Genomic DNA, 66,708 nt, shown 5'->3' with positions numbered 1-66,708 from the left:
TTGACTTTTTGCAGGAAGAGGACTTTCACAGTGAGTTTTTAATTCACGAAGAGTCAAAACCATTTTCGAAACCTAATGTGAATCTAAACATCGACTGGAGACTGACGACAACAACTTGATTTGGCCTGAACACGTCATCGGGAAAACCCTCAACATCAGAAGATTTTGTCATGTTCATGTTTTCATTTTTTTTCCTTTCTGTTTTTATCTACCACACTATTTTTTACTGATTACAATATACAAATACATATATTGCTTTAAAATTATTTGGATCCGACTTCACTGCAATGCTTTAAAAAAATATTATTAGACTAGTTTTTTAAAAACGATAAATGTATAAACAGGTGAGCATTAGGTGGCTTTGACACCAACTCTGGTTTTTTTTTTCCTTCTTCCCTTATTATCAGTATTTCCGTCGATATGTTTGTCTGTCCTTCTGTTTGCTCCAGTGCTCCGTTAATACAATGGCGATTTCGATGAAACTTGGTTGGTAGGTTTATACCATGAGCTAGTTGTGTGCAAATGAGAACAGTTACTAAGGACACCACCGTTGCCTAGCAACGGGACTTTGAAATTTTGGAAAAATCATAAAAAATTAATTTTTTCGAAAATCAGAAATCGGACCACGAGCGACTGTGGGCAATATATTCAGCCATATTGTCAAAAATTTCCAGACGGATCCTATGAAAACTGTCAGAGAAGATAGACTTTGAATGAACCCTGGTCGAAAACAATAAAAAAACGAAGTTCGTTATATCTCAGAGACTATGAGTCAGATATACATGAAACTGGTATGGTAGGTTCATGGTATGTCCTAGTTATGTGTGAGAAAGAACCGTTGCTATGGACCCCTCCGTTGCCAGCAAACGGCCGAAAAACCTCTAAATGTGGGGGTAATTTAACGAAAAAACAATCTGCAGCATTAACCCTTGAAGGTAGAATCATGAATTTTCTTGTGCTTAATCCTCAGGTCATTCCCCATCGATCGGGCCCATCACGTCAGGTTCTATTGGGTAGTCGACTACCCATGTCTGCCTACGGGCTTGTCTGTTTGTCACCTACAGGTCACAATTATTTTTTTTTGTATACCTTGTCGAGGCTCGTATGAGAGCTAACACACAACTCACAGCAAGGGGGCATGAGACAAGAGGGGCGGGAGTGGGAAGGACAAAACAGTGGGGAACAGACACATTCGGGGAACTGTGGAAGGGAGAGGGATGGGGATGGGACGGGGAACATGGCGAAGAGAAGATGGACATTGCAGGGACTTTCAGGAAGGAAAGCAGGGGTATTGAAGGAAGATTATCGGGGGTAGAAAAGATCGAGGATTTGGATGGGGGATGATAAAAGGTGTTGGTGAGCAGCTGTTTTGAGAGCCTTGGGAGAAGAATGGCAATGAATAGAGTGAGGAAGTTTATTCCAAAGGCAGGAAAAAAAGAGGAATGAAAGAGTGAAGATGAGCAGTGATTCGTGATTTTTGTAGTTTTACCAGAACGGGGTTGTTGGCGGACCTTGAGCGCCCTGTGGAAATGTGGTGGAGACAAATCGCAGAGAGAGCAGGGGGGGGCAAGGCTGGAGAGGAGTCGGTAGAAGAGAGAAAGACCACCGACCAACCTGCGGTGATTGAGTGAGACGCCAGAAGGCTCAGCTTCATTGCAGGAGATGCCGATGATCCTAAATGCCCTGGTTTCGACAGCGTGAAGCCGAGAAAGGTGGGAGGCAGGAGCACCAGCCCAGAGGGGAGAGCAGTACTCCATCAGGCTACGGACAAAAGCTTTGTAAGTGGTCAGTAGCCGATTTTCAACCGATCTTCACGAAACTTCACCATATGGTAGAGTTTGGCATAAAGAAGAAGCGGATTATTTTTGAGGTCCAAAGGACAAAAGAGGCCAAAAGTCAACAACTAAGGTGATGTTTCTAAAATGCTCAATTTTCATCCGATGGACTAGAAATTTGAAGAGGATTTATATTTCAGGTCACTGAATTAAACCAGCCAATTATTTTTGAGGTCAACATTGACCAAAATGTCAACATAGGCCAAAATTCTAATATTGTCAATTTTCATCCGATTCACTTGAAATTTGAAGAGGAGTTGCATGTTTGGTCATTTAATTCAACCAGCAATTATTTTTGAGGTCAAATTTGTTTTCTGGATTCTGCAAGTATCGTGCTCTGCACGACGTCTTCTTGTTTGTTACTTACGAAATCTAAAGATTTCGAAAGTATATTGATGACTTCCGTTTCTGTTCGTTTGTTTGTTTGTTTGTATGTTTGTTTGTTACTTACAAAATCAAAAGATTTCGTAAGTATAACTGATGCCTTCCGTTTCTGTTTGTTTGTTTGTTTGTTTGTTTGTAGGCACGATAACTCGAGAACGGAAGAAGCTACCAATGTCAAATTATACCACGTGATTCAGGAGGGTGATGGCTAGTGCTGATTCGATTTTGGTCAAAATCGGTCAAAGGTCAAGGTCACGGTGAGGTCAAATATTCAATTTTTGATGGTTTGGTACAGATAACTCGAGAACGGAAGAAGCTACCAATGTCAAATTACACCCCGTGATTCAGGAGGCTGATGGCTCCTGCTGATTAGATTTTGGTCAAAATCGGTCAAAGGTGAAGGTCACAGTGAGGTCAAACATCCAAAACATGATAACTCGAGAACGGAAGAAGCTTCCAATGTCAAATTACCCCACATGATTCAGGAGGGTGGTGGCTAGCGCTGATTAGATTTTGGTCAAAATCGGTCAAAGGTCAAGGTCACAGTGAGGTCAAACATCCAAAACATTCGATTTTTGATGGTTTGGTACAGAATCATCTTAGAAACTTCCGGTTTGTGTCGCTACCTTCTCAAGAGACAGCTTTTATTCGACAAGGTCAGAGGTCAAGTTGACGATTTCGTAAGTACCAGTCTATGACTGCTTGTTTGTTTGTTTGTTTGTAGGCACGATAACTCGAGAACGGAAGAAGCTACCAATGTCAAATTACACCACGTGATTCAGGAGGGTGATGGCTAGTGCTTCTTAGATTTTGGTAAAAATCGGTCAAAGGTCAAGGTCACAGTGATGTCAAACATCCAAAAAATGATAACTCGAGAACGGAAGAAGCTACCAATGTCAAATTACACCACGTGATTCAGGAGGGTGGTGGCTCGCGCTGATTAGATTTTGGTCAAAATTGGTCAAAGGTCCAGGTCATAGTGAGGTCAAACATCCAAAACATTCAATTTTTGATGGTTTGGTACAGAATCATCGTAGAAACTTCTGGTTTGCGTCGTTACCTTCTCGAGAGACAGCTTTTATTAGACAAGGTCAGAGGTCAAGTTGACGATTTCGTAAGTGCCAGTCTATGACTGCTTGTTTGTTTGTTTGTTTGTTTGCAGGCACGATAACTCGAGAACGGAAGAAGCTACCAATGTCAAATTACACCACGTGATTCAGGAGGGTGATGGCTAGTGCTGATTAGATTTTGGTCAAAGGTCAAGGTCACAGTGAGGTCAAACATAATTCCGTAAATTCACGTGGAGAAATGGAGTATTTTTGCTTCGCTCGACATTACGAGTTCATTTTAACTTCGATTTTAATTTTGTCTTCGGTTTTTGCGATCGCTTAGGACGCTTAAAACTCGGTTGTAGAAATTCTGGTAAAAATTGGATGTTTTGGAGACGTTTTAAGATTGTATAAAAAATATTTCACTCGACGCGTCACAGGTCGTCCCATGATGCAGTGCGCTCGATCAGACGCGTCGTTGAGTTACGTTAAGGTATAATATAATTGCGTGGAGAAATGGAGATTTTTGCTTTGGTCGACGTTACGATTTTTAATGGTTTGATACAGAATCATCGTAGAAACTTCTGGTTTGCGTCGCTACCTTCTCGAGAGACAGCTTTTATTAGACAAGGTCAGAGGTCAAGTTGACGATTTCGTAAGTACAAGTCTATGACTGCTTGTTTGTTTGTTTGTCTGTTTGCTTGTCCGCACAAAATTTTCGTGTTTTACTCCCCAAATGCCTGTCGGTTTGAGACGAAATTTTCACCATCGGTGTGACAACTCATGTAGAATGTTTTAATGATAATTATGACATCATATGTCACGTGGTATGGCAGCTATTTTGGAAAAATGGAAAATATTTGTATCTCTGCATCTCTGAAACCGCACCAAGGAAAAAATGGAAACTTGTCACATGGCAAGTACTCCTAATGGGGAATGAGTGTGAGTGTGATAGGTCACGTAATTCAAAGTCAGGGTCAATGTCACGAGGTTACGTAAGTTATAAAAATCGCCATTTTCAAAACCTATCTAGTCTGCCATTATTCAAGATATTCGGCAACTGTTTATTGATTATGATAGTAAAAAATATTATCTTGTATCTAACCAGACACATTTTTTGAATTTCCGTCCCGTTTGGCCACCACGTAACCTGGAAGATGGTCAAAAACACCTCCCGGTACAAAGAAAACTTTTTACTTCCGATCTTGATGAAATTTGGTATGTGGGTAGAGGTCGATGAGTGATACCCAACGACATATTTTTTCCCGGATTCGAGGTCAGGATCAAGGTCACGAGGTCACGAAAGTTGTGAAAGTCGCCATTTTCAAAACCTCTCGTCTGTCATTTTAGGAGATATCTGGCAACGGTTCATCGATTATGATAGTAAAAAAACATTATAGAGATGACCGTCACCCCCACACGGGGGTAATTTTTTATTTATATTTGTCATTTTTTGTCAACATGTTTTATTGTGTTTTATTGCTTTTAACAATTAAGAATTATATGCAGGAGCTGCAGACAGGTTGCTGGTTAACGAGTTGTCTATCATCTCCATTGGTCTATTGCCCTCCTCCTCACCCAACCCCCTGCCTTTTCTCCTTTTCATTTCTGCCCAGCTACACCAGGTCACCCTCATTCATCCTTTTTCATAAACGAGCATGTCTGAAAAAAAAAATCTGGTGGGGAAGAGAACAATAGTCCTTGGTCTTGTCTTTAATAAAAGGCAGACAATTGAAAATAACTCGGCAAGCCAAAAGAGAGGATGTGAAGGACATGGCTGAGAATATCAAATATAATAACAAGGCTTTCTTTAAGTACATCAGGGGAAAAGAACAGGTTCGAACCAATGTGGGCCCATTGAGGAATAGCACCGGGAGAGTGGTTCGTGATGAAAGTAAGATGGCAGGCTTATTAAACAGGTATTTTTCTTCAACTTTTACACAAGAACAGTCAGGAGAATTGCCAATAGCTGAGAGTATTTATCGAGGAGGTGAGGAAGGGCTTTTACAGAAGATCCAGGTTGGAGTGAAGGAAGTAAAGGAACAGCTCGGTAATCTAAGAGTAGATAAGGCTCCGGGTCCAGATAATATACAACCGAGAGTATTGAGGGAGGTGGCTGAGCAGGAAAGCGAGATGTTAACAGATAGTTTCAATTGCTCACTGGAGTCAGGACAGGTACCGGAGGATTGGAGAGTAACAAATCTAACACCATTATTTAAGAATGGACCCAGAGAAGAATTGGGAAACTATAGACCTGTTAGTTTGATTTCAGTTGTGGGGAAGGTTGTTGGAGACATTAATTAAGGACCAGATGAGGAACCATTTAAACAAATCCAAACTAATTAAAGTCAGCCTGGGTTTACCAAAGGTAGTTCCTATTTACCAAATCTTTTGGAGTTCTATGAAGCAGTATTTGATTCGGTGGATGGTGGAAAGGCAGTGGATATAGTATATGTAGACTTTAAGAAGGAATTTGATAAGGTACCACATCAGAGGTTGTTAGCCAAGTTGAGGGATTGTGGAGTGGCTGGTGAGGTAGCTAATTGGATTTCAAACTGGCTTCGTGGAAAGAAGCAAAGAGTGGCTGTGAGTGGGAGGATGTCTTACTGGGATAATGTAAGTAGTGGGGAAGCTCAGGGATCAGTACCCGGACCATTACGATTCATTATTTACATCAACGATTTGGATAATGGGTTAAAGAGTAAGCTTTCCAAATTTGCAGATGACACAAACCTTGGAAGTGAGGTAGATATCAGAGTGGGTGGTGAACAGATACAGGAAAGTATTGATACTTGCAAAAGTTGGCAGATGTAATTTAAACTGAACAAGTGTAAGGTGTTGGGGAAGGGAAAGAACAATAAATAATAGAGATTACAGGATGGAAGGGGTAATGTTGGAGCGTGTCACACAGGAGAAGGATCTGGGGCTGGTAATAGATATGGGATGTAAACAGGCAGCACAATGCCAGGAAGCTATAGGTAAAGAAAATCGGGTTTTAGGTTGTATTCAGAGGGGGATCAATTATAAATCAAAAGAGGTGGTGTTATCATTGTATAGGAATTTAGTGAGGCCCACATCTAGAATATTGTGTGCAGTTTTGGTCACCACAACTCAGGAAGGACATATATGCCATAGAGAGGGTTCAGCGGAGGGATACTAGATTGATTCCAGGCCTAGCTAGACTCAGCTATGAGGAGCGGTTGAAGGAGACAGGGATTTATACACTAGAATGGAGGCAGTTACGAGGCAATATGATAGAGATGTTTAAGATAACGAAAGGTGTAGATAAAATAAGTGAGGATGAATTATACAACAGAGTAAACAGTGATAGGACATGGAGCCATAGCCTGAGAGTAAAGAAGAGGAGAGTTAAGACGGTAGTAAGGCAGGGGACTTTCACTCAGAGAGTAGTTAATGCATGGAATGGTCTCCCTGGAAAGGTTGTGGCAGCAGAATAAGTAGATAAGTATAAATTAGAATTATATAGGCACCTGGAAGCTATGGAGATGGAGGGGTATGGGGATGTTGATAAGACTTTTAGGTAGTTTGAGCATTGATGGGTGATTGTGTGCATGTGAACGGAGTGCTGTTGGTGGGGTTCTTGTCAAGGTGTGTTGTGTGGTTGATGTATGTTTTTAACCAAGCCCAGGCCCCCTCCCCTGAGGGGAAGAAGAAAAAGAAAAAAAATACAAAAACTTTAAAAAAAAAATTAATCAATAAAAATTTTATGCATTTTCTTCCTTGTATTAGTGGTTGGAATAAGGGAAAACATCGTTACACGCTGGACAAAAGTGCCAAAAATTTTTTGTGGTTACCTATGGACTTACTTAATAAAAAAATCCCATGCTCCAAAAAATCTGACCATATTTTCATGTGATTATGGGTCAACATCCAAGATGGCATGCGAAATTTTTTAAAAATCGATAAATAATTATAACTTCGCTGATATTGGTCGTTAAAATATGTGTAAACTATCTATTTGTAGGTAATGATGCCCAGGGAGTCGATTGGAACCATCAGATTTGGGATTGGATCAACAGGAACTAAGATAACGGTCACATGTAGAAAAATATGGGTCGCTCGATACGAACATTGAGGTTTCGTGAGACACCTTTGTTATATGAGACATACTTTGCTGGATACATATTTTAATAAAAACTGAACCATTATATCATGTACATGTGTATATGATGTACACGAATAAACACAAGGAAGTTAGTTCTTTTCGCAATTGCAGCTACACAGGTCAGTACAGTTCAGCCCAGATTTGATACATTTGAAGATGCGACAACCACGCTCGGATTTACAGCCATATTTGATAAGTTCAGTGCAAGCTTTTGCAGCTTCTGATATTGTCATCCAAATTGGTTCCCATTGGTCAGCTTGTAGACTCCATCCAAACGCTTCAGGCGACGGTATGATAACGTGGGCCTGCCGACTTGCTGACCAAATTCCAGCCTGAAGGATAACTCTCTTGACATGTTGTACCAGTGCATCCTGCAACAAAGTAGTATGTACATTGCTATAAGACAAAATGATTGGATATACACTAAATTTCAATCTTGCTATTTAATTCAAGCATTCTGCTTAATACCCTTAGTACTAAGTACCTTAGTTGGTGGAATATTTTCAAGAGGTCTGCTTTTCTTGGAGAACAACTCCCGCCTCGCATCGTTTATGTCGGCGTCATTGCTTGTTTTGTCATACATGACGATTGTGAAGCGTTCAAGGTGTTTAAATTGAGGCGATCCAGTATCCAACGTTTCAAAGGGGTGATTCCAGATGAAGAGGAAGGCTTCAGTAGCCAAAGGGTAGCTTTTCCATGATTGCCAGGCATTTTTTTTGCCCTTCCGGAAGAAATACGAGGTGGTATCACTCCCTGAAAATGCGTGGAATACAGGAAGTGCCCGAGCGATCCTTTCTCCAAGGCTTACAGATATGGCATTGATGCTGTGAACACAAAAGTTTTTGCCAACGCCAAATGCTACACAGAGCTCCAGGTCAGGTTGCAGTTCCAGCAGATCGAAGAAATGGCCGACAAGGATCACAAGCACATCTGTGTCAACCGTACGCACTTGTACTTTCTTGGCCCCATGCTGCAGAGCATGTACAATATGGAACACAATCCTGCTGTCTGCTTCTTCATGTGTGCATTCTGACATCACGTGACTTGTGCCTCTGGAAACAACTGTAGTGCCATTCGTTATGTAGATGCCTTTTTCAGCAGGTCAGTCGCCATCAGCCACTTTCTTTGTCAAAAATGAGAAGAGTTCATCTTTATTGGATGAATCCAATAGGAAATCGTTCCACTTGGAAGGTATATATTTGTTCTTGGATTGACCTTGAGGCGCACACTACTGCCTCTTCGTTCTCTTGTGGATGCCTTGTTGCTGCTTGGTAAGTATTGGTCCCAGACGACATCTATCCTGTCTCTGACATACTGTAGCTCACACAAAAGAAACAGCAAGAACATAGACTGTGCGTAGTCATCAAAGGTAGTAGCAGTAGCAGCTGACAAAGTATGGGCTAGGACGGCGCCAGCAAATATCTTACAGTCCACTGTTCTTGGAAGTTCGTCTTGTTCACCTTGTTCGAATACTTCAATGCACCTAATCAAATCTGAATTGGTGCCCGTCCGAAGTTTTCCATGATCCGACATACTCGGAGGGTACAATTGATTTTCATGCGAGAAAAATTTGTCTAGATCTCCATCCCGCTGTTGATTTGCGATGTACAGTCGACCAAAAAGGCTTGCATCACTTCGAATGGCTGTGAGCTCTTTCGTTTTGGAGGTTTTCTTTAGTTTTGGTGTTTGGAACAAATGCAGTTTGTTCTTTTTGATTGACTCGTGAATAGACTTGCTTTGTTCTGTGAAGACCTCCTTCTTAAATATGTTGTACTGAGCATTTCCAAGAGCTTCTAATCCTTTCATAGCGTTAGCTACTTCCAGGTCGGCGCATTGACGTGTATGAAGAACCAAGAGTTCTTGGCAGTCATCAGAGAATGGATTTCCATACCCATTGATCATCTGAATGAGGTTGTTTGTTTGTTGCTGGAATAACTTCTGTGCTGACAATCCTTCGTCGTGATGGTGGTACTGAAGATCAGCATCGTCGGAAGCCAAGTATTCGTTTTCAAAAGATGTGACCACTCGAGCTTGTTCAGGACCAGCGATCATCCATCTCTTCAAGGACTCAGGTTTTTCAGTCAGTCCGATAGCCCCACCCTTTCCTTTTACTTTAGCATTCTCCTGCTCGTGGGCCTGATCTATTGGAATAGCGGAAAATCTGCTGCTGCCTTTGACATCCACCCAGTGCTTTTCGAGGTCCTGTTTAACACCGACTGGTAGTGAATTCATATCCCGGATGTGCACGCTAACCCATCTGCTGTAATTGTAGTGATCCAGGACAAAGAACAGGAACATCAGTGAATCCAGCACCTCTCAATAGAGTTGAAAGTTCTTTTCGCGATGGGCTCTAACGAAGATTAGTACAGTCTTTTCTAATCTCAGCACCAGGTCCCAATATTGAAAGGTTGGGCTCTTCTCTGTCATGGACATCTTCCAACTGTCAAAGGCTTTCTCATCATCAGTATCAGTATCATTCGCTGCAATGAATGATTCTTGTTGAAGATTTCCAAGAGCGAGAGCAGACTCTTGATGTGCATGGCGAGTTCAGGTTATGTGCAATACTTTTAAGAATGACTGCGCTGTACCTGCCATTGCTATACCAGACTCTGTCAATGCATCTATCCAGCCAGATGCATCTAACATATCGCCAAGAACAGTCCAAAGTGCCTTTTCCAGATGTAGGCCTCCAAACATGATGACCATCAAATTTTCTCCATGCGTTGTTGGAAATTTCCACTGTGTGTACTTGCACATGGCAAAGATCGGACAGTCGCATGCCAGAATTGGTATCTGACCAGGATTCAGAAATTGAGTTATACTCTGTATGATGCTCATGCCGCGTTTGACCATTGCAGCTGAGTCAGCCTTCTCTACAAAGAGTGGCAATAAGGCTGTGATTGCAGGCAATTCATTTGGTTGCGGCTGACGTGATGCATGATATGCAGCCCATGACAATGATTGTTCTCGCACGAAGTCCTGTTGCAATAGTTCAGATCCATGTTGAATTCACTGTTCCTCTTGGGCATTGGCTTTCTCTATGTAATCAGCAAAACCTGACGTTGTTGTGTGTTCTATTGTGGGTACTTCTGTTGTTGTGGGTTTCATGTAAACAGCAGGTACAGTAGAATACGAATTCGGAAGAACCAGACTTTTTGATGAATTTGAAGTTGTGTTGGACAAGCTAACAGGTTGACTGCGTATAATCCCAGGATGGTCTTTTGTTGGCTGCTGAATGATGCTAATCCCTGTTCCATGAAACGATCCCTGTGCTGTCGTTGAAGACGGATTATGGTCAAGAATGTCGAATGCACTTACTGTGAACAAACCTTTTCTCAACTGGCTTGAACACACTACTCCATTGCTTCTATATTGTTCACACTGTGCGGCAGCAAGTTCGTTTTCAAGTTGCATGACACGTTTGTATGACACACTTATCCCTAAGCTGGCCATTTCATCAACTAGTGTCTTGCTCCTAGTTTGAGTATGTAAGTTTAAATCAACATATAAAGGTACTGGTGGTTCACGGTCTGGAGAGTAACGCTGATGTTTTGTCTCAACATTTCCTTTCTTCTTGCAGTTGTGAACCAAGAGCTGTGTGAGTGTCAGGCATGCTTGGGAGTCATTTACTGAACCTGCTAAATTTGGGCCATTGATGAGCATGGACATTAACAATCTTGTACTGGGCGTAATCTTCTGCTGACATCCAGGGTTAAATTCGCCACTGAATGCTATCATTTCTTTCAGGATTTCCTCCCTACATATCTTGGCAACTCTGGCAAACAACCTAGCTTCTTCGTCATAATCATGGACCAAGAAAGCGTCTTTGAGTAGTTGCTGAATGCCTGCTGGGAATGCCAGGATTATGTTTTTTCCATCAGATTGCTCACCTAGTCCGAGCTGGGAGAAGTGATTGAGGAGTTTTTCTTTTAACCGGGTTTTATTGATTGTGGTATCAATGCCAGAGTCCCTAAGTCTTTTCTCAAACACGTTGTGTATGTTTGACAGTTTGAATAGGTACGTCCCCTCCTCGGCAGATTCCTCCATGTACGTTACAAGTTCAACAAATACTCTTGAATTGATCATTTTGGCTCGTTGATTCAGCTCACGTTGGTCGGCCCTTGTTGGACTATTCTGTCGCCTGTAACCACGATAGTCATTTCGGTACTTTGTCAGACATTCTATATGGTACTTGAGTTCATTTGAGACCAGATCCCCACATTGTATTTTTGCAAGTACTTTGCCATCTTGCATTTTGGTGGCCATTAACTTTAAATTGTACTCTGCACATTTAGTTGCATATTCATGCAGTTTTCTGGGGCCACTCTCATCACAGAATAAACAAGTGTCCTTGCTTGATCCCGTTGACTGTCGCTTTGATCGCTGGGATGCGCTGGCACCTGGAGCTTTTTAATCGTCTTGTTGTTTACGTTTTTTATTCAGCTCTCGTTCAAGTTTACTTTTATTAAACTTTTGGTGGCATGCCCGATGCCAAGAAGCGTTGTTTTCTGCAAAACATTCTGGGGTGCCATGTTCGCCAAAATCAACATCGACCGGCAATGCACCTATCTCTTCGAACTCTCTGACATTGTCAAGAAAGTCCTTATAGACGTCGTCAGCATTGCGGTTCTGTCTGTTCTTTGGACATGAAAGAGGTGAAGTTTATCTACTGTTCTGGCAAATGACACAAATTGTCCAGTCCATGGTGTGATGTTTCACTGAACAGTAGATTCAGGGCTGTTTACAACCTGTAACAAAGAAATTAAACATTATCTAACTGCCACATAATATACAATTACTTCCATATGAATCTTCTATGAGGGCATTAGACAAAGTGAAATATGCATCATCAAATTATCAATTTGCCTACAAATAAACATATGATATAGGAAAGATGATAGTCAACATGTACACAACTTATTTGAGCGCAACAAAAAGTCATTAAAACATGTAACGCGAGCAGTCAATTTTCATATCGAGCGACCCATATTTTTTCTACATGTGACCATTCATTATCTTAGTTCCTGATGATCTAATCCCAAATCTGATGGTTCCAATCGACTCCCTGGGCATCATTACCTACAAATAGATAGCTTACACATATTTTTACGACCAATATTAGCGAAATTATAATTATTTATCGATTTTAAAAAAAAATTTCCGCTGCCATCATGGATTTTGACCCATAATCACATGAAAATATGGTCCGATATTTTGGAGTATGGGATTTCTTTATTAAGTATGTCCATAGGTAGCCACAAAAAAAATTTGGCACTTTTGTCCAGCATGTAACGATATTGCCCCACTATGGAGCTAATTCCCCTCACTATTGGATCTTGTGTCGATAAATTTGTTTGGTGTTCGCGCAGGCACGATGGGCTGAATGGCCTCCACCTGTGTTAGATTTCCTTATATTTCCCTTCAAGGACAATCAAGTGTTGGATAGAAATTAAATTTTATTTTTACAAAACAGCCAAATTATATAATATGTGGCTCAGACACTTCAAATAAATTTAATGACGAGTAAACTAAACATCGGAACACCTCGGTATTTAATTTCGGCCTTTTGACCGGGAGACAAATTCACCGCGTTCAGGAACCTGAATCAAAGACAAGGGCGCTTGGTCTGTTATGTCATTGTCAGCTTAAACCCAGCACTCCAATGCAACCAGTCAAATTACAAGGAAGAGAAAAGGACTCTAACGAATGTCTCATACACGGACGTTTATTCGTACAAATGAGAGCACATTAAGCGGTTTGATGGAAACGCATCAAGCCAACAAATTGCAAAGACAAACTGATTGTCACACTGAAGTCTTTCTATTTGTAACAATGAGAAGACAACGACATTGTCAAAAAGGAAAAAAAAATGTTAATTATAAAATAATGACACCAAGATTTAACAGCACATAAAAAATAAGCTCTTGTTTGGCAAAAAATTACAGAAAGACTGAATATTTTGCTTTGAGTAGGTGGGCCTGTGTTTTAAAATCTGAAACCATTTCGGTCCTTTTGTATTTTAACATCGTCCTATTTTACATTGTTTTAAAAGTTTATACAAAATGTTTTCAGGCAAAGCATATCCACACAATGCATTAAGTACAAAATGGTTTGTAATCACAACCACTGGCTTTTGTTCCTGGCTGAGGGAAGCACCGGACGTGTTGGAAGCTCAGGACAGGTTGGATTGATAGAGCTGTATGGGTTCTCCACAACTTCGGACTTTTCTGCTGTCACATAGGTCGGTTCAGTGGGTTTTGGTGACAGTGGGTCTGTCTGGTCTGTCTACGAGAAAGAATATGAGAATACATGAGCTGAAAACAAAGGATTAATGTTTTGAACTGTCAGTGTTGATCCCCAATGAAAAAAGGATGACAGACAACAAATTTTTCCTTTATCTGATGGAAGGGATACCATCTGAGATCTAATTAATCTTGTATATCGTTTGAAAATGAAGTTATAACCAAGGTCATGTTGTGATAGGATAACTTACATCGTCCTGGGGTTTGCTCCGCTCTGTTGAATCTGAGGAGGAAAATAGAAAAGAGTTCAGTTCACCATCAGCAAATGTTTATCAACATACTATATCAGTGACATGATATAACTCCTCTCTCACACTTGAAACACAATGTCTTCTGTGCTTGTAAAATATCCAGGATTTCCTGTTTGGTATTTCCACCTGAGCAGGTAGGTCATGATGTTATGATCCTAGGTTCAAATCCAACATGATTTGATTTCCTATAATTTATCTGCACAACTGTCTTCAATGTGTCTGTGTTTGATGTAACATGTAAAGGCTCATCAGTGCTGACAAATCAAAATCTCTCTGTGCTCCTCTCAATTTGTCCATCCCTCCATCCATTGGGACCATACTCTCTGCAGAGCATTGGTGTTGCCTCAGCAGACTCCTTGGCTGTTGAGTACAATCTGGACAGGTCACTACTCCGACACAGGATACCAGCAAGCTGGCACTCATTTTGCCAACATCAGAAGGATGACAGGCAGAGTCAACCCCACCTGGTATTAATTCAACAGCCAAGTGGGATTTAAACTCAGGATCCTAGGATCCTGACTAGAACCCCAAGCCCACCACCTGAACCATTAAGCCAACACAAGACATGTTCCTCTCAATCACTGCACACACCCTCTTCTGCACCGCTCAAACTGCATATTCTTCACCTGCTCACCTGATGAGGCTTTGATCTGTACAGCCATCAGACACTTTCCAATTGTGATACTCATTTAATCATATAAAGGGCAGTTAATTAATGGATCCCAGGATAGTGAAGTGTTAAAAAGTGTAACAATTGCTAACTTGCCTCGTTGCAATTGGATGATCTTCACCAAAAGGTAGATGCAGAAGAAGAAGAAAAATGCCATGATCCCAGAGACGCACAGGAAAGGAATAAAGTAGAATTGATAGTCATTCATTTTGGTCAGGTTTGTACTGGGCGAGACAGTTGAACAGGTGGAGGATGTTGTTTGGTTTGAATTTGAATACTTGGAATCATCTTGGCCTGAAAATAACAACGGGATGTAAATAAAATTCCAAATGGGGTGAAAAATTAATGTCCTAGTGGAAAAAGGACGATGCGCTTGATCTGTGACCCACCTGTTTGTATATTCACCCAGAACTTGCTTGTTATGTTCTCTTTTCCTGATTCCATTCTAATCTTGCATTCGTACATTCCAGTATCTTCTGCGGCCACGTGATGCATCACCAAGGAGAAGTTTCTGGTTTGTTTCCTGCACCATCTCACCACCTGTCCTACTCTCACCTCAATTACCCGAACATGATCCCTAAATCCCCCCACAATGTCCCACTCCGTCCATCCTCACTCCAGCGAAGCAAGTTCATTCTCAAACACCACCACGCTGACTCCAGCTTGTCAGTGCCATCGGCGGCGACACAAGGCAGCACGACAGAAGAGTTCTCCATCACCGACAGACTTATCCTCTGGTTATCTCCTGCACTCTCCATCACTGAACAATCTGTGAGAGAAGAAAAGAGATTTATTATCAAACCTTCTTAGAAATGTATTGTGAATGCTTCCTGAGATGCACAGCATATAAACCTCACATAAAATCAGGAGAATGTCCATAACTGTACAGTCCTTATGGGATCCCTGTGATGCTGTTCTCTTTCCAAAATGTTCAGACGAATTTAATAATAAAATGTAAAGAATTCTGTAGGATTCATGTGGGAAATTTTAGTTTGAGTTGATACACATGCTGGTTGTGCTGTGTTGGCAGATAATTATTGTCCATGTCGAAAATTTGTCCACCGGTCATGAAATACATTTTAGTGTGAACCTTCATGTGGCGCGTACACAACCCACACTTGGTTTGTGTAAAATTCCAACTTGACGGATAATAATGTTTGAAACGAGCCTCGTATGGCATCAAAAACAGATCACTGAAGTTTTCGGTGTCATATACTTTTATTCTTTGGTATCGGCTCAATGAGTGGCACCACTGATGGGGTTGGATTACAGCAACCGAGGAAGAAGAAGAAGAAGAAGAAGAGGAGGAGGAGGCATTATAAAAATTAATTACGAGTTGTTAGGGTTAGCAAGCTGTGATCATGTGGAGGTTTCAATTTGATTGGTGGAATGAAATGGTTATTAAAGTGGACTTTATCACTGAAAAAAATCTTTTATCGAATGGTGGTACTTCTGTTTTTAAGAGAAAAATGGAAAAGTACGAGAATATATTTCTGCTTGGTCTAATCGAATGTACACTCTTGTTACCCTGGCCAGAGGAGAGGGTATTGCGTTTGGGTCCGTTTGTTACAAGCAAAAATCGAAGATTTTTCAAGTATATTAGTTGGTTGTGTGCATTATTCTGTTTGTTTGTTTATTGGTTTGTCTGTATGTCAATCGCCTGCAGGTCACATTTTTAAACTGATCTTCACGAAATGGAGGAGTTGGTTGTAAGCAATAATCCTATTGATTTTGCGGTCAAAAGGTCAACATAGAGTTTTGACAAAAGGTCAACAACTTTGTCAACTTTCTAAAATCATTAATTTTCATCCCATTGAGTTGAAATTTGAACAGGATTTACAGATCAGATCACTGAATTCAACCACCAATTACTTTTGAGATAAACTTAGGCCAAAAGATCAACAAGGGCCAGATTCCTAAAATCATCAATTTTCATCTGAATTACTTGAAATTTGAAGAAGATTCATATATCTGGTCATTGAATTCAACCACCAACTATTTTTATGGTCAGATTTGTTTTGGGAATTTCGTAAGTATTGTGCTCTGCATGACGTCTTTCTTGTATATTTGTTTGTCTGCACAGAATGTGAGTATGCTATGAATTTCATTTGACCCTGAAGAACCCCAAGACCCTAAAATGCCCATAAAACCACCGTAGTTGGTTTTATTGAAATTCGGTAATCCGTTCTCAAGTTATAATATGACAAACAAACAAATAAAAAACACACAGACAGACACGGCTCCTTTTATAATACAGATGCGTTTTGTGTTCAATTTAACATCATGTTAACACTTGTTTCTATTATGTGTTTAGTGTTTAATTTAACAGAATGTTAACACTTGTTTCTATTATGTGTTTAGTGTTTAATTTAACAGAATGTTAACACTTGTTTCTATGATGTGTTTAGTGTTTAATTTAACAGCATGTTAACACTTGTTGTTTGTGTTTCGTGTTTAATTTAACAGCATGTTAACACTTGTTTATATAATGTGTTTAGTGTTAAATTTATCAGCATGTTAACACTTGTTTATAGTATCTTTCGTGTTAACATTAACAGCATGTTAACACTTGTTTATAGTATGTGTTTAGTGTTTAATTTAACATCATGTTACGAATTTGGAATTCGATTGCACACAACATACAGGTTCCTTTAGTCAGCTATGTCAATAAGAGCTTGTTCCCTAGATAGCTCACCTTTCATTTTTTAAATGTTCAGAAATCGATTGGATGCACTGCGGATCGATTTAATAGTTAGGGAACGAACAATGGAGTCATCCCTCCCCCTCTTCTGCGAAGAGGAAGAACCACCCTGCCGTCCCGTGACTCATGATGTCGACAATTCCCTCCCACCCGTGGCTGAGCGGGGGATGGAGCACGAGGGCATGAGTCATGAGTCACGCCGGGAGCGGGGGAAGGGCGGGAGAAGGATAAGTGGAGATCTTTTCTTTTGTTCATGGCGAGAGTTGGAGAAGGGAGTTGAGGGGATTCGGTCAGCAGACCATCAGGTCCTGCTTGGCTTGCGTTAGGGTTGAGGCCTTCGGAAGCTTTTTGCTTCGGCTGGCTCAGTGAGCTTCGGCTGAGGCCTGGCAGGGGAGGAGGCTTTTTGGAGGCTTTTTGCTTTGGTGGTTCAGTGAGCTTCGGCTTCTGTTTGGCTCGGGAGAGCTTTTTGCTTCGACTGCTCTGCTCGGAAGAGAGTTGAGCTGGTCGCTCGGCTCGAGCTGCGAGTGGTGGCTTCTTCTTCTTGGTTCGTGGAGCTCTTTGTTCTCCATTATGGTTCCCGGCTTGGTGCGACTCGTCGACCTTTTCTTGGAGGTGGTTCCTTGGGGGAAGCGGCGCATCGACGGGAAGGATCGGCGCCTCGTCTCACCAGCACGTGTTGAGAAGCGCGGGAGGATTCACGGGAGCTCGGGAAGGATCGCAGCTCACGGCGATTGGATCCAGCTCACTCTCGCTGGAGCCCGGGTCCGAACAACTTGAAGACCACACGAGGTGGAGAGGTTCGAGATAGGTTCTGAGTTTCAGCTCACCTGTCCTTCGAGCTGGAGCTCGTTATTAAAGGCCTCTGCCATGTGTGTACGTGTGTCCATGGGCCCGTCTCATAAATAGGAACTGCTGTAAAGTGCAAGTGACTGCACATAATAAGTGGACGGTTGTACTTCTTTTGTAGTGCTTTTGTTTCTTGTATAATTGCATACGTGTTTTGCCTTGTTTAATTGCATACGTGTTTCATTATAATAAATGTCCTTGTGTAAATGTAAACCTGCTCGTTTCGTCCATTCCCTCATTGACTGAACATTTCGTGTGTTGGGAGTTAGAAAGCCGTTGGTTTGCCGTAATAGGGGGACATTTGGACCGACGGTTCTCGGCGATTACGCCTCTCGGAATCGCGCATGGACAGGCTCGCCTCGGCGGTTTGTTCCGTACGAGTTCCGTCGAGGGTGGAATACCCCGGTAGATGGATCACGTGGGTATTTAGGTACATTGAAGATTGGAAATCGACCCTACCCCACGTGATCTGCCAATTGGTGTATTTCGGTTCTTGTACAAGGACCCGTCGCTCAGAGTTATCTGGGCGGCGATCTATATTCCGGGAGATCGGTCGGGCCGACTCAACTTGCGGCTCCGTCCAGAGCGATCGGTTGGCCGCCGACCCCCGGCCTGTAACAACTGGTAGTCAGGAGTGGGGTGTGAACCCATCCACCTCCGTAAATTTGTAGGTTCGAATCTGTAACAATTGGTTGCCAGGAGTGCGATTCGGCCCCCTCCAGCTCCGTAGCAAAATTCACGGAGTCGGATCAGGGGTATACGGAGCAAACCCCCCCCCGCCCACCGTGTCCCCAAATTACGAGCGTTATAAATTTTATTCCCAGCACGTAAAATGTTCAGCCAACAGGCCCGTCGCTAGGGGGGGCATTTGGGTGCAATGCCCCCCATGGCGCATCTGGTGCCCCCCCCCCACTTGTACGCCACCCATTTATGCCCTGTTGTACTCTGTGAACAACTTAGTGTTTAAGGACGAGCGCCCACTGTGAACTCCTTGCTGTTTAAGAGTTCACTTGTGTGAACTAAAACCCTTATTCCAGATGTTCAACGTGGTGAATAATAAAGCCTTCTTGGATAAACTGTTCTTTAATAAAATCCTTCTTTGAATAAGAATCAAGAGATAAGTCAAGTGTGCGCTTCCCAGCGCATCTCCAAATGCAATTGGCAAGACAATACAGTCCAAGACCACAAGATAAAAGATAATAACGCAAGCACCAACGCCAGCAGCCAAGACCTCGTGTCGAATGTCGATGTTGTGGGTGGTTATATATATATATATATATATATATATATATATATATATATATATATATATATATATATATATATATATATATATATATATATATATATATATATATATATATATATATATATATATATATATATCGTGGATCATTTAGTGTTAAGGAATAGCCAATCAGCGTCTTCGATATGGAGACTCGATTGAGCAGGTTACCTGATTGGTTGTAAGTAAGGTATAAATGTAATATCGTCATAATATGATTAAGGAAAAGACATAAATTTACATTATTAAAGATGAAGTGCACGTGCACCACGTGACCTTCACAACCCGTCAACCCTCCATCTTACAAAAGTAATTTTATAATAAAAATAAAAAAATATGTGTGTTTACAATCGTGCTTACATTTGAAATTATGCAGATAAAACCTGTTTGTGATGGATGCATCATTTAATAAATAAAACCGTCAACCGTCAAATCTCGCGAGTCGCGAGATTAGTGACGCGAGTCACGAGATTAGTGACGCGAGTCACGAGGGACCAATCACAGAGCACGAGCTCGCAGCAGGAGAAAAAGACGTGGATGATGGATAAACGAAAATGGCTCAGAAAAGGAAAAAATGCAAGCGACGAAAATGAAGAAGATGATGAAAGACATGTTGTGGGAGGAGTTGGAGGAGGAGGAAAAGACGATCATGTCGATGAAATACCGACAGAAGCTGGCCAACCCAGCAACGTCAGCCCTGCGGCTGTAGCCCCAGCACAGACAGCCGAGTTTCCACGCTCGGCGGCGGCCTCGGGATCGGGTGTGACTGTCAAGCCGCTTCCCGATGATCTTGGAGGTGAGTCCCCGGGTAGGACGGCATCAGGCGAAGACCCCCTCGGCGCCGGCCCAGCCAGTCCCGGCGATACAACGTCAGGTGCCGGCGAGACTACCGGTGGGGGTCCCGCAACGTTCGGCTCGGGGAGGTGTGGGGGGGGTGACGCTGAACAGCGATCATGCATCTGGTCCACGTGCCGCTTCCACACACCCCCACCATCAGTCCGCACCATGCAATTCGCCGGCCCCAGCACCACAGAGACCACCGCCGGCACCCATTTGGAACCGTGGAAATAATCGCGCACCATTACCCGCTGCCCCACCTCGAAGCTGCGCAGCCGCGTCGGACGCGACATTGCCCCACTCCCCTACCCTCCAGGTCGCAGCAAATCCAGCCTGGACCGCAAAGCCCGTCCATAGAGACGAATGGCAGGCGAATCACCCGTGACAGGATGAACTGCGTTCCTGTAATGGAGCAAAAAGACTTCGACTACCGTCTGCACAGGTGCAACACCCCCCCCCCCCTGCGCAAAGCCCGCTTCAACATCTTGACAAACGACTCAGCTTGGCCATTCGTCTCAGGATGATACGGTGCGGACCTTAGATGTCGAATACCATTCTGGCGCATAAACTCATCAAATACACCCGCGATGAACTGCGGACCATTATCAGAGACCAGGATCTCCGGCAACCCTTTATTAGCAAAGATCGTCCGCAGCTTCTCTACTGTAATGTTTGCTGAAGTATGCTGCATTACTACCACCTCCGGCCATTTAGAGAATGCATCAATCACAATCAAAAACATCTTGCCATTAACCGGTCCTGCAAAATCTACATGGACCCTCTGCCAAGCTCGGTCTGGCACAGGCCAGAGACCCGAAGCTCGACGCGGGTTATCAGCATCTGTCTGGCACGTGGCGCAACGCTTAACCAACTGCTCAATGTCTTTTTCCAACCCCGGCCACCACAACAGGCTACGAGCAAGACTCTTGGTCTTCACGATGCCCAGGTGACTGACATGCAGTTCTTCCAAACACCGCTGCCTGAACCTCGGTGGAATCACGGTCCTCATTCCCCACATTATGCACCGTTGGACCAACGACAGCTCCGCTGCGCGTGACGTGAAAGGTTGAAATGCCGGTGTCGAAGGCAGATCGCTCCAATTCCCCGTAGAAATCGCCTGGACGACACGGGCAAGTACCGGATCACGAGCCGACTCCACCGCAACCTGCCTGGCCGTGACCAGCCCGCTTTGGACCTGGTCCAGCGCGAACACATCGACCCGGTCGCCCAACTCAGACGCAGCTGGACCCTCCACACACGGCAAGCGTGAGAGCCCGTCGCAGTTAGCATGCTTCTCGGTGCTTCGGAACTGAATATCATAATCGTAAGCACCCAGAAACAGACACCACCGCTGTATTCGCGCGGCTGCTACCACCGGCACCCCGCGTTCGGGTCTCAGGATGAATTGAAGCGGTTTGTGATCCGTCTGTAAAGTGAAATGCCGCCCCAGCAGATATTGATGAAACCTCCGCACACCCCAGACGAGGCTGAGAGCCTCCTGCTCAATCTGGGCATATCCGCGCTCTGCTGTGGACAGGGTTCGGGATGCAAAACAAACAGGCCGCTCGGAACCATCGTCCATCCTGTGGGAGAGCACTGCCCCGATGCCATATGCAGAGCTGTCGCATGCCAATCGGAGCGGACGCGCAGGCTCGTAGTGCACGAGGACCGTATCCTCTGTGAGCAGCCGCTTGACGCGGTCGAACGACGCCTGGTGTGCAGGCCCCCAAGCCCAGCGCTCGTCCTTCTTGAGCAACCGCGTCAACGGCGCAAGTTGTGAGCTGAGCCCGCGCACGAACCTTTGGTAATACTGGGCCATGCCAATGAACGAGCGCAGCTGCGTCTTGTCGCGAGGCGGTGGCATGCGCTGAATCGCCTCCACCTTCCGAGGACCTTTCAACAGCCCCTCCGGCGTGATGATGTGCCCGAGGTATTCCAAGCGCTGCTTGAAGAACGCGCACTTGCCCCTGTTTAAGCGCAGGCCGCACGCTTCTAGCTTCGTCAGCACTCGGGCAATGTTCGCAAGATGCTCGTCCGCCGTTTTCCCCACAATGAGCACATCGTCCAGGTAGGTCTGAGTGGGCAGGCCAATGCAAACCTGATCCATAGCTTTCTGCCACAAAGCTGGGGCCGAAGCAATCCCAAAACAGAGTCGGGTATATCGATAGAGTCCTTGACACGTGTTGATTGTTAAAAGCTCGCTACTCCCGGGATCCATCGGCAGGTGAAAATATGCATCACGCAGGTCTAGCTTCGTGAAGTATCGACTCCCCGCCAATCGCGCATATATTTCATCGATTGACGGCAATGGATATTGCTCCACGCTGAGCCCCGGGTTAACTGTGGATTTGAAGTCCCCGCACAATCGGACGTCCCCATTCCGTTTCAGCACCGTGACAACCGGGGTGGCCCAATCCGAGCATGACACCCGTTCGATCACTCCACAGGCCTCTAGCCTATCCAGTTCACCCTTGACCTTGTCCCGCAGGGCATACGGCACCGGACGCGGTTTACAAAACCGAGGAACCACCCCCTCCTTCAAGAAGAGTTTCGCCTCCATGCCCTTGAGTTTTCCAAGGTTGTCTCCAAACAACCCTTGATGTCTTTGAAGAATCTCCTCCAACTGATCCTCCCACTGGCTCGGCACGGGTTGCACAAGGTGAACTGCGGCCCAGTCTAGCCTGATGCGGGTCATCCAATCTCGGCCGGGAAGAGACGGCCTCCTCCCCCGTACGACGTACACCCGAAGCGTGGCGACCTGGCCTTGGTACCGCACAGACACGTCTGCCATCCCGACTGGCGTTATCTTCTCGCGGGTGTACGTGAACAGCGCGAGGTTTGACCTGATAAGCTTCAAGCCGTTGAGTCTACGCGCGGTCTGTTCGCCGATGAGCGACACCGCTGCCCCCGTATCGACCTGGAACGTGATCGGCGTTTCGTTCACTTCGACTTCCACCATCATCGGGCGCGCTGTCGTCGGGCCAACTGAACACAGGCTCAACAACGGCCGCTGGTTCTGCCCCGAGTCGCGTCGCACATCGCCGTCCACGACTTTAATGGTGGCCGAAGCCCCACGGCACACACGCGCCAAATGACCCACCTTGTGACAATTCAAACACACGATGCCTTTATACGGGCATGCACGGCGCAGGTGTCGACCTCCACATCCCAAGCATGTCCGCGGGGTCACCCCGCCGCACGCGTGTCCGCGCGGCGACGTCCGACCCGCATCGAAGGTCGTGCGCGCGTTCCGGGGTGCTCGCGACCCCGCGTGGCCGGTGGTGGCTCGAACATCCCCGCGAGTCTGCTCAACCGCCATGTGTGCTTTCATTTTCTCCACAATGTCCCGAAACGCCAGCCCGCCATCCCGGGGCCTGTTCGGTGCCACTAAATCACCCAGCAGCCGATAATGCTCCGGCGAAAGCGAAGCGAGCAAGATCGACTTCTGCTTGCTCTCGTCGACCACATCGTTCGCGTGGAAATAGCATTCCAATTGTTCCGAAAACAATTCGAAGTCGTCCCCGTCGAAAACGGGCATAAGTCCGTATGCACCCATCCTCGTCAGCCAACTAGTGTGTACTAGGTGCGGTGGGACGCAAGAAGCACGCGGGCCACCATCTACTCCGCTTTATTGCGCGACCAGAAGCACAGTCTCACCACCCCTAGCGGGCGAGGCATGATATACGAAAACCCAATCACGTGACACAGCACAAGAGACCGAATCAAGTTGTTCCACAGCGGTACCCTGGCCATCTGTTGCAGAACAAGAGTCGCTCGTTTGTGTCCTCGTGGTACCAGACTAATGAATGGCTGGAATACAGTGTGCAGACAGATGCTGCATTCTGCTATCCATGTAGGAAGTTTACCACCGCACGCGGCCCAGTGGACTCTACTTTCACAGTGCGAGGCTCACGGAATTGGAAACATGCCGTGGAGAAAGGCAGGGGGTTTCACAAACACGCAACTTCAAAGGAACATTTAACTTGTGTTTTGAGGTGGAAGGAGAATGAGAGGCGCATCGATTGTGGTGAGTGAGGACTGCTTTAAATGCGGACCTTGTGGTATCTTCAGGCTGGGCGTATTTGCTGTTGATAGTTTAACGTGATGATCGCAGGTCATAGCCTACTGTATCTTATTTCAAAGTGCACTGATTCTGGTGCCAACCTCCCCCGTTTAGTTATTGTATCTCTGGTATATTAATTTTCTAATGCCAATTCTTCACAACACCTTGTATAAGTGCACCTGAATTGGTGCCAATTGTTTAATCATTGAATATTTGCATTGTGAATGTGCCAGTTTGTTGCGGCTCTCCTGCATTCGAATAATTTTAGTCCAAAAACATCGGAACATATTAAATCTAGCTGAGATCAATTTGGTTCTTATGCGACGGCAACCTCAGTATAGATGTTTCAATGCTGCATGAATACAATAGTATACCGGGTTATCAAAAATATTAAATATAATAATTGTGCCCCCCCCCATCCAGTTCATATGCCCCCCTTAATACTGAGCCCTGGCTACGGGCCTGCAGCCAAGGCGAGCAGGGGCAGGAGGGATTAGGAATGGATTTGGAAATGTTAGAATCTATGGCTCAGGATGAAATGACCATGCAGGACACTCCCATTATGCAGGTTAACTATTCCCCACAAATAAATGCAGAGTCCGCAATGTGCGCAGCGGCGGGGGCCACGGTGTATGACACCCCCCCCCCTCCCACCTCCGTCAAAATCCCTCCTCAGTCCCCATCAGATCCGCGCTCGGTAATGGTTGAAGCGACTGCCACCGGGCCTCCTGACATGGGCCAGCTATTAGAAATATTGCTGGCAAAAATGGATGAGAATGTGCAAACGCTGCGGGGTGAAATGCAGAGCATGGGGCGAGGCCTGCAGGCAGGCATAAAGGCAATTGCGTGCAGTGAAACGCGGACAACGGTGTGCAAAATGGCGGCACCACGTGGCAGCTCGACCGAACCGCCAAGGGGGAGTGTGGACTGTGTCGGCCCCCCGGTGGAGGACAAAACAATTCGGGAGACGCGTTGGGCGAGACTCATGCAGGTGACGGAAAAAGTGACGGTGACAGAGGGAAAAAATTAAATGAGGTGACTGAGACATGCAGGACGAGACACGTGGAGGTGACTGAGAAATGCACGGAGATGCAGGAGACAAAGGAAGGAACACCAGAGCCACGGGGAATAGAACAGGAAACAGAGACGAAAAGCCAGGAAGAAACGGAAATAATAAACGAGGTGACTGAGATAAAGCAAGTAGAGGAGAAACTCCAGGTAATTGACAAGCACACACAGGTAGGGATTGTGAGGGACAATGGGGTTGAGCTGGGGGAGTGTTTTGTGACCCGGTGCGAGCAGCAGGATGGCCTCCTTCAGGAACAAGGTGAGGGACTGTGCCCCCTTGAGGCGGATCGCGACGAGGAGAGTCCGGTCGAGCCTTGCGAGGTAAAGGGGGCGAGTGCTGTGAATGGGTGCACGCGGAGCTTGGGGGTTATGGAAACCCTGGGACCCCTTGAGGTGGTGCTAATTCTCAGCGTGGTTGTTCCGGTTTGTGTGGTGTCGAAATGTGTGTTTGCGAGTGTGCCGAAACGCGTGCTTTCCAGCACGCATGGTGTGGATGAAGCACCGTGTGTGGATGAAACACCGTGTGTGGATGAAGCACCGTGTGTGGATGAAACACCGTGTGTGGATGAAGCACCGTGTGTGGATGAAACCGTGTGTGGAAGAGACCCCATGTGTGAGTGGTGTGGTCAAGAGTGTGCCGGGGTGCGTGCTTCCCAGCACTCCGTGTGTGAATGAAGCACTGCGTGTCAGAGAGGCCGTGTGTGTGAGTGAAACGGTCTGTGTGGATGAAGCACCGTGTGTGAGTGAAACACCGTGTGTGAGTGTCCCCGCGTGTGTGAGTAATATAGTGTGCTTGGTGGCGAGTGTGCCGAAATGCGGGCCTTCCAGCACGCCGTGTGTAAAGGAAACACCGAGTGTGGAAGGAACAGAGTGTGCGAGGGAAACCGTGTGTGGTTTCGAAGTGTGTGAGAGAAACACCGAGGGTGGAAGGAACGGCGTGTGTGAGGGAGATGACAGTCGGAATGTGGGAGGACGCAACCACATCCCTGTGTCCGAGTGCCATGGTGGAGTGTGAGAGCGTCGTTGAACGGCGACGACGACGGGACCAGATGAAGGACAAGGGCCGAGTAGCGGCCGCAGCTATTTTGAGCACCGTGCCGGGTTTGCACAGCAGCGAGCGCGGGGTCCGTGCTGTGCTACGCACAAGGCCGCCACGTGCACGGCTGCGCAGGTGAAACCCGGTCCGGAAACGCCAGTGGTGGATGTTAGCCGATCCCGCAGACCAACAGAAGCTAGGCTGGTTTCGGAATTTGGACCGGATGGGTTCTCCACACGAGCGTGTTTGTAAAGCTCCGACGAGCAGAGCATATGTGTTCGCGTGGGGAACCCCTCGAAACGCGGGGCTTGCTTTGAGATGCGCAGAGTCACATCATGGCTGCACGTGTGTTTGGAATCCGGCAGAAGGGAATTCCTGCCGGATGGTACTGTCCAAGAGGGACGAGATGCACGGGGCGCAAGCAGCTGCCATGACGTCACGGAAAAAGAGTGCGGCTGTGAACTGCCGCGCTGGTGGTGTGCATTATGAAAAAAAAAAGAGTTGAGAAAAGCAAGCCTCGCTTCAGGTGAACAGGATTCCCAGGCAAGGGGTAGAAGACCCCCTTATTAGGGGGCACAGGAAGTACAAGTTAGGGGGGTGGGATAGCGATAGTTAGACCGGCTTCATGAGGACATGGGTTGTACCTCATGGAGCCCATGGAATGGATTAGTTAGAGGGATTTCAGTTTAGATTTAGGAAATGGGAATTGTTGGATTTTTGGAGACATGGACAGACCTGGAAATGTGTAGTGGAGACGTAGTTTAGCTACGTAGAGTAAATGGAACGTGCATGAGTTTTAAGGGATGACGAGGGAGCACGAGTTAGTCAGGGGATTTAGTTAGAAGGATGGCAGTGTGGAGTGTTGTTGTGAGTTGCGAAATGGAAAGTGTGTGAGGAATGAGTGTGGGACAGTGGGCCCAAGTGTGCGAGTGGAGCGAATGTGGTATGCATGGTGCGAATGACTGGTTGAGGGGAGGAGTGATTCCCACCCAAGAGACCCCGGGGTCAGTTTAATGTTAGCTAGTGGGTTATTCAAATTTACGAACAGGAGGTTGTTTTGTTGTTGGTGTCGAGAGAAGGCACGAAACCCGTTTGGAGGGGTGCAAGAGTTCATGGACCCGCTGGGAGCGTGGCTGTGGAAAGTTGAGTTTTGTTTCGTGGGCACCCCAGGCACCGGACTAGTCGGCTAGAGTAGGCCAAGGGCCCAAGAGGGGCCGGGATAGTGTAGTGGGCACGGGCGACGCGTCGGAAACGGGACCCGTAGCGCCAGAATGACACGGGGGCAGTGTAGTGGGCACGGGCGACCCTCGGAAAGGGACCTGGGGCATCAACACGCCACGTGGGCATCGAAGGGGGGCAATGCCAAAGAGGGCAACCCCCCGCGTTGTAGGGAGCAGCTAGGCTCGGAGGCAGCCTGCGGCCCTGGGGTGCCATGGTTAGAGTTCGGCAGAGGGGGAGTTCCTGCCAGTTGAGCCACGCTGCCCAGCCAGGAAATTGTGTGAGGGCACGTATGAAAATTTGAGGGCAAGGCCCAAACTTATAATGGACACTAACGCAGGCGACGGGAATCATGGTTTTTAGAACCGATAGTTTTAAAGTGTGAGGCGATTTTGGAAAGCCCCGGGGTAGTTGCAGGTTAATGAATGTTAGGGTAGATAGGTGATGTACCCCTTTGCACCATCCATCCCTTCGCTCGTTGTAGGCCGCTGGACTCACCTTGGTAGATCGCTGAACTCTGAGGAGGTCATTCTGAGGCTTAATTGGGCCTCAAGACAGAACGCTAGCTCTCCTTTATTCCCCTCCAGAGAGGGAACGTAGGGGTTGGGAGTAGGCTAGGTTGACAGGATAGGTTAGCCGGACAAGGACGATAAAGGGGGTTTGGGAGACAATTGTAAAAGGGAAATAAAAATAAAGAGGGGCTAAATTTTGTTGTTTTTGTGGCAAATTAAAGGAGCGGTTATGGACAGAGACAGGGAAAGGTGATAGAGTGGGGGGGGGGGGGAGACGGTAGGCTAGGTCTGAGCCCGCCTTCAAAGCGGCCGGCACCACCGCACACCCTCCAGACCTGATGGAACCACACCAGAGGCCGGCCAGCTTCACCTGCTGGGCTGTTGTGCTGCAGCTGCCTGTTCTGCATGGGCTTACCTTGCCATGCCTAGTTGCCTGCCTCTGCCATGACCCCATGCCTGCTAGCCCTTGTTTGCGTTTTCCCCTGTGTCCATCCATCACCATGCGTGCCAGGACCATCCAGTTTTGTGAGGACTGCCCTGCAGGCAGCCTGTGCATTCAGTCCATTTTTTGTGTTTTGCGACCATCTCCATCCATTCCACTGCACCAAAGACTTTGCTATGACTTTTGCCTTTCCCCTTTCACAGATTACAAGTCCTGGGCCATGGTTTAGTGTAAATTTATAAGTTGAGGTTAAGTTGAGTGAAGATTGTAAATACATGGAACCCCACCTGCATGTTTGTTTTAGCACCGGCAATTTTAGTTAAGTTGTCCAAATGAGTCTGTGAGAGTTTGTTTAGTTACGCAGCGCATTAGGTTATTTATTTTTGGGACATGTGTAAAGAAATGTCGCACTCAGGGATCCGAAGGTAGAACGTACTCGGGGAAAACTTACACATGCTGGTCACACGAAAATTTGACGACTCGGGACGAGTCTCTAAAAAGAGGAGGGGGTAGTGTTACGGATTTGGAATTCAATCGCACACAACATGTAGGTTCCCTCAGTCAGCTATGTCAATAAGTGCACGTTCCCTGGATAGCTCACCTTTCATTGTTTAAATGTTCAGAGATCGATTAGATGCGCTGCGGATCGATTTAATAGTTAGGGAACGAAACCATCGAGACGTCCCTCCCCCTCTTCTGCAGAGAGGAAGAAGAACCCTGCCATCCCGTGACATCAACAACTCCCTCCCACCCGTGGTTGAGCGGGGGAGGGGGTGGATCACGAGGGCATGAGTCGCGCCGGGTACGGGGGAGGGGCTGAAAAGGATAAAGAGGACATCTTTTCTTTGTTCAAGGAGAAGTTTGTAAAGAGTCCCGTGGGAGTCCCGTGGTAGGGCTGAGTTTGTGGGAGTCCCGTGGCAGAGTTCATGTGCTGAGTCCCGTGGGAGGAGTAAGCTTTTTGCTTCGGCAGTTTGGGGAGTCGGGAGGAAGCCAGAAGCCAAGGAGCTGCGTGGAAGTCCGGGAGTCGCGAAGGAGACGCGAGCTGGAGGCGCAGCCTTGCCTGCTGTGTCGCGCAAACCATGCGTTCGTGTGGAGAGAGCTCGACTGCCATACGGAAGGCCCGAGCTCGACCGTGGCTACGCTAGCTGCCGTGGGGAAGGAGCATCGCGGGTCGCCCAAGCGCGTTCGTGTGGAGAGAGCCGGAGAGAGCTCGCCTGCCACTCGATAGGCCCGAGCTCGACCACGGCTACGCTAGCTGCCGTGGGGAAGGAGCATCGCGGGGCGCCCAAGCGCATTCGTGTGGAGAGAGCCGGAGAGAGCTCATCTGCCACACTGAAGGCCCGAGCTCGACCGCGGCTATGCTAGCTGCTGTGGGGACGGGACGTCGCGGGTCGCCCAAGCCAGACACCACGAGGGTGCAGGTAACCTGCAACGGTCTCGTGGGACTCGTTCGGTCTGCCAAGTCCCACGCCATAAAGACCCAAGAGGTCCAGTCTGACCCCATTGCCTTTGATGGGGTCTTTTTCCTGCTTTTCTTTCAAATGAATGTTGTGCGCCGAGTCCCGTAAGTAAAACTGTGTAAGTGACTGTACATTAATAATTGCTTTTAGACGGTTGTAGTGCTTTTGTTGCTTGTATAATTGCATACGTGTTTTGCCTTATTTAATTGCATACGTGTTTCATTATAATAAATGTCCTTGTGTAAATGTAAACCTGCTCGTTTCGTCCATTCCCTCATTGACTGAACATTTCGTGTGTTGGGAGTTAGAAAGCTGTTGGTTTGCCGTAATAGGGGGACATTTGGACCGACGGTTCTTGGCGATTACGCCGCTCGGCATCGCGCACGGACAGGCTCGCCTCGGCGGTTTGTTCCGTTCGAGTTCCGTCGAGGGTGGAATACCCCGGTAGATGGATCACGTGGGTATTTAGGTACATTGAAGATTGGCAATCGACCCTTCCCCACGTGATCTGCCGATTGGCGTATTTCGGTTCTTGTACAAGGACCCGTCGCTCGGAGTTATCCGGGCGGCGATCTATATTCCGGGCGATCGGTCTGACCGAACTGACCATACTCTGTCAGGGTTAGGGTTAGGTTAGGGAGACCATACTCTGTTCCAGAGTGTCGAGTGCTGCTGAAGCAGTTTCTTCATAAGGGTCGATCATGCTTGGTGGTTTGCCATCCCTTTACCAGCAGTAGTCAGGGTAGTAATTTAGAACTTTTTCAGGGTGCTGGCAATAACTCATTTATCCTTCACTAAGGACACCATGGACTTCAACATTTCCCAACTAATGCTGGTAGACAGGATGTCCGTTTAACATCCATCCAAGGGATGGCACACACATTAATGAATCACCCTACCTGTGAAACACTGGTTAGGACATTTATACTTGTATAACTGTGTCACAGTTTAAATAACATTTATAACTGGGTTGTGGTTCAAACCCAGGCGAGACAGCTTAGATGCGAGTGTGCATACCTCCAGGCCATATTTCCAGCCAAATAAATAAATACAACTAGAATGGCACTCAGTTGACCACATACCTCAGTGAGGCTGAACAGTTTACGTTATGTATCCCATTTGATATGCTAGATCTGCATCCGGACCTTAAACAAAATCGAATCAGCTTGTTCTTCTCACCAAACCAACTCATCCACCTCGTTTTGTCAAAATCCATATAAAGTTTTTGAAGTATATCATTTTTGGCCCTATCTCTCAATGGTGAAAAATCATTAAAAAAATTATCGTATCTACATCCGGACTTTCAACAAAATCAAATCAATTTGTTCTTGTCACACACCCAATCTGTCCACCAAGTTCCGTCCGAAAAAGTCCGAACTTTTTGAGATATTTTGCTCACAGCAAAACAGATAGACACAGACAGGGGATAAAACAGTCTCCATCCACCTTCGGTGACAGAGGTAACAAATATGATCGATGCCAGAATCCATCCCAAATGTACCAAATCGGGAGATCACAAAATTGCCAAATTTAACTTTTTTCTCTCATCAATTTCAACAAAGAGCCGAGCACAATACTGCCTGGCAAGATGGCCTAGAGATATGCACACTCGTCTCTAAGATATCTAGCCTGAGTTTGAATCCTGACCCAGCTATAAATGACATCCCAGTGTTGTACAAATAGGGCGATTCATCAATGTGTGGGCCGTCCCTTGGATGGATGTAAAACTGGGTGTCTTATCTACTGGCACTAGTTGGTGGATGTTAAAGTTCCCACAATGCCCTTTACGAATAGTAGGAAAACCATTGCTGGCACCCTGACCAAATGAAAAATTCCTGCCCTAACCTCAGTTGAACGTCAGACCTGGCCAGCTGGTTCGTCAAACCCTTGAGCCAAACTTTCCCTGGCCAACCCCAAAAGAAAGTGGTAATAATTGTGGCCATTAAAGAAGAAGAAGAAGAAGAAGAAGAAGAAGAAGAAGAGTATAGTACAATAATGGCTGAAGCAATTACAATGTTTCTAATGAGAGTCAGATTACATCTGTGACTTGCTACAGGTACCATGTAAACCTGTACTAAGCTGTTCCATGGTCGCATTGTTGGTGAGTAAACCGTCTCCCCCACCAAGTTTCTTGGTGAAGAGAGTAGATGATATGGATACCCAGCAGGATAAAGAACAAAACCTGTCAAAGGTCAGAGGAGCTCCTCATGAGCCAATGGCCATCCATGTATTGTGCCCAACTGTGTCTGCGGACATCCTCCTGCAGTTGGGTTACTTCTTATGAGGAGGCTGGTGGCAGGATTTGCACTCCGGCCACCGTAAAACACTTCATTCCGCAAAACATTCCAAAAGCATTTTAAAAATCTGAAAACCCACTCCGTGGGAGTACGTCCTCTGCAGCTTCCCTTCGCAGAGCAACACACAGGATGACAGGATTGGGGCAAAGCCTTCGGGACCCCCAATCTTTGATGACAGAAGGGAAAACACGGGGTAACCTTCCCGGGTCAGATTGCGGTAGTGTGTGTCGGGGTGGTACTGAGGTGTCATCCACCAGACGGCGGTTTCCTTGGGTTAACCTGAGGCGGTCCCTTCGGGTGGGTGCCTGGAATGTCCTATCCCTAAAAGAGGATGATAACCTGTCTCTGTTATCATCTGAGGTCAAGCATTTGGACATCGGTATTCCAGCACTCTCTGAGGTTCAGAGACCGGATTGCGGTGAGATCATGGCGAGTGGTTACACCTACAATTGGTCTGGTTGCTCTGATGGTTACCATGCCCAAGGAGTTGCTGTAGCTGTGTCCAATAAGCTGACTCCAATGATAATTGGAGTAAAACTGGTCGTCGAGCGTATTGTGAGACTATCCGTCACTCCTTGCATGTCATTTCCCGGTCTCTACATGCTCCGACTGAGGCGAGTGATGTCACCATGAGGGACACATTCTATGGCACACTCGAGTCTGTGGTTGATCAGTGCCCCAGACGAGACACTCTTCCAGACTTGGGGGATTTCAATGCATCGACTGCAACTGATATGGAGAAGAGGGGGAGAAGGGGGGGGGGGAAGAAGAGAAATCCGTTCTCGATCACCAAGTAGAAGTCGTCATGCATCAAATAAAATGTCCTGATATGTGTGAGCGTGCCTTCGTCCGCTGCCAGTGTGCTGCCTTGCCGTGCACCCACTCACAAACAGGCTCGAACACCAATCGACGTCACGTCATCACCCCAGAACCAGGGTTGCCAAGAACAGGTCTCGGGCACAACCAGAATTAATGGTCCAAACGTCACCCACCATCAGGAGCCACCAGGAGCCACAACCGACAAACAGCTGTAAGGAGCTGTGAGACGCTGAGGCGCTGTGAGAAGCTGTAAGGTGCTGAAGCAGTGTGAGGCTGTCACCAGCGATCAAAGCTGCAAGGCTGCAAGGCCATCACCAACTGTCTCAAACTCAACTGTCGCCAGCTCATCAACTGTCTGACTGGAACTGACTGGTGCTGAAAATAGCCGTCACCCAGCTGTCACAAAACTCTCAGAGCTGTAAGAGGCCACAACCAGCTGTTAACCAACTGCCTGTCGTCAACTGACACAACGGTCCTCTCGTCCTTATCATCGGTGGCCAGTCTGGGCGGAACCTCAAGCAGACTTCAGCTAAATCCACCTTGCCTATTGGCGCATCGTTGCACGTGACAAACCACTGCCAGTCTCGCGATCATTCCTGGCTTATGATGCCATGCTTGTGGTGCTGGACGAATGGCAGAAAGCAGCAATTTGCCAGTCACTGAGCAAAAATGTGAAGTGCTCATAAAACGTCAACAACCATCCACAGAGCTACCAAACGTCAATGGAAAGAGGTGGGTGTCGAACGTCGATGGAAAGAGGTGGGTGTCGAACGTCGACGGAAGAGGTGGGTGTGGTAAATGATCCACAGCCATATTTGACTGTCAGAATAACTGCTCAGGAAAAGTCCCTGGTGTACTTAATCAAATGTGCTGTAAGTTCAAGGTGTAAATAAATCTGCCACCTCCAAGTCAATGTGGCTTGATGGAAAGGGGGTATACGAGACTCCGTTGGGCTATCAGCTATCTCACGTGCATGAACATGTCTGTCGTAAAGAGAAAAAGGCCATCCAATAAGAAAGGGAATCTATTATTTACCCTTCTCAACGCATCAAAGTTAGAATCCCACCAGACATGGGGATAGTTCTATCCTGGACATGCATTTAGGAAAATAACTATCTGAGGACCTAAATATTTGTATGCATTCGTCGGATCAAATTCTGAAATCCATAACACTATATCTCTCTCTCTCTCCCTCTCTCTCCCCCTCCCTCTCCCCCTCTCTCTCCCCCTCTCTCTCCCCCTCTCTCTCCCCCTCCCTCTCCCCCTCCTCTCTCTCTCTCTCTCTCTCTCTCTCTCTCTCTCTCTCTCTCTCTCTCTCTCTCTCTCTCTCTCTCTCAAAATGAAACGGATTCACTTTCCAAGGGGTTTGGTAACAAATTCAAGATGTGAATCATCCTCTACTCGAGTAAAGTCTTACTACATCAGAAATTAGACACATACTATAGAAGAAAAAAGAAAATGGCAGTGAACCAACAGTGTGTCCACATTTGAATATAACATAGAGAGGGTAATAAACAAACAGTAAAATCGATTTCCCACCCCTGCCCCCCCCCCCATTTTGTGAATAATATTGAGGCTCATGGAAGAGCTGGAACATATAATTGACGAGGATGTAACAGAACAAAAGTAACAGTAGAAAGAGAGAGAATGCGAAGATGGGATACACCAATAGCAGCATTGCGGGACAAAATAGAGGGAGATTTGGATAAATAAAATTTACATGGAAAATGAGGGGAAGGGGAGGACACAGGGGGGTGAACAAAATGGATACAAATGCACATTCTCAGAAAGGAAAAACTGCAAACTTGGAAAGAGCTACTCTTGAGCAGGGTAAATGGGGTAGAAGCGATCATGGTTGTGGAGGGGGAGATGATCTGAGATGATGGTGAACAGCTGTCTTGAAGTCCTGGTAAAAAGAATGAGATTGAAGAGCATGTGGAAGTTGGCCCCACAGGTGGGGGGAGAGGGGAGTGGAATGAAAGAGTGGAGGTGAGCAGTGATTCTTGATTTTGGGAATTTCACCAGAAGGGGTTCATTCGCACTGGCCTGCAGATACCTTTACAACTGCTTGTCGGATTGACAGGGATTTCAAAAGATCCCACTCCTCGACACCAAATGTTAGAAATCCGTCTCGAGGTGGATTATAGGGGGAGCTCCGATCATTGATTCCGCGATAGCGGTCCTGAAGCAGCCATACCACGGATAACTCTGCAGTGTGATGGGTTGCTAAGCAACCACAACCCCTCAGGTCAGGTTAGATCTGTGACCTGCTACAAGTACCATATAAACCTGTACTAATCTGTTCCATAGTCGGGTTGTCGGCGACTAAACCGTCTCCCCCACCAGGCTTTCTGGTGAGGAGGGTGTTTGGATATTGACACCCAGCAGGATTAAAAACAAAACCTGTCAAAGAGTGGAGGAGCTCCTTGTGAGCCAAGGCCATCCATATCTAGTGCCCAACTGTGTCTGCAGACGTCCTCCTGCAGTTGGGTTACTTTTTATTAGGTTGGTGGCAGGATTTGCACTCCGGCCACCGTAAAACCCTTCATTCTGCAAAACACAAAAACGCAAAAAAATCTGAAAACCCACTCCGTGGGAGTACCTCTTGTCCAGCTTCCCTTCGCAGGGCAGCTCACCGGATGATGCGATTGGGGCAAAACCTTCGGGACCCCCAATCTTTGATGAAAGGAGGGACACCACGGGGTAACATCCCTGGGTCAGATTGCGGGAGAGTGTGTCGGAGTGGTGCTGTGGTGTCGTCCACCAGACGGCAGTCTCCTTGGGTTAACCTGAGGCGGTCCCTTCGGGTGGGTGCCTGGAATGTCCTATCCCGAAGAGAGGATGATCACCTGTCTCTGTTATCATCTGAGCTCAAGCGTTTGGACATCGGTATTGCAGCACTCTCTGAGGTTCGGAGACCAGATTGCGGCGAGTTAATGGTGGGTGGTTACACCTACTATCGGTCTGGTCGCTCTGATGGTTACCATACTCAAGGAGTTGCTGTAGCTGTGTCCAATAAGCTGACCCAAATGATAATTGAGGTAACACCGGTCAACGAGCGTATTATGAGACTAAGGATTCCTCACTCCTTTTGTGTCATTTCCCTGGTCTCTGTCTATGCTCCGACTGAGGCGAGTGACCTCACCGTGAAGGACACATTCTACGCCATGCTCAAGTCTGTGGTTGATCATTGCCCCAGACGAGATACACTTCTAGTCTTGGGGAATTTCAATGCATCGACTGGAACTGATAGGGATGGTTATGAGACATGTGTTGGTCCCCAAGGGTCAGGAACTATGAACCAGAATAGCACTAAGTTCCTTGACTTTGCAAGAAGTCATGGACTTAGGTTGGCCGGTTCATGGTTTCAGCGCCCACAAGCTCATCGCTGGACTTGGTATTCCAACGCTGGCAGTGTGGCAAAGGAGATTGACCATGTCCTCATTGACGGTCGCTGGAGGATGATCCAGAACTGCAGGGTCTACCGGAGTGCTCAGTTCCTCAATACTGACCACAGGCTTGTTGTAGCAACTCTAAAGCTGCACCTTAAATCCTGGAGAATGGTACCATCCCAGCCGAGGCTGGATGTTGGCAAGCTCAAGGATGAGAGAGTAGCTGAGGAGTTTGCGAACAGGCTGAGTGGACATTTGGGGTGTCTGGGTGCTTTTGGGGGGGGGGGGTCCTGAAGAGTTGTGGAGTGCCTTCAAGACCACCGTCCTTGATGTTGCCGGTGGATGTCTTGGAACTCACTGCAGGGCAAAGAAGAATTTTGTCTCTCAAGCGACACTGGATTCCATTGGCCAGAGTCGCAGGGCCAGGCTGAATGGCAGAGCTGAGCTGTGTAGGGAGCTGAGGCGTAAAACTTTACGTGCACTAAGGGTGGACAAGGAGGCCTATGTGCGAGGAATCTGTGAGGGGTAGAGCATCACCTGTGGACAGGTGATTCTCGTCCCGCTTACAGGGGAATTCGCGCATTGCGTTCATCCAAGCCCATCCCTCGGAGCACTGCAGTTCGAGCAGAGAGTGGCGGGCTCTTGACAGAGGAGTCTGAAGTGAAGGCCCGCTGGGCTGGTTACTTTGAGCGGTTGTACCAGGCTGATCCCCCATCTGTCGAGTTGGACGCAAACGGTGTTACAATCCCTGTTACTGCCCTCCAATCAACTGTGGTCCACCTTCACTTGTGGAAACACGGGCTGCGGTGAACCGGTTGAAACGGGTTAAAGCTCCAGGGATCTGTGGCATCCATGCTGAACTTCTCAAGGCTGGTGGAAATGCTGCACTCGTGTCGTTGCATGCAGTTTTGTGCTCTGCCTGGAACACAGGCATCATTCCAACTGATTGGAAGAGGGGCCTTGTTGTCCCTCTCTGGAAAGGGAAGGGTGATCACCAAGACTGCAACAACTACTGAGGTGTGAGGCTGCTCTCAGTGCTGGGCAAGATCTTTGCTCGGATAATTCTTGATAGGGTTCGCCACCATCTGCTTGAGCACCAGCGTCCAGAGCAGTCAGGCTTTACACCAAAGAGGTCAATGATTGACCGTATCCTTGCTCTTCGTGTCCTTACCTAACGCAGATGAGAGTTTCGGCAGGGGCTGCTTGTAGCCTATGTTGATCTCTGTAAAACGTTCGATTCAGTGAATCGGGATGCCCTCTGGAGGATTCTTGGTCTTCGTGGGGTGCCACCAAAACTGATCAATCTGATGTCTGAAATCTACTTTGGTACTGAGAGTGCTGTGAAGTGTGGTGGTCCCGTCTCTGACTTATTTCCAGTTGTTACTGGAGTTCCTCAGGGGTGTGTACTGGCCCCCACACTTTTCAGCACTTGCATGGACTGGATTTTAGGGAGGATGTTGGAAAGATCAAGCTGCAGTGCATCGTTTGGAAATGTCAAGATCTCGGACCTTGATTTCGCAGATGATGCAGTCATCTTTGTGGAGTCTTTCGATATCCTTTTGGGGGCCCCCGAGGAGCTGAATGAGGAGTCGGAGCCGCTGGGATTATGGGTTTCTTGGGTCAAAACTAAGATCCAGGCTTTCAATGACATCTTGGATGCTGCTTTCCTGTCTGTGTCTGTTTGTGGTGAGGATGTTGAGGTCGTGGAGAGATTCACTTACCTTGGCAGTGATATTCATGTCTCTGCTGGCTGTGAGTCAGAGGTCAATTGACGTCTGGGTCCGTCCTGGGGAGTCATGGATTCACTGGATCATGGGGTGTGGCACTGCCGGTACCTGTGCGGGAGGACGAAAGTCCGAGTCTTCAGGTCCTTGGTGCTTCCAGTCTTGCTCTATGGATGCGAGACTTGGACTCTGACCAAGGATCTGAGACAGAGACTTAATTCCTTTGGTACCAGGTCTCTTCGGAGAATCCTTGGCTATCACTGGTGAGATTTTGTGTCCAACGAGCGGTTGCTGAGAGAGACTCGGATGAGATTTGTTTCCTGCATGGTCCGTGAGCGTCAGTTGCAGCTGTATGGACATGTGGCTCGTTTCCCTGATGCTCATCCTGCTCACCAGATTCTCTCAGCGAGGAAGTCTCGTGAGTGGAGGAGGCTAATGGGCCGACCACGTGCCTCTTGGTTGCAGCAGGTTGACCAGCATCTCAATGAGATGGAGATGGGCCTGGCGTCTGCCTGGGGGAAGGCCAGACGGAGGTCCCTGGAGTACCGGTGGAAAGTGGACGTAGCGACGCGCTGTTCTGGCACATGCTCCCATACCTGACCTGACCTGACAGATGCCATCTGAGATACTCAATATACATGGGGTCCAGTGTCTAAATCCCACTTTACCTTCCAGGATAATTAAACACCCCAGATGGGGAACTGTGCTTTCAATGCGCCACCGAGATCAAGATACGGTTGAGCATTACCAATGGTGAACACGTTGGCTACCGACTACCCAAAATGGAACAGCAGGGGAGAACTCCCTATACAATACACGATGCTTAACGAATACAGTCTGACAACCAGATAGTTTGGAAAAGGGGTTGCTATTTCACAAAAGGCACTATGTACAGTTCAAGCAATGTCACAAAGAAAATCTTACCCGAGGCAAGCATCGAAGCCTCCTTACTCATTCAACATACCAAAGATGCATTTTAATTCTGGGAAAAAGGAGAGAAGTAAGAAAATAGAGTGAAGAAGATGGGGCATGTTTGCAACCCCGTGCTCACCCAAACGTTAACCAGCTGCTTCATGTGCATCCAAATGGTGGAGGGTTGGGGGAATGATGTGCATGTTAGGATATGTGCAGAGGATGAGTGCATAGGTGTTAGATGAGGGGTGTGAAGTGTGAAAGTCGGTTAGCCATAAAAAGGCAGTTGGCACTTTTGTTGATTGCTCTTGCATCCAAAGGGGAAGAGGTAGAAGTAGAGACAGTAAGAAGAAAGTTTGTTCGAGTCAGTGCGTTTGATGACTGCACCCAGAAGCTCTCACTTACTCGGCCCTTCTACTTTCAACTTGACTTCGTCCATGCTGGCTTTCTCGAGGGGCACCAGCTTTCTAATTTCTCTCCAAGCACCAGCTTGCTCGGTCTCCAGCTCCCAGACACTGCACTGTTCTGAACTCCAGCCCAGACCTTTATAACAAATAATGTCTTCTCCAACATGTCCGCTCACGTTTTGATCAGATTGCCTTCCCATTGGACAGCCATGTGACCTGGTGAAGTTCATTCGTTGCTTCAAAGCTGGACAGTGCGCCGAGGGGTGGTGATCCAGCGGCATAGCGGCGAGCATTCAGTACTTGCTCTGACGCCACTTGTTCTTTCGACGACGTTTTCATTGCTGATGGGGCTTCCTCAGCTCCGCCAATCGCTCCCTCATTGCCACCTCTTCGCCGCAGTTGAGCCCCTCTCACGCTGTCTGGGTCGCCATGTCCATTCAACCCTCGATAGCATATGCAGGCTTTCACGTGTGGAGTGGCTTGATTTTTGGTGTGATGTTGTGGAAATCATGTTTTATAGTGTGTTTGGATGAGATGTAGAGAGATAGATAGATAAGAAAAGACACACAATGGGTTTTGATGCTACGACAAACACAACGCGTTTTCCCTTCCCATACTGAACATGGGATCCCCAAATTCGCTACACAATATATTACGTAGATAACTATACCAGGGTTTCTTTATATGTTGATACGCGTTAACCCTTACGTCTCTGAAATCCGTCGCAGAACATCAAGAGCAAAAGTTTCAATTTTCTTCTGATGAATGATATATGACATAATCTGTCTTTGTCAGGCCTGTGTTTTATCTCCAAGCTCCACTAAGAGCCTTCAATCAATATAAAATCAATAAAACTACCAAATAGTGGTGAAGATTAACAACCCGATCAAAGCAAAGTCAACGTTACCCCAAACATGATGTGAATATGAAGTTTGATTTATTTGTTTTATGACCGTGCCTGTTGCATACTTACCAATACACATCACAGCCAGCGCAACACCAAGGAGGAGATGATGGAACATCACTGAGGATTTGTCCCTGGACACAAAACATCAGGGATTCGAGCAACAAGGAAGATGCATTATAAAGAATCAGATATTATTCACAATACGTGTTATTGCGATGAAAATTAACGGAAGTTTTTTTATGTCCAACATCTGGAGTCATAGATGAGCAAGGAGATGCAGGCTACGAAGGTAGTGAACTGGTAGAGGGACAACAGATAGCACTGAACAACAAATTTCAAAATTTTTTTTTTACTGGAGATGTGTAAAGTGATTAAGACTAATTTGGGTACGCTGATTTCAAAAATCATAACCGTTTTGCTGTATCACGTCAGGATTTTCAGGAACAGAAATATTCCCATTGCCTAGAAGTCAGGATTTCAATGAAATTTACATATGTCTTTAACATGTCTATTTCGTACAATTGTTGTTAACTTGTGTTATATTTCTTTCTTTCAGATAAAGATGAGTAGGCGTTCCTGTACCAATCATCCTGACAACTTCTGTTATGTCTGTGGTCGGTATACCAAAAAGATCAACAGCGAAGTATATCTACAGCAGTGAAAATGAAGGCCGCCTACTTTCACTACTTCGGGTGTAAGGTGGGGGACCAAGAACAGAGCTGGGCACCACACATCTGCTGCACAAGCTGTCACACAACCTTGACTCAGTGGTTGGTGGGCAAGCGCGCGAGCATGCCATTTGCGGTGCCCATGATATGGCGTGAGCCGCAGAATCATCATGATGATTGTTATTTCTGCTGCACAAGCATCGCCGGCTTCAACAAGAAGAATAAAGGTCACATCAAGTACGCTGACTGCGTCTCTGCTCGTAAACCTGTGCCTCATGATGACGAGAACCCCGTTCCAACACCTCCAGCTGATCAGAACATAGCTGTAAGCAGTGGTGAAGAGGATGGTGATGATGAACCTTTTGAACCCGACACTCAAGAATCACACCTTCTGAACCAGGGAGACTTAAATGATCTTGTAAGAGATCTCTCGCTGTCAAAGGCGAAGGCAGAGCTGCTTGGATCAAGGCTGCAGCAGTGGAATCTACTTGAACCTAACACCAAGATATCCTTGTTCAGAGCACGTCACAGAGACATGGCTGAGTTCTTTGAGATGGAAGACACGATGACATTCTGCAGTGACATCAACGGTCTGTTGAAAGAACTTGGGTGTGATCACGATCCTGCAGACTGGCGCCTCTTCATCGACTCGGGGAAGAACAGCTTGAAGGCTGTTTTGCTCCACAATGGCAACGAGAAACCATCAGTCCCACTGGCTCACGCGTTCGGCATGACAGAGACCTATGAGACTATGCGGCAGCTGCTTGATTCCATCAAGTACAATGACTTCAACTGGCACATACATCTGCGGAGACTTGAAAGTGGTGGCGCTGTTGTTAGGGCTGCAGTCAGGCTACACGAAATACATGTGCTTCCTTTGTCTCTGGGATAGCAGAGACGACAAGAATCACTGGACGAAGAAAGATTGGGAAGAGCGAAAAGAGCATGTACCTGGTCGACACAACGTGAAGCATGTCGCCCTTGTCGACCCAGCCAAGGTTTTCCTTCCACCACTCCACATAAAGCTCGGCTTGATGAAAAGTTTTGTACGGGCAATGGATCTGAATGGGCGTGGGTTTTTATACCTCAAGGAAAAGTTTGGCAACACCTTGTCGGAGGCCAAGATCAAGGCTGGTGTCTTTGTTGGACCGCAAATCCGACAGATTATGAAGGACGAAACTTTTCCGACAACTCTAAACCCCAAAGAGCTGGCAGCGTGGAGGAGCTTCAAAGCTGTGACGGACAACTTCTTGGGGAACGAGCGCGCGGACAACTATGAAGAAATAGTGCAGCAGCTGCTGGAGTCCTTCAGGAAACTTGGCTCCAGGATGTCCCTGAAAATCCATTTCCTACACCAGCACCTGAACTTCTTCCCTGACAACTTGGGAGCAGTCTCGGACGAGCACGGCGAGCGATTCCACCAAGAGATTTCACTCATGGAGACGCGTTACCAAGGGCGGCACAACCCGAACATGATGGGCGATTTCTGCTGGTTTCTGCATCGTGAAACTGACACAGAGCAGCACAAACGCAAAGCCAAATGCCTAAAGCATTTTTAATTAGATTCTAGTGGAGTTTTTCTGTAATTTCTATAATTTTGAAGCATTCATGATGAAATAAATGAATAAATGAATTTTTGTAAATTTCATTGAAATCCTGACTTCTAGGCAATGGGAATATTTCTGTTACTGAAAATCCTGACGTGATACAGCAAAACGGTTATGATTTTTGAAATCAGCGTACCCAAATTAGTCTAAATCACTTTACACATCTCCAGTAAAAAATTTTTGTTGTTCAGTGTAGTCGCAACAACCCGGATAGCAAGTTGTACTCAAATCGACATCGAACCAATGTCTTCATTGTTGGCTCATCATTATTGATTAAATTATACCTTGCTATGTGGGTAGTAAGGGAAAGAACGAAAAGGAAAAGATGAGAGAGGAGGGGAGGAAACACTGCAACCTGCAAGTAAGAGTTTTAGGGTTAATGGGGGTAGAAAAGACCATGGGGAGGGATGGGATTTATGATTTTTAAAATCACCATCCAAAATATTTGTTCAAGTTAATCAAAGCAGAAGCACAAGGAGGACACAATAAGCAAAGCAAAAAACAAACAAGAAAAGAGGAGAGAGGTGGGGGAGGAACAGTAACCTACAATTAGGACGGTTGAGTTAGGAAGGGTTTATGGGGGTAGAAAATGCGGGTAGAAATAGAATTTATAACTAAAACTACTAAGCATAGTTGATCAAAGTGAAACCTTGAAGTGAGACACTCAATCGATGTTAATATCTGTCAAAGACAATGTTGCAGCCTGCAAGAGTCACGCGTTACCTGTAGTCGTATTAATGAAAATGAGTACCTGTAATCCGTTATGATTTACTCATTGAGCCGATTACAGCTACTCGTGTTTTATATGTTACTCTTGAGGATTACATTTGGTGGAGGAAAGAACAAATATTACAACATGAACACAGCAAATAGAGCAAAAGTTATATTTTCTAATACCTCGCTCCGTTACCAATTACCATTATGGAGTAAAGCAGTGTCTGATACATCAAATAAAAAAAACAAAATTAAACTGTTCTTACCCCTGACTTTAGGAAGGAAAATGGCACCTTCCACTACTTGCTAAACCTAAACAGAAAGATAGTAGGTTAGCAGGTGCCATCATAGATGGAAAGTGACCCGCATTCTATGGGTTTGACACGTTGTTTGTGAAAACCTGCAGACCCGTTTTCATGTGGTCAAAACCCGTATTGGATGGAAAGTAGGATCATTTTTAAAAACATAATGTTTCACTTCCATTCCACTCGCAAGAACTGACACAGACTGATAGACCTGCAGTCGATATGCAGGGTATCACTCCAGTGTCTAATCTAATGGCTGTGTGATGTCATGAGCTTTCCCTCTCCAAAGGCCATGTCGACGTCCTCCAGGATTCTGCACACACTATTACGTCACTTCCAATCACGTCGACTATATTGCTGTCACCACGACTCAATCCATCTGCGATTTCCATATTGCCATCACCACGAATAAACCGATCTGCGATTTCAATATTGCCGTCTCCATGAATCAATCGATCTGTGATTTCAATATTGCCGTCACCACGAATCAATTGATCTGCGATTTCCATATTGCCGTCACCACGAATCAATTGATCTGCGATTTCCATATTGCCATCACCACGAATCAACCGATCTGCGATTTCAATATTGCCGTCACCACGAATCAATTGATCTGCGATTTCCATATTGCCATCACCACGAATCAATTGATCTGCAATTTCCATATTGCCATCACCACGAATCAACCGATCTGCGATTTCAATATTGCCGTCACCACGAATCAATTGATCTGCGATTTCAATATTGCCGTCACCATGAATCACTCGATCTGCGATTTCCATATTGCCGTCACCACAAATCAATTGATCTGTGATTTCCATATTGCCATCACCACGAATCAACCGATCTGCGATTTCAATATTGCCGTCACCATGAATCAATCGATCTGCGATTTCAATATTGCCGTCACCATGAATCAATCGATCTGCGATTTCAATATTGCCGTTACCATGAATCAATCGATCTGCGATTTCAATATTGCCGTCACCACGAATCAATCGATTTGTGATTTCAATGTTGATGTCACCATGTATCAATCGATCTGCAATTTCAATATTGCCGTCACCACAAATCAATCGATCTGCGATTTCCATATTGCCCTCACAACGAATCGATTGATCTGCAATTTCCATATTGCCGTCACCACGAATCAATCGATCTGCGATTTCAATATTGTTGTCACCACGACTCAATCGATCTGCAATTTCAATATTGCCGTCACCACAAATCAATCGATCTCCGATTTCCATATTGCCCTCACAACGAATCAATTGATCTGCAATTTCCATATTGCCGTCACCACGAATCAATCGATCTGCGATTTCAATATTGTTGTCACCACGACTCAATTGATCTGCGATTTCCATATTGCCGTCACAATGAATCAACTGATCTTCAATTTCAATATTGCCGTCACCACGAATCAATTGATTTGCGATTTCAATATTGTTGTCACCACGAATCAATCAGTCTGCTATTAAAATCGCATCAGTCGATCTCATAAAATCTATGTTTGGATCAATTGCTTGCAATAATTGGAAAGCTATTTGATGTACCAATCAAATGGTACCATGTTTGTAAAGGTAGTTTCTACCTGAATGGAGAAAGGGACTGTTAACCTTCTATTCATGAATGAAAAAACAAGTCAAAAAATGCGTTTGTTACTACAATGAAAGAGAATAAAAACACAATTTTGCCCCCGAGATGGGGGGTCAACAGGTAGGTCCTGCATCTCGAGGGTTTCGGTTACAGAAATGTACTACACGCATAAATTCCCCTTCCAGGTGACACCCCACCTCCATCTACAACCTGACTGACAGTATACCAGCATGAATATGTGAAAATCTTCTGGTTAACTTGTGATGGGATGAAAAAATCTTGTAGATACAACAGAATGAAAAAGTATTTCAAAAGAAAGTGTTCAGGAATCAATAAAATACCCTTGTTCAGCTTGAGTGCAAAATATATGCAAATGAATGATGTGTTTTGCTGAAAACTAGGCCAATGAAGTCTGTTATGCATCTCATAGCTTTATTATGTTTGTTTGTTTGTTTCTCTGCCTTTCTGACGATTTTCTCTTCAACTACTTGACCAGGGACCATAAAACCCACATCATTACCCACACGAAGCAAAGGGTAGGGTTAAGCAGTTGGTTCACTTCTATCTTTCTGTCTGTCTATTTACAAATATCAGTTTATGATCGAGGAACAACTGAATATCAATTGAATGTTTTATTTTGAACATGACTCGGAAAACGAACATGCAGTTTTAGCAGTACTTTGGATTTGAATTTGTCCTGATTTCACATGCGCAAAGATTAGTGAGATAATGTTTTCAGTCTGTCTGTCTGGCAGTCAAAACAAATTGAAAATCATTCCAAACAGTAAACTTACTGATTTTAAGGATGGCATAAAGGACACAATAAACAGGCACAAATAACGAATGTAATGTGTTGGATAAGGTGGTTTAAAAGACCCTGGCTGCAGCAACGGTGGTAACCTTCCGGAATTTTCTTCTCTCCGACCTTTAAAATCCTTATTTTATTTTAATTTAATTACTTACTTGAACACTTTAGAACACAAATCGCTTTTTTGACACTTTCAAAACCCTTCTGTTTAGCAGTACTTTCAAAATATTATGGCATTTTACATCATCACAACCAATCAAATTTTCTGCTCGGAGAATGTAATAATGGGAAAGAATGTTGTTAAGAATGGGAAGGACAGAGAGTTGGGAATGGGGGTGGGGGGGGCAGAGAGTTGGGAGAGGGAGGTTGATGCATTGGGAGGTGGGTTGTGGACGAGGGGTTTAGGACTTGAAGAAGAAAGGGGGAGTGGAGTTCAGAGAGTTGAAGAGGGGAGGGGGACAGATAGTTGGGGAAGGATGGGGGGGTGAAGCCTTGAGGTTGGGAAAGAGGGTTGAGAACTTGCGTTTGGGAGTAGGGTTGCAGACTTGGGGTTGGGGGGGGGTATAGTTGAAGACTTGAAGTCACATTTTACATTCCGTAGAATTTCCTCAGATCTCTGCGAGTATAAATGAAATGATAACAGGATACTGATATTGATAATGGATATGAGAAGAAACACCAAAATGTTTAATTATTTTGTCAATGGGAAATTCACTTTATGTGATGTTTAATCTCAAAATAAATTTACCCTAAGTTATAAACTTTTTGATTCAACATGTTTTTAGTTGATAAAAGCTATTTACCTTCAGTGGTTTGGCCAAATAGTTTCACTATTTTATAAATTCAACATAAAATCGGTGAATTAGACCATCAAGTTGAACTTCAATGGAAGGAAAGGTCTCAATTATAGATCGAGCAAGATTACTACATCTGTAACCAGGGGTTCACATAACAGGTACTCAGGTACTCATGCGCGGTAAAAATAAAACTAAATGTGAACTTCAAAAGATGCTCTGAAAGCTCAAAAGCGTACTCCTACAACAGAGGCTTTTGATGGAAGGTTTTCTCAGCTCGTGTCGGAAAGATTCTTCCATGATAATTCTGATGTACAGTTCCGTACTGTGATTTCAAAATTTAGGTGTACAAAATTGAGTTTATAAATTATAACATTATAATTTACTCATGTGGTATGCTGACACATTGTAAGCAATAACGAACTGTGCTTCCCCATTGCCTCGGGTCACTCATCTGCATTTTTCCTGAATTTATTTTCTTTCTTTTTTTTCATTTAATTATGTTTTTATTTACGGATGTTGTCTGACGGTTCTGTGAGTTTTTTCCTCGGTGTATCGGCTTTGATGTCCATCAGTACGCAAAATTTCCACTTTCTACGTCACCCGGTAGGTACTGAACTTAAATATCAGTCAGTCACTCAGTGAGTCAGTGAATCAGTGGTTAGAATGAGCTTTATATATTAGATAAGTTATATTATAACCTATAAGATTTCATTTTTAAAAATGGTGTGAACCCCTGATTATGCAGAATGATTATAATTAGGGAATTAGTAAGGGTTGGTAAGAGGGATCTTTAACAAAATTAATCAAATAATTTTATATAAGAAAGAGAATGCTCAGAGCAAATGGAATGGTGGGATAATCAAGAGGTATGCAGATCCACCTTTAAGCTGTCCAGGTTGGGTTTGAATTCAGACTCAGCTTTTAACTATCACCCTGGTGATGCACATGCAGGACAATTCTTCAATGTGTGTGCTGACGTTAAGCTGGGTCTCCCGTCTGCTGGCATTGTTGGTGGACGTTAAACATACTATGGTGTCGTACATGAAGAGTAGACGAGTTATCACCAGCAACCTGAACAAATTACAACCTCCTGAACAGATCACCTTCAGGCGAACATCATGGGGCTTGCCCAGCCCGTTCGTAAAAGACTTGAGGAGCAAAAAACGTTCCTTGACCTGATCCCACAAAGTGTGATTAATTGGGACTTTTAAATAAATAGGAGTAGTAGTAGTAGAAGTAGTAGTTGTTGTAATATGATAAAGGAATACAAAGTGTTAAATATTAAAAAAAAAAAAATTCTCTATATAAGTAATTATAAGTAGTCAATGTCTGGTTCATGGTGAGTATTCATGAAGAGCAAAACAGATGAACAGATGAAACTGTTCAACAGATGAAAACAGCAAAACATCAAACAGATGAACCTGATATATGAACACGACAATGACCTCGTACTACAAAATAAAAATCAAACTCAAACCCCTTCAATCAACTTCAAATATCCAAAGACAGAAAATAAAGATATGGATGAAGATTCTTCTTCATTATCAGTTTACTTAAAACATCTCTGGAATTGTTATGGAGTTCCAATACACGAACGATCGGTAGAGGTTTGTTTCTTTAATATACACAAAGAAACATGTTTTTTTTAACGCAGAGCAAACTATTTGATGTCATACAATCATGATAAGTAACCGTACTTATACCGGCAACAAAAACATCCTCCGATGACACGGTAAAGCGAGGCAGGTAAGAGCTTACCTTCCGATTGGAACCTTTGCATGGTGCATCTCTACCCTCTTGTTTAATCTGAAGAGCTTTTAGGGTAAGGGGAGGGTGTTGTGGGAACAGACATGGAATGTATTGTGGTTATACACAGGTTGTCACCACAAACCTTTGGTTGGGAAAGGAAACAACTCTCATCACCACAAGGCTCTGTTATAGGTGATAAGAGTTTAACACTCATGTTCACCAGGTTTAACACTCTTGTTTTAGCAAAATCGACCATGGAATGTTTATTTCCTGAATTTATTATTTTACAGCTCAAACGTCAATGGTGAAGGAAATATTGAAATTCCAATTAAATATGTGTATAAACAAACAGGTAAAGGGAAATAGATGATTAAAAGGAAGAAAAGAATCCAATGCTCACCTATTACTCCCTATTTAAAGACAATTTGTGTGTGGCTGCCGGTCCAGAGTTTATCTTAAGCTGTTTCCTTTACTGATCAAGAAGGATGAGCATCATTTGTCACAAAAATCAGGTTTCCCTGATGAACCGCATTGTGTATCGTGCAAACCACAGAATGGTTTGTTTTGGGGTAAAGTGTGGAGAAAACTTTCTTCATCTGAACAGAGATTGTGACATGTTTGTAAGCTTTGCCAAAGACATTCCAAAGAAATGTGTCAAAGGAAGTGTATTGTCACTGTTCTGAGACTTCGGCGGTGGGGTGGGGGGGGGGGGGAGGGAGAGTTAAAACAAAAACGATAATTGATTTGCAATACATTTTCCCTTTCGGTCCCAAGGAATGCTCAGGAGATAAAAATTTGTTTGGGTTAAGCACACACACAAGCCCATACCAGAACCTAAATGAAGAAGAAGAAACTCTCCAATCCACCATGTTTCCTTGACTTGTGTTTTCGTTCGTTTTCAGGTTTTGCCTGTTTCATATTAAACATAACCCAATGGACATACATGAAGCGAAAACATGCCTATGGCTGATGTGCATATATAATACATCATGACTATATACCTGGGACTTACACCCAGGCCGAAGACTGTGATCTATGCTGCTTCATGCAATGTTGGCGTCTTTTTTTCACATATTATACATGCTTCAAAATCCCGTCTATTCAAATGACCACCAACCTACCCGATATGAAAAATCCTGTCTTTTCAAATAACCACCTACCTACCTCAGATGAAAAATCCCGTCTTTTCAAATGACCACCTTCCAACATGAGATGAAAAATCCCGTCTTTTCAAATGCCCACCTCCCTGATATGAAAAATCCCGACTTTTAAAATGACCACCTCCCGACCTCATATGAAAAATCCCGTCTTTTCAAATGACCACCGACCGACCTCAGATGAAAAATCCCGTCTTTTCAAATGACCACCTTCCTTCATGATATGAATAATCCCGTCTTTTCAAATGACCACCTTCCTTCATGATTTGAAAAATCCCATCTTTTCAAATGACCACCTACCTGAAAGGAAAATCTCGACTTTTAAAATGAGCACCTACCTACCTGAAATTAAAAATCTCGTCTTTTCAAATGACCAACTACCTACTGGATATGAAAAATCCCGTCTTTTCAAATGACTACCTCCCTACCCGATATGAAAAATCCCATCTTTTCAAATGACCACCGACCTTATATGAAAAATCCCATCTTTTCAAATGAGCACCAACCTACCCGATATGAAAAATCCCGTCTTTCAAATAACCACCAACCTACCTCATTTGAAAAATCCCGTCTTTTCAAATGACCACCTACCTACCAGATATGAAAACTCCCGTCTTTTCAAATGACCACCTACCTGAAAGGAAAATCTCGACTTTTAAAATGAGCACCTACCTACCTGAAATTAAAAATCTCGTCTTTTCAAATGACCAACTACCTACTGGATATGAAAAATCCCGTCTTTTCAAATGACTACCTCCCTACCCGATATGAAAAATCCCATCTTTTCAAATGACCACCGACCTTATATGAAAAATCCCATCTTTTCAAATGAGCACCAACCTACCCGATATGAAAAATCCCGTCTTTCAAATAACCACCAACCTACCTCATTTGAAAAATCCCGTCTTTTCAAATGACCACCTACCTACCAGATATGAAAACTCCCGTCTTTTCAAATGACCACCTATCTACCTGATATGAAAAATCCCGTCTTTTCAAATGACCACCTACATACCTGATATGAAAAATCCCGTCTTTTCAAATGACCACCTTCCTCCCTGATATGAATAATCGCATCTTTTCAAATGACCACCTATCTACCTGATATGAAAAATCCCGTCTTTTCAAATGACCACCTTCCTCCCTGATATGAATAATCGCATCTTTTCAAATGACCACCTACCTACCTACCTCACATGAAAAATACCATCTTTTCAAATGACCACCTTCCCACCTGATATGAAAAATCCCATCTTTTCAAATGACCACCTACATACCTGATATGAAAAATCCCGTCTTTTCAAATGACCACCTATCTACCTGATATGAAAAATCCTGTCTTTTCAAATGACCACCTTCCTCCCTGATATGAATAATCACATCTTTTCAAATGACCACCTACCTACCTCACATGAAAAACCCCGTCTTTTCAAATGACCACCTTCCCACCTGATATGAAAAATCCCATCTTTTCAAATGACCACCGACATACCTGATATGAAAAATCCCGTCTTTTCAAATGACCACCTATCTACCTGATATGAAAAATCCCATCTTTTCAAATGACCACCAACCTACCTGATATGAAAAATCCCATCTTTTCAAATGACCACCAACCTACCTGATATGAAAAATCCCGTCTTTTCAAATGACCACCTACCAACCTGATATGAAAAATCCCGTCTTTTCAAACGACCACCTCCCTACCTCATGAAAAATCCCGTTTTTTCAAATGACCACCTACCTCATATGAAAAATCCCGTCTTTTCAAATGACCACCCACCGATCTGATATGAAAAATCCCGTCTTTTCAAATGACCACCTTCCTTCCTGATTTGAAAAATCCCATCTTTTCAAATGACCACCTCCCCACCTGATATGTAAAATCCCGTCTTTTCAAATGACCACCTTCCTGATAATCCCGACTTTTCAAATGACCACCTTCCGACCTGAAATGAAAAATCCCGTCTTTTCAAATGACCACCTTCCAACATGAGATGAAAAATCCCGTCTTTTAAAATGACCACCAACCTACCTGATATGAAAAATCCCATCTTTTCAAATGACCACCAACCTCCCTGAAATGAAAAATCCCATCTTTTCAAATGACAACCGACCTGATATTAAATATCCCATCTTTTCAAATGACCACCTACATACCTGATATGAAAAATCCCGTCTTTTCAAATGACCACCTACTTACCTGATATGAAATATCCCGTCTTTTCAAATGACCACCATCCCACCCGATATGAAAAATCCCAACTTTTCAAATGACTATCTCCCTTCCCGATATGAAAAATCCCATCTTTTCAATTGACCACCGACCTAACTGAAATGACAAATCATGTCTTTTCAAATGACCACCTCCCTTCCTCATATGAAAAATCCCGTCTTTTCAACTGACCACCTTTCAACATGAGATGAAAAATCCCATCTTTCAAATGACCACCTACCTACCTCATTTGAAAAATCCCATCTTTCAAATGACCACCTACCTACCTCATATGAAAACTCCCGTCTTTTCAAATAACCACCTACCTACCTGAAATGAAAAATCCCGTCTTTTCAAATGACCACCTCCCTACCTCATATGAAAAATCCCGTCTTTTCAAATGACCACCAACCTACCTGATATGAAAAATCCCATCTTTTCAAATGACCACCTACCTTCCTGATATGAAAAATCCCATCTTTTCAAATGACCACCTACCGACCCGATATGAAAAATCCCGTCTTCTCAAATGACCAACTACCTACTGGATATGAAAAATCCCATCTTTCAAATCACCACCTTCCTACCTCATTTGAAAAATCCTGTCTTTTCAAATGACCACCTACCTACCTCATATGAAAACTCCCGTCTTTTCAAATAACCACCTACCTACTTGATATGAAAAATCCCGTCTTTTCAAATGACCACCTCCCTCCCTGATATGAAAAATCCCGTCTTTTCAAATGACCACCTACCTACCTCATATGAAAAATCCCATCTTTTCAAATGACAACCGACCGACCTGATTTTAAAAATCCCATCTTTTCAAATGACCACCTACATACCTGATATGAAAAATCCCGTCTTTTCAAATTACCACCGACCGACCTGATATGAAAAATCCCGTCTTTTCAAATAACCACCTGCCAACTTCCAATGAAAAATCCCGTCTTTTCAAATGACCACCTCCCTACCCGATATGAAAAATCCCGTCTTTTCAAATGACCACCTCCCTCCCTCATATGAAAAATCCCGTCTTTTCAAATGACCACCAACCTACCTGATATGAAAAATCCCATCTTTTCAAATGACCACCTCCCCACCTGAGATGAAAAATCCCGTCTTTTTAAATGACCACCTTCCAACATGAGATGAAAAATCCCGTCTTTTCAAATGACCACCGACCTCACTGAAATGACAAATCATGTCTTTTCAAATGACCACCTCCCTTCCTGATATGAAAAATCCCATCTATTCAAATGACCACCTACCTACCTGATATGAAAAATCCTGTCTTTTCAAATGACCACCTTCCGACCTGAAATGAAAAATCCCGTCTTTTCAAATGACCACCTTCCAACATGAGATGAAAAATCCCGTCTTTTAAAATGACCACCAACCTACCTGATATGAAAAATCCCATCTTTTCAAATGACCACCAACCTACCTGAAATGAAAAATCCTGTCTTTTCAAATGACCACCAACCTACCTGAAATGAAAAATCCCATCTTTTCAAATGACAACCGACCGACCTGATATTAAATATCCCATCTTTTCAAATGACCACCGACATACCTGATATGAAAAATCCCGTCTTTTCAAATGACCACCTACTTAACTGATATGAAATATCCCGTCTTTTCAAATGACCACCAACCCACCCGATATGAAAAATCCCAACTTTTCAAATGACTATCTCCCTTCCCGATATGAAAAATCCCATCTTTTCAATTGACCACCGACCTAACTGAAATGACAAATCATGTCTTTTCAAATGACCACCTCCCTTCCTCATATGAAAAATCCCGTCTTTTCAACTGACCACCTTTCAACATGAGATGAAAAATCCCATCTTTCAAATGACCACCTACCTACCTCATTTGAAAAATCCCGTCTTTTCAAATGACCACCTACCTACCTCATATGAAAACTCCCGTCTTTTCAAATAACCACGAACCTACCTGAAATGAAAAATCCCGTCTTTTCAAATGACCACCTCCCTACCTCATATGAAAAATCCCATCTTTCAAATGACCACCTACCTACCTCATTTGAAAAATCCCGTCTTTTCAAATGACCACCTACCTACCTCATATGAAAACTCCCGTCTTTTCAAATAACCACGTACCTACCTGAAATGAAAAATCCCATCTTTTCAAATGACCACCTACCGACCCGATATGAAAAATCCCGTCTTTTCAAATGACCAACTACCTACTGGATATGAAAAATCCCGTCTTTTCAAATGACCACCTTTCAACATGAGATGAAAAATCCCATCTTTCAAATCACCACCTACCTACCTCATTTGAAAAATCCTGTCTTTTCAAATGACCACCTACCTACCTCATATGAAAACTCCCGTCTTTTCAAATAACCACCTACCTACTTGATATGAAAAATCCCGTCTTTTCAAATGACCACCTCACTACCTGATATGAAAAATCCCATCTTTTCAAATGACAACCGACCGACCTGATATTAAAAATCCCATCTTTTCAAATGACCACCTACATACCTGATATGAAAAATCCCGTCTTTTCAAATTACCACCGACCGACCTGATATGAAAAATCCCGTCTTTTCAAATAACCACCTGCCAACTTCCAATGAAAAATCCCGTCTTTTCAAATGACCACCTCCCCACCTAAGATGAAAAATCCCGTCTTTTTAAATGACCACCTACCTACCTGATATGAAAAATCCCGTCTTTTCAAATGACCACCGACCTCACTGAAATGACAAATCATGTCTTTTCAAATGACCACCTCCCTTCCTGATATGAAAAATCCCGTCTTTTCAAATGACCACCTCCCTTCCTGATATGAAAAATCCCATCTATTCAAATGACCACCTACCTACCTGATATGAAAAATCCTGTCTTTTCAAATGACCACCTTCCGACCTGAAATGAAAAATCCCGTCTTTTTAAATGACCACCTTCCAACATGAGATGAAAAATCCCGTCTTTTAAAATGACCACCAACCTACCTGATATGAAAAATCCCATCTTTTCAAATGACCACCAACCTACCTGAAATGAAAAATCCCATCTTTTCAAATGACCACCTTCCAACATGAGATGAAAAATCCCGTCTTTTCAAATGACCACCAACCTACCTGATATGAAAAATCCCATCTTTTCAAATGACCACCAACATACCTGATATGAAAAATCCCGTCTTTTCAAATGACCACCGATCTACCTGATATGAAAAATCGCGTCTTTTCAAATGACCACCAACCTCACTGAAATGACAAATCATGTCTGTTCAAATGACCACCTCCCTTACTGATATGAAAAATCCCATCTTTTCAAATGACCACCTACCTATCTCATATGAAAAATCCCATCTTTTCAAATGACCACCTATCGACCTGATATGAAAAATCCCATCTTTTCAAATGACCACCTACCTATCTCATATGAAAAATCCCATCTTTTCAAATGACCACCTACCTACCCGATATGAAAAATCCCGTCTTTTCAAATGACCACCTACCTATCTCATATGAAAAATCCCGTCTTTTCAAATGACCACCTCCCTTCCTGATATGAAAAATCCCATCTATTCAAATGACCACCTCCCTTCCTGATATGAAAAATCCCATCTATTCAAATGACCACCTACCTACCTGATATGAAAAATCCTGTCTTTTCAAATGACCACCTTCCGACCTGAAATGAAAAATCCCGTCTTTTCAAATGAACACCTTCCAACATGAGATGAAAAATCCCGTCTTTTAAAATGACCACCAACCTACCTGATATGAAAAATCCCATCTTTTCAAATGACCACCAACCTACCTGAAATGAAAAATCCTGTCTTTTCAAATGACCACCAACCTCCCTGAAATGAAAAATCCCGTCTTTTCAAATGACCACCAACCTACCTGAAATGAAAAATCCCGTCTTTTCAAATGACCACCTTCCAACATGAGATGAAAAATCCCGTCTTTTCAAATGACCACCAACCTACCTGATATGAAAAATCCCATCTTTTCAAATGACCACCTACATACCTGATATGAAAAATCCCGTCTTTTCAAATGACCACCGATCTACCTGATATGAAAAATCGCGTCTTTTCAAATGACCACCAACCTCACTGAAATGACAAATCATGTCTGTTCAAATGACCACCTCCCTTACTGATATGAAAAATCCCGTCTTTTCAAATGACCACCTACCTATCTCATATGAAAAATCCCATCTTTTCAAATGACCACCTATCGACCTGATATGAAAAATCCCATCTTTTCAAATGACCACCTTCCTACCTGATATGAAAAATACCGTCTTTTCAAATGACCACCTGCCTTCATGAAATGAAAAATTCCATCTTTTCAAATGACCACCTACCTACCCGATATGAAAAATCCCGTCTTTTCAAATGACCACCTACCTACCCGATATGAAAAATCCCGTCTTTTCAAATGACCACCTACCTACCTGATATGAAAAATCCTGTCTTTTCAAATGACCACCTTCCGACCTGAAATGAAAAATCCCGTCTTTTCAAATGACCACCTTCCAACATGAGATGAAAAATCCCGTCTTTTAAAATGACCACCAACCTACCTGATATGAAAAATCCCATCTTTTCAAATGACCACCAACCTACCTGAAATGAAAAATCCTGTCTTTTCAAATGACCACCAACCTCCCTGAAATGAAAAATCCCGTCTTTTCAAATGACCACCTTCCAACATGAGATGAAAAATCCCGTCTTTTCAAATGACCACCAACCTACCTGATATGAAAAATCCCATCTTTTCAAATGACCACCTCCCCACCTGAGATGAAAAATCCCGTCTTTTTAAATGACCACCTTCCAACTCTTCTTCTTCTTCTTCTTCCTCTTTCGGCTTGCTCCCGCTAGGGGTCGCCACAGCGGACCAACTGTCTCCATTTTGCTCTATCCTCCACATCTTCCATTGACACTCCAACCACCCGCATGTCCACCCTCACCGCATCCATGAACCTCTTCTTTGGCCTTCCTCTTCTCCTCCTGCCTGGCGGCTCCATCTTCAACATCCTTCTCCCGATATACTCCGTTTCCCTCCTGTGCACATGTCCAAACCATCGCAATCTCGCCTCTCTCACTTTGTCTCCAAACCGTCCTACCTGCGCTGTCCCTCTAATACACTCATTTCTTATCCTATCCATCCTCGTCACTCCCAACGAGAATCGCAGCATCTTTAACTGTGCCACCTCCAGCTCTGCTTCCTGTCTTTTTGTTAGCGCCACCGCCTCCAAACCATACAACATAGCTGGTCTCACTACCGTCTTGTATACTTTCCCCTTCACTCTTGCAGCTACCCTTCTGTCACAAATCACTCCTGCAACTCTTCTCCACCCACTCCATCCTGCCTGCACTCTCTTTTTCACTTCTCTCCCACACTCTCCGTTACTTTGGACAGTTGATCCCAAGTATTTAAACCAATCCACCTTCCCCACCTCAACTCCTTGCAACTGCACCATACCACCACCCTCCCTCTCATTTACGCACATGTACTCCGTCTTTCTCCTACTGACTAACATTCCCCTTCTCTCCAGTGCGTACCTCCACCTCTCAAGGCTCGATTCAGCCTGCTCCCTACTCTCCCTACAGATCATGATGTCATCCACGAACATCATGGTCCATGGAGACTCCAGTCTGATCTCGTCCGTCAACCTGTCCATCACCATTGCAAACAGGAAAGGGCTCAGAGTTGATCCTTGGTGCAATCCCACTTTAACCTTAAACCGGTCCGTCATTCCTACCGCACACCTCACCGCTGTCACACTGTCCTCATACATATCCTGCACGATCCTCACATACTTCTCCACCACTCCCGACTTCCTCATACAATGCCACAACTCCTCTCTTGGCACCCTATCATAAGCTTTCTCTAAATCCACAAACACACAATGTAACTCTTTCTGGCCTTCCCTGTACTTCTCCATCAACATTCTCAAAGCAAACATCGCATCAGTGGTGCTCTTTCCTGGCATAAACCCATATTGCTGCTCACAGATCGTCACCTCTCCTCTCAACCGAGCTTCCACTACTCTTTCCCACAACTTCATGGTGTGGCTTAACAACTTTATCCCTCTGTAATTTCCACAGCTCTGCACATCACCCTTGTTCTTGAAAATCGGAACCAGTACACTTAATCTCCACTCCTCTGGCATCCTCTCACTTTCCAAGACTTTATTAAACAATCTGGTTAACAACCCCACTGCCATCTCTCCTAAGCACTTCCATGCCTCCACTGGTATACCATCTGGGCCAACCGCCTTTCCACTTTTCATCTTCTTCATAGCAGTCCTCACTTCATCCTTACTGATCCACCCCACTTCCAGATTCACTATCTCCACCTCTTCCAACCTTCTCTCTCTCTCATTTTCTTCATTCATCAGCTCCTCAAAGTACTCCATCCACCTTCTCAACACACTCTCCTCGCTCGTCAGCACATTCCCATTTGCGTCCTTTATCACCCGAACCTGCAGCACATCCTTCCCAGCTCGGTCCCTCTGTCTTGCCAATCGGTATAAATCCTTTTCCCCTTCTTTTGTATCCAACTTCTCATACAGCTCGTCATATGCCTTTTCCTTGGCCTTTGCCACCTCTCTTTTTGCTTTTCGACGCCACTCCTTGTACTCCTGCCGACTTTCTTCATCTCTCTGACTATCCCACTTCTTTTTAGCCAACCCCTTCTTCCTTATACTTTCCTGTACTTCCTCATTCCACCACCAAGTCTCCTTATCTTCCTTCCTCTGTCCAGATGTCACACCAAGTACCTTCCTAGCTATCTCCCTCACAACTTCTGCTGTCGTTGCCCAATCATCCCACCCATCTTTACCACCATCCAACGCCTGTCTCACCTCCTCCCTAAATTTCACGCAACAGTCTTCCTCCTTCAGCTTCCACCATCTGGTCCTTGGTTCAGCCCTCACTCTCTTCCTCAACCTCACCTCTAAAGTCATCCTACAGACCACCAATCGATGCTGTCGAGCTACACTCTCCCCTGCCACAACCTTACAGTCACTAATCTCTTTCAGGTTGCATCTCCTACTTAAGATGTAATCCACCTGTGTGCACTTTCCTCCACTCTTGTATGTCACCCTGTGTTCCTCCTTCTTCTTGAAATACGTGTTTACCACTGCCATTTCCATTCTTTTTGCAAACTCTACCACCATTTGCCCTTCCACATTTCTCTTGTTGAGACCGTACCTCCCCATCACCTCCTCATCCTCTTTATTCCCTTCCCCAACATGTCCATTGAAATCTGCTCCAATCACCACTCTTTCATCCTTGGATACACTCTCCACCACTTCATCTAACTCACTCCAGAAATCTTCTTTATATTCCATCTCACACCCCATATGTGGGGCATATGCACTGATGACATTCATCATCACCCCTTCAATTTCCAACTTCACACTCATCACTCGGTCAGACACCCTCCTCACCTCCAATACCCTCTTGACATGATCTTCCTTCAGGATTATCCCGACACCATTTCTCCTCCCATCCACACCATGGTAGAACAGTTTGAAACCACCTCCAATGCTCCTCGCCTTACTCCCCATCCACTTGGTCTCTTGTACACACAGTATGTCCACCTTTCTTCTCTCCATCATATCAGCCAACTCTCGCCCTTTGCCAGTCATCGTCCCAACATTCAGAGTTCCAACTCTCACCTCCACACTTCTACCCTTCCCCCTCTCCCACTGCCTCCGGACTCGCCTTCCCCGTCTCCTTCTCCTCCTTCGCCCAGCAGTAGCACAATTTCCACTGGTACCCTGCTGACCACCGGTACCGGTGGCGGTCGTTGGTAACCCGGGCCTCGACCGATCCGGTATGGAAATTCGTTTTGTTGTCCGCATAATGATTTGGCATAGGTTTTTACACCGGATGCCCTTCCTGACGCAACCCTGGTCGCCTCTTACGACACACAGGGATATGGTACACCTATTCTAACCGGGGCATACACCGGGCCCAGTACAACTGGTGCTCATTTCGCCGACCTCGGAAGGATGGCAGGCTGAGTCAACCCCCTGGTGTTTTCTACTTGGTTTATATATATTTATATATATATATATAGATACATATATATATATATATATATATATATATATATATATATATATATATATATATATATACACATTATATATATACACATTATATATATACACATTATATATATATATATATATATATATATATATATATATATATATATATATATATATATATATACATATACATACATATATATACATACATATTAATTCAGTGTCCCAACGGGGCTTGAACTCAGGACCTCTTGGGTCCCAAGCCACTGCCCTTACCACTGCGCGAACACCAGGCTCAACACCAACACCAACGCCAACACCAGCTTCACCAGGTGTTGGACCACCTTCCAACATGAGATGAAAAATCCCGTCTTTTCAAATGACCACCGACCTCACTGAAATGACAAATCATGTCTTTTCAAATGACCACCTCCCTTCCTGATATGAAAAATCCCGTCTTTTCAAATGACCACCTCCCTTCCTGATATGAAAAATCCCATCTATTCAAATGACCACCTACCTACCTGATATGAAAAATCCTGTCTTTTCAAATGACCACCTTCCGACCTGAAATGAAAAATCCCGTCTTTTCAAATGACCACCTTCCAACATGAGATGAAAAATCCCGTCTTTTAAAATGACCACCAACCTACCTGATATGAAAAATCCCATCTTTTCAAATGACCACCAACCTACCTGAAATGAAAAATCCCATCTTTTCAAATGACAACCGACCGACCTGATATTAAATATCCCATCTTTTCAAATGACCACCTACATACCTGAAATGAAAAATCCCGTCTTTTCAAATGACCACCAACCCACCCGTTATGAAAAATCCCAACTTTTCAAATGACTATCTCCCTTCCCGATATGAAAAATCCCATCTTTTCAATTGACCACCGACCTAACTGAAATGACAAATCATGTCTTTTCAAATGACCACCTCCCTTCCTCATATGAAAAATCCCGTCTTTTCAACTGACCACCTTTCAACATGAGATGAAAAATCCCATCTTTCAAATGACCACCTACCTACCTCATTTGAAAAATCCCGTCTTTTCAAATGACCACCTACCTACCTCATATGAAAACTCCCGTCTTTTCAAATAACCACCTACCTACCTGAAATGAAAAATCCCGTCTTTTCAAATGACCACCTCCCTACCTCATATGAAAAATCCCGTCTTTTCAAATGACCACCAACCTACCTGATATGAAAAATCCCATCTTTTCAAATGACCACCTACCTTCCTGATATGAAAAATCCCATCTTTTCAAATGACCACCTACCGACCCGATATGAAAAATCCCGTCTTTTCAAATGACCAACTCCCTACTGGATATGAAAAATCCCGTCTTTTCAAATGACCACCTTTCAACATGAGATGAAAAATCCCATCTTTCAAATCACCACCTACCTACCTCATTTGAAAAATCCCATCTTTCAAATGACCACCGACCTACCTCATAAGAAAACTCCCGTCTTTTCAAATAACCACCTACCTACTTGATATGAAAAATCCCGTCTTTTCAAATGACCACCTCCCTACCTGATATGAAAAATCCCGTCTTTTCAAATGACCACCTACCCACCTCATATGAAAAATCCCATCTTTTCAAATGACAACCGACCGACCTGATATTAAAAATCCCATCTTTTCAAATGACCACCTACATACCTGATATGAAAAATCCCGTCTTTTCAAATTACCACCGACCGACCTGATATGAAAAATCCCGTCTTTTCAAATAACCACCTGCCAACTTCAATTGAAAAATCCCGTCTTTTCAAATGACCACCTCCCCACCTGAGATGAAAAATCCCGTCTTTTTAAATGACCACCTACCTACCTGATATGAAAAATCCCGTCTTTTCAAATGACCACCGACCTCACAGAAATGACAAATCATGTCTTTTCAAATGACCACCTCCCTTCCTGATATGAAAAATCCCATCTATTCAAATGACCACCTACCTACCTGATATGAAAAATCCTGTCTTTTCAAATGACCACCTTCCGACCTGAAATGAAAAATCCCGTCTTTTCAAATGACCACCTTCCAACATGAGATGAAAAATCCCGTCTTTTAAAATGACCACCAACCTACCTGATATGAAAAATCCCATCTTTTCAAATGACCACCAACCTACCTGAAATGAAAAATCCTGTCTTTTCAAATGACCACCAACCTCCCTGAAATGAAAAATCCCATCTTTTCAAATGACAACCGACCGACCTGATATTAAATATCCCATCTTTTCAAATGACCACCTACATACCTGATATGAAAAATCCCGTCTTTTCAAATGACCACCTACTTACCTGATATGAAATATCCCGTCTTTTCAAATGACCACCATCCCACCCGATATGAAAATTCCCAACTTTTCAAATGACTATCTCCCTTCCCGATATGAAAAATCCCATCTTTTCAATTGACCACCGACCAAACTGAAATGACAAATCATGTCTTTTCAAATGACCACCTCCCTTCCTCATATGAAAAATCCCGTCTTTTCAACTGACCACCTTTCAACATGAGATGAAAAATCCCATCTTTCAAATGACCACCTACCTACCTCATTTGAAAAATCCCGTCTTTTCAAATGACCACCTACCTACCTCATATGAAAACTCCTGTCTTTTCAAATAACCACCTACCTACCTGAAATGAAAAATCCCGTCTTTTCAAATGACCACCTCCCTACCTCATATGAAAAATCCCGTCTTTTCAAATGACCACCAACCTACCTGATATGAAAAATCCCATCTTTTAGAATGACCACCTACCTTCCTGATATGAAAAATCCCATCTTTTCAAATGACCACCTACCGACCCGATATGAAAAATCCCGTCTTTTCAAATGACCAACTACCTACTGGATATGAAAAATCCCGTCTTTTCAAATGACCACCTTTCAACATGAGATGAAAAATCCCATCTTTCAAATCACCACCTACTTACCTGATATGAAAAATCCCGTCTTTTCAAATGACCACCTACCTTCCTGATATGAAAAATCCCGTCTTTTCAAATGACCACCGACCGATCTGATATGAAAAGTCCCGTTCTTTCAACTGACCACCTTCCTTCCTGATTTGGAAAATCCCATCTTTTCAAATGACCACCTCCCCACCTGATATGAAAAATTCCATCTTTTCAAATGACCACCTCCCCACCTGATATGTAAAATCCCGTCTTTTCAAATGACCACCTCCCCACCTGATATGTAAAATCCCGTCTTTTCAAATGACCACCTCCCTACCTCATATAAAAAATCCCATCTTTTCAAATGACCACCTCCCCACCTGATATGAAAAATCCCGTCTTTTCAAATGACCACCTACCTACCTGATTTGAAAAATCCCGTCTTTTCAAATGACCACCTTGCGACCTGATATTAAAAATCCCATCTTTTCAAATGACCACCAACCTACTCATATGAAAAATCCTGTCTTTTCAAATGACCACCTACCCACCTGATATGAAAAATCCCGTCATTGCAAATGACCACCGACCGACCTGAGATGAAAAATCCCATCTTTTCAAATGACCACCTACATACCTGATATGAAAAATCCCGTCTTTTCAAATGACCACCTATCTACCTGATATGAAAAATCGCGTCTTTTCAAATGACCACCAACCTCACTGAAATGGCAAATCATGTCTGTTCAAATGACCACCTCCCTTACTGATATGAAAAATCGCATCTTTTCAAATGACCACCTATCTACCTGATATGAAAAATCGCGTCTTTTCAAATGACCACCTTCCTACCTGAGATGAAAAATTCCGTCTTTTCAAATGACCACCTACCCATCTCATATGAAAAATCGCATCTTTTCAAATGACCACCTATCGACCTGATATGAAAAATCCCATCTTTTCAAATGACCACCTACCTACCTGATATGAAAAATACCGTCTTTTCAAATGACCACCTGCCTTCATGAAATGAAAAATTCCATCTTTTCAAATGACCACCTACCTACCCGATATGAAAAATCCCGTCTTTTCAAATGACCACCTACCTACCCGATATGAAAAATCCAGTCTTTTCAAATGACCACCTACCTATCTCATTTGAAAAATCCCGTCTTTTCAAATGACCACCTCCCTACCCGATATGAAAAATCCCATCTTTTCAAATGACCATGTACCTTACATGAAAAATCCCATCTTTTCAAATGACCACCAACCGACCCGACATGAAAAATCCCGTCTTTTTAAATGACCACCGACCTACCTGATATGAAAAATCCCATCTTTTCAATTGACCACCGACCTAACTGAAATGACAAATCATGTCTTTTCAAATGACCACCTCCCTTCCTCATATGAAAAATCCTGTCTTTTCAACTGACCACCTTTCAACATGAGATGAAAAATCCCATCTTTCAAATGACCACCTACCTACCTGAAATGAAAAATCCCGTCTTTTCAAATGACCACCTCCCTACCTCATATGAAAAATCCCGTCTTTTCAAATGACCACCTCCCTTCCTCATATGAAAAATCCCGTCTTTTCAACTGACCACCTTTCAACATGAGATGAAAAATCCCATCTTTCAAATGACCACCTACCTACCTCATTTGAAAAATCCCGTCTTTTCAAATGACCACCTACCTACCTCATATGAAAACTCCCGTCTTTTCAAATAACCACCTCCCTACCTCATATGAAAAATCCCGTCTTTTCAAATGACCACCTCCCTACCTCATATGAAAAATCCCGTCTTTTCAAATGACCACCTCCCTACCTCATATGAAAAATCCCGTCTTTTCAAATGACCACCTCCCTACCTCATATGAAAAATCCCGTCTTTTCAAATGACCACCAACCTACCTGATATGAAAAATCCCATCTTTTCAAATGACCACCTACCGACCCGATATGAAAAATCCCGTCTTTTCAAATGACCAACTACCTACTGGATATGAAAAATCCCGTCTTTTCAAATGACCACCTTTCAACATGAGATGAAAAATCCCATCTTTCAAATGACCACCTACCTACCTCATATGAAAACTCCCGTCTTTTCAAATAACCACCTACCTACTTGATATGAAAAATCCCGTCTTTTCAAATGACCACCTCCCTACCTGATATGAAAAATCCCGTCTTTTCAAATGACCACCTACCCACCTCATATGAAAAATCCCATCTTTTCAAATGACAACCGACCGACCTGATATTAAAAATCCCATCTTTTCAAATGACCACCTACATACCTGATATGAAAAATCCCGTCTTTTCAAATTACCACCGACCGACCTGATATGAAAAATCCCGTCTTTTCAAATAACCACCTGCCAACTTCCAATGAAAAATCCCGTCTTTTCAAATGACCACCTCCCCACCTGAGATGAAAAATCCCGTCTTTTTAAATGACCACCTACCTACCTGATCTGAAAAATCCCGTCTTTTCAAATGACCACCGACCTCACTGAAATGACAAATCATGTCTTTTCAAATGACCACCTCCCTTCCTGATATGAAAAATCCCGTCTTATCAAATGACCACCTCCCTTCCTGATATGAAAAATCCCATCTATTCAAATGACCACCTACCTACCTGATATGAAAAATCCTGTCTTTTCAAATGACCACCTTCCGACCTGAAATGAAAAATCCCGTCTTTTCAAATGACCACCTTCCAACATGAGATGAAAAATCCCGTCTTTTAAAATGACCACCAACCTACCTGATATGAAAAATCCCATCTTTTCAAATGACCACCAACCTACCTGAAATGAAAAATCCTGTCTTTTCAAATGACCACCAACCTCCCTGAAATGAAAAATCCCATCTTTTCAAATGACAACCGACTGACCTGATATTAAATATCCCATCTTTTCAAATGACCACCTACATACCTGATATGAAAAATCCCGTCTTTTCAAATGACCACCTACTTACCTGATATGAAATATCCCGTCTTTTCAAATGACCACCATCCCACCCGATATGAAAAATCCCATCTTTTCAATTGACCACCGACCTAACTGAAATGACAAATCATGTCTTTTCAAATGACCACCTCCCTTCCTCATATGAAAAATCCCGTCTTTTCAAATGACCACCAACCTACCTGATATGAAAAATCCCATCTTTTCAAATGACCACCTACCTTCCTGATATGAAAAATCCCATCTTTTCAAATGACCACCTACCGACCCGATATGAAAAATCCCGTCTTTTCAAATGACCAACTACCTACTGGATATGAAAAATCCCGTCTTTTCAAATGACCACCTTTCAACATGAGATGAAAAATCCCATCTTTCAAATCACCACCTACCTACCTCATTTGAAAAATCCTGTCTTTTCAAATGACCACCTACCTACCTCATATGAAAACTCCCGTCTTTTCAACTGACCACCTTTCAACATGAGATGAAAAATCCCATCTTTCAAATGACCACCTACCTACCTCATTTGAAAAATCCCGTCTTTTCAAATGACCA

The 66,708-nt window shown here is 44.3% G+C and overlaps 2 protein-coding genes and 1 pseudogene across 3 annotated transcripts; all 3 read right to left on the bottom strand.

Moving 5' to 3' along the window:
* Nucleotides 1-7,384: 7,384 nt before the first annotated feature.
* Nucleotides 7,385-8,547, bottom strand: LOC147022390 (uncharacterized). Its single transcript, XM_085893247.1, has 2 exons — nt 7,879-8,547; nt 7,385-7,765 (listed from the first exon to the last, which is right to left on the bottom strand). The coding sequence occupies exons 1-2, from the start codon at nt 8,428-8,430 to the stop codon at nt 7,484-7,486; spliced, it is 834 nt and encodes a 277-aa protein (XP_085749373.1). The 5' UTR covers nt 8,431-8,547; the 3' UTR covers nt 7,385-7,483.
* On the bottom strand, nt 8,523-9,692 carry LOC147022389 (uncharacterized). The gene has a single exon (XM_085893246.1). It carries the CDS (start codon nt 9,690-9,692, stop codon nt 8,523-8,525), a length of 1,170 nt encoding a protein of 389 aa, XP_085749372.1.
* A 3,413-nt stretch (nt 9,693-13,105) lies between these two features.
* On the bottom strand, nt 13,106-48,887 carry LOC147022388 (uncharacterized; annotated as a pseudogene). Its single transcript, XR_015061222.1, has 6 exons — nt 48,800-48,887; nt 40,610-40,674; nt 15,007-15,386; nt 14,714-14,911; nt 13,888-13,919; nt 13,106-13,679 (listed from the first exon to the last, which is right to left on the bottom strand). The product of XR_015061222.1 is annotated as an uncharacterized LOC147022388 (transcript).
* Nucleotides 48,888-66,708: the final 17,821 nt, after the last annotated feature.

Source organism: Eptatretus burgeri, chromosome 8 (assembly GCF_056783735.1).
Source record: "Eptatretus burgeri isolate ZD-2024b chromosome 8, Ebu_testis_v1, whole genome shotgun sequence".
Classification (NCBI taxonomy): Eukaryota; Metazoa; Chordata; class Myxini; order Myxiniformes; family Myxinidae; genus Eptatretus; species Eptatretus burgeri.
The sequence above is the reverse complement of the archived record's forward strand: the minus strand, read 5'-3'. Positions and strand labels throughout refer to the sequence as shown.

Bases quoted from the DNA above. Each gene is read 5' to 3' on its own strand.
- LOC147022390 (XM_085893247.1), bottom strand. From the start codon at position 8,430: ATGTCAGAATGCACACATGAAGAAGCAGACAGCAGGATTGTGTTCCAT. The intron at 7,766-7,878 runs GTACTTAGTACT...ACTTTGTTGCAG, and splicing joins AAAATATTCCACCAACTAAG to GATGCACTGGTACAACATGT.
- LOC147022389 (XM_085893246.1), bottom strand. From the start codon at position 9,692: ATGTTCCTGTTCTTTGTCCTGGATCACTACAATTACAGCAGATGGGTT.